This window comes from Hemicordylus capensis, chromosome 15 (genome assembly GCF_027244095.1).
Source record: "Hemicordylus capensis ecotype Gifberg chromosome 15, rHemCap1.1.pri, whole genome shotgun sequence".
NCBI classification, from domain to species: domain Eukaryota; kingdom Metazoa; phylum Chordata; class Lepidosauria; order Squamata; family Cordylidae; genus Hemicordylus; species Hemicordylus capensis.
In genome coordinates, this window is record NC_069671.1 from 15,919,982 (window position 1) to 15,971,968 (window position 51,987).

Genomic DNA, 51,987 nt, shown 5'->3' on the forward strand with positions numbered 1-51,987 from the left:
ATAATTCATCCAGGAATATGCAGCCAAGCAGCATTCTCTCCATAGCTTTGTTTTACAGGTAGCTAAAGCATATCGGTAGAGACAGGAAATTCAGGTTCCTCCAATCATGCGTTGTCCCAAAGCGGCCGAAAACATCTTTGACGGTGTGAGTGTATCTAGGTGCACGCCTGTGTCAGAACAGGCCCATTCCAAACAAGTCTCTAGAATGGTGACAGAATGCTATGGCAAGGCAGAAGGTCAGAGTTAAGTAGGGTGTGTGGCCCCATCTCAGGAGCCAGATGTATGGCTGTGAATCCTCTTCTTTAAAATAAGAGGGGGGGGGGTGTTCCAAAATTATTTTGTCAAAGAGACCGATTTCTGCAAACTGCACAGCTTATCGAAAGGAAGCCAGTTTGCAAGGACGTTTGCCCGCTTTGCATAATCTGGGACCAGAGTACCTGTCGGTCCATCTTTTGCTGCATCAGCCTCTGCTAACTGATCAGAGGCACCTTTCTAAGTGGCTGATATCCAGATTAGTGCAGTGCTGATGCAACAACCTTTCCTGTTGCACAAGAGAAGGCGATCTTTTCTTTTCTTTTGCAATCTCCCTGCCCCTCTGTGTCTCCTGGCAATGTGTCTTCAGAGTTGTGGAACCCTCCAAGACCCATTTTTGGGAGGCACGGACGGCTATATCAGGAAAGAGGGGAATGCTGAAAAATCCACCCTCTCACACAATGGAAAACACTGTTGTGCCTGCATGGCCTCAGACCGGGATGGAGAACTGGTCTGGTGGCAGCATGCCTGAATTGTCCCCTGGTTTGCCTCGGCTTGGGAAAGGTGACTACAAGTGAGCACTGTCTGCTATAAGTTATTCCCCTTAGGGCTCAGAGGAAGGACGCTGAACTAAGAGCATCTCCTTCTCTCTTTGTTTTCAGGAAGGCCCTCAAGACTTTCCTGTTCTTGCAAGCTTTTAATTAGAAGTTTAATAATTTTAAGAATTTGCTTTATATTGGTTTTATCGTGTTTTATGTATTTTAACCTGTGATTTTACTGTTGGCATTTGTACACCGCCCATGGCATACAGAAGGTCCTAGATTTAATTCCTGGCATTTCGAGGTAGGGCTGAGAAAGATACCTGTATCCCTGTATTGGGGATGGAGTTGTAGTTCAGCGACAGAGCAACTGATTTGTATGCAGAAGATCCAAGGTTCGATCCCTGGCAGCATCTCCAGGTAGGGCTGGGAGAGACTCCTGCCTGAAATCTTGGAGAAGCCACTGCCAGTCAGTGTAGACGATACTGAGCTGGATGGATCAAGGGTCTGACTCAGTAGAAGGCAGTTTCCTATGTTCACCTAATCCTCTAAATCTCAAATACTTGCAACGGAGGCCACATCACATTTCACACATTGGAGGAGCATGCATCTCTGCCTCTCAGGAACAAGAAACCCATATTCTAACGACTGTTTCTCTCAGAATGTTGCATTGCGCTTTAAAGGGAAAATAGCATTCAACTCCAGGTGGATGTTTTGCAGCAGATGAGCTGAATAGAACCCCTTGGATGAGTGGAATGTCCCATGCAAATGAACAGAATCATTGGAACTGCCAACCTAACAATGACTGAGGAAGCTTCTCTGTGGGTTCCATGCCATTCTTTGGCTTCTCTGTGCGAATCTTTGAAGACACTTTTATTCGAGAAACCCTGCTGATTAGGGACCTGAAGGAGACTTTAGGGGTATACGAGTCTGGATTCTAGCTTCTTTGACAACGTGGGCATTTGCCATTGATGAACACAATTGTAAGTTGTTTCTTTAAAGTTAATACGGGAGTGATTTTCATACTAATTTAGATATGCGAGAGCTTCACTTTGAGGCAGCATTCTACCTTCATTTGCACAGAGCCCCATCTCTTCATAGAATCCAGAGGGTCTAATCCTTATGAAGAGGAGGATACAAAAAATAATAACGGAGCATTAAGAAGCCCTCCACCCCACCCAGATCCACACATATATTTTGAAATCCCATTAATGAGCCCCTGGTGGCGCAGTGGTAAAACTGCCGCCCTGTAACCAGAAGGTTACAAGTTCGATCCTGACCAGGGGCTCAAGGTTGACTCAGCCTTCCATCCTTCCGAGGTTGGTAAAATGAGTACCCAGAATGTTGGGGGCAATATGCTAAATCATTGTAAAACCGCTTAGAGAGCCGGCTATAGAGCGGTATATAAATGTAAGTGCTATTGCTATTGCTATTGCTATTATTACTAAGAAATATATCTAACAAGGAGGTGTGACCCATAGTTGGCCAGGCAAAATCATTTTGCATAGATATTAAACTTATAGGAAAGTTCAAGAAATGAAACCTATGTCACATCATTTTGTATTAATGTGCTTGAAAAAGAGAACTAAAAGAACAGTTTGACATGTGTAAAGGCAAAGTGTGCCGTTGAGTCAATTTAGAGTCCTAGAGCCCACAGAGCTCTGTGGTTGTCTTTGGTAGAATACAGGAGGGGTTTGCCATTGCTATCTCCCGTGCAGTATGAGATGATGCCTTTCAGCATCTTCCTATATCGCTGCTGCCCGATACAGGAAACATACCAGCGGGGATTCGAACCGGCAACCTTCTGCTTGTTAGTCAAGCATTTCCCTGCTGCGCCACTTAAGGTGGCTTGAAATGTGTAGGATTTCAATTTCAAACATTATCAATTGTGTTGAATAATTACCATGCATAGTACATTTGAATCTGAGAGGGACCTTCTGCTTCTCCGGAGCACGGTGCCATTTTTCAATTCTTGATCTGATTACTGAGTGTTAAAAATCTGTTGAGAACAAGAACGGTTAAAATACGATCATTCTATTCAGCATTTCTGCTAAAAACAAAAACAAACCTTTCATCCAGCACATTATAATGTAAAAAGCAGTGCCTTCAGCTAATTTCAGTGGCAGGATTGTCTGTGCAAAATTTTGTATCAGTAGGTCAACATCAGGAAGTATGACTTTATTTCACACCAACAAACAAACTCTCCAAAGTATATAATAGATATGCTGCTTTTCAAAGTATTTTTTTTAAAGAAAGAAACTAGGACAATATTTCTGCAAGTTCACACCAACTTGGACTTTTATTTTTTCTAGGCTTTCCCTTTAGATTTCCTTAGTTTGCTCTAGGGATGTCTCTGAGGCATTAGGAAAGGAATATTATCCAGTGTTGGTGTGACTGGTGTTGTATATTTGAAACTCTTCTATGTAAAACCGTTTTTATCTGTGTGTGCAGGAGGAGAAAGAAGGCGTGAAAAGCAGATTGTGTGGCGCTGTCCTTTCAGCACCATGGCCAGCCACAGATACTCTGGCTATTTGGCAGATGATGAAAGCCTCAGGGGACCACAGGTAAAAACTAAGTAGTGTCTTTAACTATCCCTCTCAAGGAAGAGGAATCACTTGCAAAGTGTTCCGATATGTATCTACATGGAAATAAGTCCCACAGTCCTCAGAGGGGCTTACCTGCAAGTGAGTGCGTTACGGATGGCAACCAGCGTGGTGTAGTGGTTAGAGTGCTGGACTAGGACCGGAGAGACCCGGGTTCAAATCCCCATTCAGCCATAATACTAGCTGGGTGACTCTGGGCCAGTCACTTCTCTCTCAGTCTAGCCTACTTCACAGGGTTGTTGTGAGGAGAAACCTAAGTATGTAGTATACCACTCTGGGATCCTTGGAGGAAGAGTGGGATAGTGGGATATAAAACGTAAAAAATAATAAATAAATAAATAAATAAATAAACCTGAACAACTCCCATTATGCCCTTGGGCCATTGTGGCTGCGGATGATGGGAGTTGTAGTCCTACAGTATCTGGGGACCCAAGGATTAGCTGGTAACAGCTGAGAATGCCAGAAGGAATCTGGTCGGATATCCAATGTGAAATGAAAAGATGATAGCCGCTACAAAATCCTGTTTTGTTGGAACCACATCCTTCAAATTTTAGACTAAGTGGAGAATGAGATTGAAATATAAATATTAATCAAATCCGCCGCCTATTAAGATAATCAGAGGAGGTCCAGTTGCGGCTGCCCCCAGCTAGATTGGTGGCAACTCAAAACCAGACCTTTTTTAGGGTTGCCCTGGGATTTTGGAATGAACAAAATTAGAGCCTCCCCCTTCTCTGGATGTTTTAAATAAAAATCTGAAGACATACCTGTTTAATTTTGATCTGTAGTTTTAAAGTTGTAGGTTTTAATCTCTATTTTAATTATGTTGATGTTTTTATTATGATGTGGTACAGAAATGTGTTGAATACATAAATAATAAACAACAAATTGTGTACAGTGTGGAGAAAGTGGATAGAGATATGTCCTTCTCCCTCTCCCACAAGACTAGAAGCAGAGATCATCCAATGTCAGGAGATTCAGGATCTCCTAAAAAGAAGCACTTCTTTCCACTAGCTTAGATAGCTTTAAAAGGAGCAGATAAATATATAGTTATTTGTCTTGATGGCTATAGGAAGAGTCATAAGAACATAAGAACCGCCCTGCTGGATCAGGCCCAAGGAGGCCCATCTAATTCAGCATCCTGTTTCGCACAGTGGCCCACCAGATGCCGCTGGAAGCCACAGGCAGGAGTTGAGGGCTTGCCCTCTCTCCTGCTGTTACTCCCCTGCAACTGGGACTCAGAGGCATCCTACCTTTGAGGCTGGAGGTGGCATATAGCCCTCCAACTAGTAGCCAATGATAGACCTCTCCTCCACAAAGTTATCCCAACCCCTCTTCAAGCCATCCAGGTTGTTGGCTGTCATCACATCTCATGGCAGAGAATTCCACAAGTTGATTATGCACTGTGTGAAAAAGTACTTCCATTTGTTGGTTCTGTTTGTTGGTCCTGTAGGTCAGCCTTTCCCTGTCCTACCTGGAGATGCCAGGTATTGAACCTGGAACCACCTGCAGATACTCGTCCACTGAGCTACAGCCCTATCCCATCATCAGTGAGTCACAGTAGTACCTCTAACAGGGAGCCCCAGATGTTGTTGACTACAACTCCCAGAATCCACAGCTGCAATGGCTTTTGCTTGGGGCTTGTGGGAGTTGTAGTCAACAACAACATCTGGGAAGCCCTGTTAGATGGAGCACTGGTGAGCAACCAGAGCTCTTATACATCTGGAATTAGGAGAATCTAGAATTCTTTGAGTATTGCTAGCACTATTTTCAGGTTGTTGACTGCAATAAACAATCCCTCTCTCTATCGCAAGTGCTAAATACATTTTTAACAGAGTCCAGACGACATAAGGAACCAGAAATTGCCAACTGATTTGCTAATAATGCAGCCTGTTTTGCTTGGTTACAGATGAGCCACGGAAGAACTGATTATGACTGGAGAAACTTGCTGAGGCCACCATCACGCTGCCAGTACCGGAATCGAGACTCTGCATCTTCTGCTTCTGCTTTCAGTGCCCGTACAAGTGAAAGGGGGAAAAAGAGACGTGAAACCACCTCTGGAGAAAGCAGCCACGTTGCCAATGAATTTTCAGAGTTTGTGGAGTTCTTAGCGGATGAAGATGTACTGAACAGTCTTCAGAACATTGTAGAGGACGCAGTCCGCAAGCTCTGTGATGTGACAACGGAGGATGGCGAGCATGTCTTTGACCTCCAAGAAGATTCTTCCTCAAGCCCAGATAGTGCGTCTTGGTCGTTTTCCTACAGTCATACATGTGGCGATTCCAGTTCAGCACAATCACAGTCTAAGTATAATACAGCCACCACTGTAACCACCACCACCACCACCACCACCACGTCCAGCTCGGATGATGACTGGGAAAGACAGTACAAGCGAATGAGAGAGCCTAAAGTGGATGGCAGAGTGTGCCTCTTGAATAAATATGCTTCCAGGCTCCCAAAGCTAAGAAAGACGTCTGCAGGAGCATCTGGAGGATTTCATGCAGAGGTATTCCCAGGACGCTTTTGAAGGATTGGCCCTTCCATTTGGGTTGACTTCCAGTTGTGCCGATCAGATTCACCCGGATTCCTTGTGTATGGAATTCTCACCAGCTTGGGTGGCTTTAAAAGCTTAGACAAATTCATGGAGGGCAGGGCTATCAATGGCCACTGGTCTTGATAGCTAGAGACTACCTCCAGGCTCAGAGGCAGGATGCCTGTGAGTTGCAGTTGCATGGAAGCAACATCAAAAATGGGATGACCTTTAGCATATAACTTGGGGATGTATCCTCTGGCCTGGCTGTTCCCACTCATGAGGGCCAGACACTCAAGGCTGGGCTCGTGGCATAGTGGACGAAGTGGAGTGGGAAGTGGGGATTAGTCATTCCTTGATGAGAATTGTGCTCTTGCAAGATAGCCACTCATGTGGGATTGCTTCCATGTGTGAGGCTGTAATCACAGATGTCCTCCTGCCCACCTCTCCTTTCTATGTGATGGTCTCATGTGACAAAGATGTGGGACACAGGCAAATTGTCTGTAGTTGGCTGAGATTACCCACAGATGTGGGGGTGATGGCTCTGAAACCTTTGCAGTTATAGGCCAGGGATTCAAATTTCACATTCTAGGTGTCCATGAAAAGTAATCATCACCCACTATAGCTGGACTTCACTGGGAATACTATGTCCAGTTCTAGGCCTGCATTTTAAGAAGGATGTTAATAAAGTAGAATGAGTTCAGAAGAGGGCAACAAAAGTGGTGAGAGGTGTGGAAACCAAGCCCTGTGAGGAGCTGGGTATGTATGAAAAAGGGGAGATAGACTCATTCAAGGGTTGTCACGTATGAGGAGGAGTGGATGTTCTCTGTTGCTCCCGAGGACAGGGAACAATGGGTTGAAATGGCAAGGAAGCAGATTGAGGTTAGGCAGTGGGGAATGTGAGAACTGTTCAGCAATGGAACACAGACTTTTTCGCTGGTGGTTTTCAAACAGACTGGGCAGCCATCTGTGAAGGTTGCTGTAGCAGGTTTCTGCTTTTAGAGAGGGTTGGAATGGATGACCTCTAGGATCCCTTCATAGGAACAAAGGAAGCTACCCTACACCGAGTCAGACCATTGGTCCACCTGGCTCAGGATCATCCATACAGACTGGAGGCAGCTTCTCCATGGTTGCAGGCAGGAGTCTCTCTCTCAGCCCTATTTTGCAGATGCCAGGGAGGGAACTTGGAACCTCCTTCCTGCAAGCAGGCAGGTGCTCTTCCCAGAGCAGCCCCATCCCCTAAGGGGAATATCTTGCAGTGCTCACATGTCTCCCATTCAAATGCAAACCAAAGTGGACCCTGCTTAGCAAGGGGGACAATTCATGCTTGCTACCACAAGACCAGCTCTCAACAACTTCCAACTCGAACCTTCTGTGATTGTCGGTTTGTCTTATCTGCCAGATGTTAAAAGGGATCAATTTGTTCCCAACTTCCTCTTATAGTATCCTAATACACTCTTTTGTTTCTTGTTATAACATATTTTTAGTTTCTCTGTGTGTATGTGTGCTTATTTGCAGACATTTTCGCAACGATCCAGGGATAGTTACTACCGGCAAGAACGCTTCCACATTTGGGCCAAACTGGCAGAGGCTTTTCCTTGTCAACCACCACCAAAAAAAGATTATTTCTCAAAATTTCAGAAACCGTCACCCAAGCAATCGTGTTCCATCGAATCCCTTCATAAGGAAATCACGAATGTTTTGAAACGACCAACCCACAGTAGCATTCCGCTGTACTATCCAGGGTACCAGCCTTTCCATGCTCTTGATTTCCTGGAAGAAAACAAAATCCTTGCTGCTCTTCAAGATATTATAAACCAAGCTGTTCTCAGAGTACTGGAGGCAACCATGACAGATGGAATCCCATTTCTTAACCTTTTTGATGAGCACGGCCAAGCTTTGATGATATGGGACACTTCCATGGTGGAGAGTGAGGAAGAAGAAGAAGAAGAAGAAGAAGAGAAAATGGCACCAAGTGGCTCAGCAGAAACTGGGAGTGGGGAAGAATCAGGATCCGGGAGCGGGGAAGAAGATGGAGACTCCAAATCAGCAGATGGGAAAAAGAAAAAGCGGAAGGGGAAATCTAAAAAGAAGAAAAAGGTTTCCCCCTTGCCGACGGAAGAAGAGAAGGTCAAACAGAAGTACACACCACCACCACTTCCCAAATCCAAACGAAAATCGATGGTACCTGAAGAAGCTCAGCGCAAGCCAAAATATGTTCCACCTCCGCTCCCCAAATCAAAGCCAAGGCCGCCACCTGAGGAACCTCCACCCAAACCAAAATACGTCCCACCTCCACTTCCGAAACCAAAACAGAAAAAGCAAGATTCGATACAGTCAGATGCGGAACCCCAAGTAAAACAGGTACCTGCAGTGTTGAATTCCTAATGGGAATGATCCTAGGGCCTACCTAGACCTACCTAGAAATCACGACAGTGGGTGGGGCTAGAGACCTTGCCCCGAAGCCTAGATTTGCAAGGCTGGTTGAGGTGGCTCACTAGGGAAGGAAAGATAAATATGAAGCAACATTCCCTTCATTCTTTTTCCTGTATATGTTTCATATAACATATGGAACTCCTTCATATAAAGGTGAGGGCATCACGGAGTTCTTCATCTCAGGGAGCAAAATGTCTTGAAACACCACTCACACCCCACCCCCAGTAATAATACATAACATGTTTCTCTCCCTGAGAAGACTCTTACGTTCTTCCGATTACATGGGTGCCATAGATTGCTTCTGATAGCACAGATATTACTAGCAATGACCTGATAATCCTATGCAACTCTAAGCTTCAAACATGACAGATGTGTCATGGGGAAGCAGCAACCATGCCTCTCCAGAATGAATTAGGCCAGAAGCTCTCAAACGTGGGTCCACAGACTCCAGGTCTCATCAGCCCCAGCCACAATGGCCTTCATCCCTGAATTAGGCCTTTGGTCCAAATCTCGTATCTTGAAGGCCTTATCTCATAGGTACATAGGAAGCTTCCTTATGGTCTGTCAGACCACTGGTCCACCTAGCTCAGTACTGTCTGCTGGCCGAGTCTCAGACAAACATCTTCCCCAGCCCAATCTCAAGATGCCAGGGATTGAATCTGGGACCTTCTGTATCCAAAGTGGATGCTCTGTCTCCATATGAATTCATCTCAGATGCATAACTGTTATTGTTTAGTACCTCTTTCAACACTTCCTGTAACTATTGGGTTGTCATCTTCTTGTTCCATCATCTTTACAGAGGACTCTTTCGAAACATATTATTACTCCCAAGGACATCAAGCGGGCACGCCTGCAAGCTCGGCCTCTCCCAAAGCAAGCTATCATTGACTTTTTGATCGAAAATGCAGCCAAGCTTTTCATATACAAATACAACTACGAAACCCTGTTATCTGAGAAGCTGGGGTTCATCTCGGTTCCTGTGACGAAGGTTCTCCTCGAGATCATGTTTGGCTATAAGAGGATCAAGGGCAGCGGGATACGGCTATCCTCTCAAATTGACTGGTCTAAAGTCTACGAGGAGATCTATGCACCACGTCCACCTAAGCCCAAGATCCCGAAAATCAAAAGTGTTGATAAGAAGAAAGCGGAGGAGAAGAAAAAGAAGAAGAAAGCTGAGGAGAAGAAGACAACGATAACACCACCACCAACGAAACCTGTGGAGAAGAAGACTGTTCTTTTTAGACCTGGTACTCCCACTGGCAAAGTGGTGCTAACAAAGACACGAGTTGAGCAAGAGGTTGTACCCAAAAAAACAAAAGAAAAAGTTGTTACCGAGCAAGAGGGTAGACAAGGGCCTAAGACTGTTCAGCAAGAGGTTGCACCCAGAAAGACAAAGAAGAAAGTTGTTACCGAGCAAGAAGGTAGACAAGAGCTTGAGATTTATGAGTTACTTCCTCCACAGGTGCCCGAAACACCTCCAGAAACTGGAGAGGACTATGAGGGACAAACCCAATCATCAACTACTAAGGAGCCTTTAAGCATCACCAATGATAGTTCTAGGAGGTCTGTTACTTCTACATTCAGCTCAACCCGACTTTCTGAAAGCCAGTTGCCCACTGTATCCTCAAAGCAACCATCTTCTCGGAAAGCCAGCACTCCCCCAGAGAGCAAGAAGACGCCTATGACTGTATTACCCGAGGTGGAACCTGCAGATCAGCCACCTGGAGAACTCCTGAAGAAAGCCTCGTCTTCTCGCAAAGCTAGCATTAACGAGGAAGACAGCAAGAGGTCCACCACCTCTCTGCCTAAAATCGAAAACTGAACAGGTATACTACTAATAATAAAAGATATAGATTTGTATGCTGTAACGGTTATGTAATTTATATAACTCTGCTGAATCCAAATACCTTCCTGAGGGCTCCTGGCCAGGCTCACAACTCATGTGCAGGTGTAACATTTTCTGCATTTTTTGGCTGTCTACCTTAGCTTCCACGGGGCAAAGACATACCGGCACCAGAGTGGGGCAGAGGCACCTTCTTCAGATGCCATTTGATTCCTGCTTCCATTTTTTGGTAGAAATTCCATAAGCAATTTGCACACATTGGGCAGGATCCAGACCAAATGGCAATTCTAAGACTAAGGGAACCAGGCAAGTTACTACTTTTTCTACAACTGCAGCCATAAGCAAAATTTCAAGTCGATATTATATATACTCTCTGGCAAGAGAACATCTCCTACCATACGGCCATATTTTTTACAACGTCCTTAAATGTTATAGTGTCTAATACTATAGAGTCTGCAATGGGCAAAATACGCCATTAATGGAATCAGAAATGATGTCCAAAAATTCTGTTCCCATTACCAACATATTTTGCATGTTTCAGACACTATCCGTACCATTTAAGGGTTTTGTAAAAATCTGAACTTCTAGTAAGAGATGTTCTCTTGCCAGTAGGTGTGTGTGTGTATTTATATTTGAAAATTTACTTAGGGTCTCGTTGGAATGCAAAACACTATAGAAAAAAGCCATGTGGAGTGGGGAATCTGTAGCTGGGAGATGATAAAGAGTTATCCTGCTCCCAACTCCTCCCATGAGGAGGAGCTTTTCCTCACCTAAAAAGACCTTTCAGTCTTTCCCATGGGTAGAACTTGCATTCTTGTGTGTGGACCCTCAACCTCTCTCACGAGTAGATGGAGGTCTACTTGTGCTGTACTCACAAGTACAGTTTCAGCAGCCTTTCTCGGCACCCACTCAAGCCCTTCTCATTATCTGATGACAAACCAATGTAGCCACCATTTGTTTTCTAGAATGTAAAGGTCCATTTCTAAATTGTTACATCTTCAGCCATTTTGCATTAGATCTGCACCAGATTTGGAGGGGCGTGTCACATGACATGTAGCTGATGTTGGCAAACATTCAGGCAGATTGGACAGCTTAGCTTTTATTACCAATAATTAATTATACATATTTATAATTATATTTATCTTATTACCAATAATGTACAATTTATAAATAATAAATTACCAAAAAATACCAACTGCCAGTGATAATGCCAGTGTTTTGTTTGGGGGGGGGAGGGCAGTATATAAATGCAAAAATAATAAAAAAAACTGCTCAAGACATAATGATTGAGTGTGGGAACAACTCATCTTAACTATACTGACACTGCTGTGAAGTCTAACACTATACTTCATATACAACCTTTACTTCATTTTATTACTAATGTATGGACTGAGCATTGGCCCTTAAAATAAGTTCTACCATGTAGCCCCATTAAATTGTTTCTTGTTTCAAAAGACAAAGTCCATAACATAATTTGAACAAACAAGTAGCCTCCATTTCTTCCGTTTCATCAGCAGTACCTGGAATACAATTGACTTTCACAGTCTGTGGTTCTGCCACAGAAATCGCAGCCCCCATAGGGAACGTCGCCATGAATTGCCACAGATGTCGCATTTGGTGAAAGCTATAAATAAAGCTGTAGTCGTCTGGCACCAAGCAAGTTCCTTGACAGCAATTATTCTAAACCAATTATGGGTTGTTGTGTTGTGTTGTGCAATCGTGAAGCATGTACGACTGCAACTCAGTATAACTGAGGAGCACCATGCAAACAGTCCTGGAAATGTTGGGAATTGGTGACTGACCTCCCAGAAAGACAAAACAGGTGCCAGCTAAAGCTCCGTATGATTGATTTTCTACGGCTAAGCTGGCAGCCCCAGACATCTGTTTTGCCCCATTTCAGAAAAACAGCATGAGCTATTGTCATACATAACAGGAAGGAACCGTCCTTTCTGATGAAACACAAACGCATTATGTTAAGTGTCAGACTGTACTAGAGTGCTTCCTTTCCCCTCTCCCCGTCCGGTTCTCGCTCAGTCTAGTTTTTCCATAGGGGAAGGAAGCCTGCAAACGGTGTTAGAGCAGACCCTATGCTGGCTAGAAGTCCTAATAACACAACACATCTTGAATCAATAAAATAGGAGAGCGACTGGATTTTTCAACAAAAGGCCGTGTTTGGCGTGGTCCCTAATTATGTTGCTTTGCCATCACTGCTAGTTCTCATCAGTCTGGAACCTCTGGCAGTAGGATGGGAAGGCAAGTATCATAATTAGGGTAGGACAAGTGTTGTCCTAGCCTAGTCTGGGAGCTGTGCACACTCCCATTTTGTGACTGTGTGCGAGGAAAGAAGCAAGGTAGGAGTGGGAGGGATTGTCTGGGAGAGAGGAAGTGGGCCGGATGGTTCTAGCTGAGCAAAAAGACACCTTTTAAAGTGGCGATTCTCTTACATTTAGCAGGGAGAGAGCAACTGGCCCTATCCATCCCCAGCACAGCATCCCTCCAGTGGCTGATATCTGCCTTATGTTTTGTGAGCCCTTTGGGGGACAGGGGACCCGTGTCCCTGCTAATAGGGATTTCCAGATGTTGACTACAACTCCCATAATCCCCAGCCAAAGGCCATTGCAGCTTGGGATGCTAGGAGTTGTAGTGAGCAGCATCTGGGAAGCCCTGTTAGAGGGAACACTGCAGGGGACCATCTTATCTTATTTATGCATTATTTCTTTTTCTATGTAAACCGTTTTGAGACCTTTGGTTGAAGAGCCGTATATAAATACTAGCCGACCCCGCACAGAGCATCTGTGCGCTTTTTGGGGCCGGCTACCTCCTCCCTTCACCTTCTGCCCCAGTGTTGGGCCGAGTACCACTGCCTCACCTCTGCGGCTGGGCCCGCCGCCACCACCTCACCTCCACAGCCAGGCCTGCCCACCACCACCTTCCTCCGCGGCCAGCCCACCCAGCGACCAATTCTCCTGGGTGTGCCTCAGTCAATCAAGCACCTCCACCACCCAGCCGGGCGCCAGGATGCACATTCCAAGGCTCACCCAGGAGAATTAAATATATAGATAGATTCATCATAGTAGTTGTGCTGTCCTACTCGCCACTTGCCCCAGCACTTTACCAAATGAGGAGGGAAATGTGGCAAAGTCCAGCAACTCCAGTCTCACAATCTCTTCCTCCTCTCCCACTCCCCCCCCCCGCACCCCTTCGCACATGATCACAACACAGGAGCATGCACTGCTCCTGAACTAGGGCAGGCCACTTGTCCTCCCCAGGCTCGGACTGGCCCACAGGGCAAAAGGGCATATTCCCGGTGCGTCTCACCCACTCTGTGCCCTTTCACACTCAGCAGCAGTGAATACTCCCACTCTTAAATACCCTTTCTGCTCAAAACCCGGTGCCCTCCCCAAGGCAGGAGGAGAAGCAGCCCAGAGAAGGCTTTTTTCACCCATCTCCTCCTCCTTGTCCATCCCCTTTCTTCCCCTGCTGTGCAGTATTCTGAGGACCAGCTTGCCAGAATAAGTGAGGGAAGGGCAGGCAACAGAAGTGGAGGAGCAGGTAGGCTGAAGTGCAGCTGCATCATCCCTTGCTACCTTTTACATTTATTTTTACACCTATAAGCTGCCTTTCGTCATCAATCTCAAGATAGTATTCAGTGTAAAATACATAATTATGTAAAAGCAAATGAGCCTGAGGTTGTGCATGTGCAAATACAAATATAATCTAGTATTTTGAAAGAAAGGTGTTTAGGGAAAATGCTCCAAGCCATAAAAATAAGTGAATTTAATGAACAGTATGAGTGCATAATTTCTGCAGCAGTTGTTACTATTGTCTTTCAAGTAGCAAGTCTCTCCCTGATAATGTAACATTACCCATTCCTCTACTGGATCTTCAGTACAAAAAGACTAACACAGCTATCCAAATACATATATGAAATAGTATTTAATTCTAAAATACAGATGAAGACCAATACAGCAAATAATGAAGCACAACAGGCACTATAAAGGGCTTTGTGTGAACTGCAGATTATGTCAAGTAATAGTGTAAAGCTGTTTGTTTAGGAAGCCCCAGATCTAAAGACCTTTTAATGGTAAAGTGTGCCATCAAGTCAATTTCAACTCCTGGCGCCCACAAAGCCCTGTGGTTTTCTTTGGTAGAATATGGGACGGGTTTCCCATTGCCGCTTCCCATGCAGTATGAGATGATGCCTTTCAGCATCTTCCTGTATCTCTGCTGCCCGATATAGTACCAGTGCAGATTCAAACTGGCAGCCTTCTGCTTGTTAGTCAAGCATTTCTCCACTGCACCACTTTTACCTCTTTCTAAATGGACAGATGATATAGTCTCCCTTTGATTTTTTGTTTGTTTTGCTTAAAACAAAGTGTCAATAAACATTTTTCATTAACTTATATACAACTCGATACAGAATGATAAAATTCAGGTTTTATTGCACTTTGGATTAGATAGTTTACAGTTTAATCATTTTCTTGCACTTTGGATGACAAAGTTTAGTTTCATCATTTTCTCTTAATGAAGGGAAAAGGAAAGGAGTGAATGAGATAAGGAAAAGGAAATGGCTGATGAAAATTAACATGAGCCACAAAGCCAATCTACCCCTTGTCAATCTGAATAGATCAGAAGTCCAGTTATTCACAAAATACGGTGTCCTCCTACTGCATCTCATTGCTGCTAAAACAGTAGCAATTCAGATCTACATCGAGGTCCTTCACACATTCAGAGCTCATCGTGCTTTGTAGAGTCCAAGCTGGGCTTAATGAAAACACCTTCCATTGCCTTCCAGTAATTGTGATGATTAGGCGAATGCATGCCATGGACTTCCTGTTGGCCCCTGATTGGGTGGCCATACTGTTCACCTGTCACTGAAAGAAATACATCCGTTCCTGTGTGCTTGAAGCGGACTGCATCATTCCGGTCCCAGTGTGACCCGCTGCACTGCACTGTCCACACATCCAAGTCATCTCCTTCTCCATCATCACCAAAAGCGCTTACCTCCTGTAAGGTTTACCCAGAGAAAAAAAGACTGGTTTACAGGAATCCACACAGTGAAGAGAGTGGCAATGGAAGGCAAAATGATAAACTTAGTAGGATGAACTTCCCTTTTTAGAACCTGAAAACTAGACTTCAAAAGTGACAGAAGACAGGAACTGAGAGTGGAAAGAGCAGAGCAGCAGCTGCAAGTCACTTACAATCAAAGAATAATATGCTTCCAAGAAAGAAATAAGTGTCAGATAAATGTGAGTCTTGATTCAAGTCTTGCCTGTATCATGAACTCATTCGGTGGCCTTAGGCAAGCCACTATTTCTTAGCTTCAGCTCCCCACTCTTATCTACAACACGGCAATAATGCTGACATATTCAGGGCTGGATTTACGGGCAGGTGACCCAGGCAGCACTGGATTTGGGGTAGGGAGTGCTTGTGGGGACATTCCAAACATTCTTAAATTTTAAGAATATAAAAACATAAAAGAAACACCCTGCTGGATCAGACCAAAGGCCTGTTTAGTCCAGCATCCTGTGTTCCACAGTGACAATCATATGTCAACCGCTTAAAAGCTTCTATAAGCCTACAAACAACAAAATTGTTTTTATTTCCTTATTCTTATATACGACATGAACAAATTCAGATATACAGATCCAAACACGCAAACGTATCATTTTATATTACAGGGATACATCATACATGCAGATCATGCATTGAACTTCTGAAAGCGGCTTCAAAAGTAAGAAAGAGAATAAGGTATTCAAAAGTTGAACAAATGAAGAGGGGTATCAAATATGCTCTCGACTTGGTTCCATTTGATCTAGGGCTGGCCTTGAATTACTACTATAGATCAGTATTACAGACATTCAGCCGTTGCCAGGATGATGTCTGCAAAGCACTGGAAACATTCCAGTGCCCTACATAAATACTCTTACTATTATCATCATGCAAGATACATGTGCTAATACCACTGAAGATTATTAGTTGCCACTCAGAACATTTTTTCCTGCCTTATATAGTCCAGGAAAACTGCTAACTACAAGAACAACTGCAGTGGTTTACAACTGGAGCACAAAACCCAGCTACCGTTTTACTAAGCCTTTCTATTATCTGGCTTAGGAACGTCCCTTGCCAACTGTGAGGGTTGCATTCTCACAAGTTGGAGAGACAAAGAAGTCAATGGGAATCGGGGGGGTTAGGGGAACCATGGCCGCTCAATTTCCCCAGCCCTCTGCTTCTCTCTCTCTCTTCTCCCTCTGCTCCTATCTTTCTCTTCTCCACTTCTTTCTCTCTCAAAACTCACATGTGCTTAGACCACCTACAAAAATCCAGGCTGTAATCATGCTAATATTTTACATCTTGATGACCTTGCAATTCCAGTTTTCCAAACAGGAAAACTAAATTTTATACGTGCTTACATTTACTAGCAGCATTTGAAAGAACTAGCACACGGCGTGAAGGATCAACTCTGGTTTTACCTGGTTATTAGAAAGTGGTGATGGAAAGTGGTGAGTGTGCAAGTTTTTCCCTGTATTTACATGGGTAAGGCGTACTGCTTGCCCACACTTCACTGGTGTTCCTCGCTGGCAGGAACCATCAATTTTGCCTCGAATCCGCCAGTAGCTGTTAGCATCATCAGACGCTTCAACTCCAGTCACTGACTGTTGACCACTTCCTGTTAACAAAACAAATCACTACCCAATCACTGTATCAGATACAGAAGCCAGAAACAAAGATTAAGTTCCAACTAGCCAAGTGAGGCTTGCCATTTCTTTTCTGAGAATGCCCCCGCCCCTTTGCAATGTCAATCCTCTCTCTTCTTCCTCTCCTTCAGCTGCTCCGATCTTATCAAGTAGCAATTGTATCTTTCCTGTAACCTCAGAACAGCTGAAGGAGGAAGAAGCTGGAATGTCTTGCCTGTAACATTTCTTCTTTGTTAATCAACAATAAAAATTTACATACACAGTTGTATATTTAAATGTACAAATGATTTTATACACATATACACACTTGCATATTTGGGTACACTATATACACACACTTGTATATTTAAGCATACAAAGATATAGATATACACACATAATCAATAAAAATTCACACACAGACACAGTTGTATATTTAAATGTACAAATGATTTTATACACACACAGACACACTTGTATATTTGGGTATACTGTATATACACTTGTATAATTAAGTATACCGAGAGATATTTATTTATTTACTTAAAATATTTATATCCTGCCCTTCCAGGGCACTACTGCTCAGGCTGGTTCACAACAATAAGATAGACACAGATACAATAAAAGTAATAAAATCAACTAAATTTGTGTGTGTGTGTGTATACATATATCTCGATTTATACGCACACACCCTATCAGCATTTAGGAAACCACTAAAGACACATCAAGCTTTTTAGCTACTTGGCAGTTTTTATGAATATTTCAATTTGATCTTTTATATGTTTTCATTGATAAAACGTCTTGGTTTGTTTTATAGCTGTGCACCGCCTCGAGACTTCGATAGTGGGCGGAATGCAGATACATGTTAAATAAAAATGATAATGGATAGATATAAACACGCATCCATGTCCGCATACTTAAGCGCACAAAGAAAGAAAGGTCCACGCACATGCCTACACACGGAGTGCGTGTCTCCCCCTCCCTCTCCACCCCCCCCCCCCCGCGCGGCCCGCTCCGTACCGGATCCGTACTTGACCTCGTGCGAGTGGAGCCGCACGTTGTGCCGGGTGTTGAGCAGCTTCAGCACCGAGCCGCAAGTGACAGCGCTCGCCCCGGCTTCCCTAGCCAGGCTGCTGCTGTAAAGGAGAAGCAGGAGACCCAGCGGCAGCGGGGCAGGCAGGCCTCCGCCCGGCCGAGGCATCTCCGCGCCCCTCACGGCCCGGCCCGCACACTCGCTCCTTCTCGCCTCCAAGAGTCCGAAGCCGTCTCCGCTGCTGCCGGCTCCGGGGCACCGACCAATCAGCGGCTGCCAACACCACCCACGCGCCCCTCCCTCCCTTAGGCCCCCGCCCCGAAAGGTGACGAGGAAGGCGCTTATTGGGCCCCGCGCTGATCAGCCAGGCAGCCAATCGGGAGGGGCGGCGTGGCGGCACGCGCCCTCCCGGCGGGACGGACCAATGGGAGACGGGGAAGAGGAAGCCAGGAGCGGGGTTGGTCGTTTTGGCGGTTGGCGAGAGAATGATGCCAGCCGCCCGCACGACATTGCGCGGGGGGTGGGGGGGTGTCGCGTGACGCATCCCTCCCGCCTCTCAAGTTCACACCTGCCATGTCCCCCGTTTCTCCACTCACCTGAATGGGGAAATAGGGACACGTTGGCAGGTATGCAAGTGGACCACGCTTTAAAACAAACAAATGTGTGCATTTTAAAAATAAAATAAATCAGTCACAATAAATACTGAAAACAAGGGAAACACGTGCTCAGTAATGGAGCAGGGGACATCCAGGCCCAGTTAAAAGCAATTCAGTGCAGATTATATCAAGAGGAATAAATAAACAGCACAGGCATGTCGGCTATAAACATAGTAGTATGTGGGCATGACAGAAATCAGAACCATTTTGTCACACATTAGAAATATTTACCACCTTTCTACAAAGGTTCTGAAACAGGTTTGCATAGAAAAAAAATAAGTAAATAAAAATGGCTTCTTGAACCAAAGGGCTCATAATCTAAAATTTTATACTACTGCTACTACAGATGTGTATATACCACTCTTCAGCCAAAGTTCTCAACTGGGTTTACATAGAAAAATTGATTGATTGATTGATTGATTAAGTGCCATCAAGTCGGTGTTGACTCTTAGCGACCACATAGATAGATTCTCTCCAGGATTATCTGTCTTCAACTTGACCTTGAAGGTCTCTCAGGGGTGCATTCATTGCTGTTGTAATCGGTCCGTCCACCTTGCTGCTGGTCGTCCTCCTCTTCTCTTGCCTTCAACTTTTCCCAGCATTATGGACTTCTCAAGGGAGCTGGATCTTCGCATAATGTGTCTCAAGTATGATAGTTTGAGCCTGGTCATTTGTGCCTTGAGTGAACATTCTGGATTGATTTGTTCTATGATCCATTGGTTTGTTTTCCTGGCTGTCCATGGTCTCCTCAAAAATCTTCAACACCAAAGTTCAAAAGCGTCAGTACTTTTCCTATCTTGCTTCTTCAAAGTCCAGCTTTCGCATCCATAGAGTGTCATAGGGAATACCATTGTCTGAACGATTCTAATCTTTGTAGGTGCAGACACGTCTTGACATCTAAATATCCTTTCCAAGGCCTTCAATGCAACCCTACCAAGTGCTAGTCTGCGGCGTATTTCTTGACTGCTGGATCCTTTAGTGTTGACGGTCGATCCTAAAAGGCAGAAGCTATCCACCACTTCAGTGTCTTCATTATCCGTTCTGAGACTGGTTTCTGTACCCTGTTGTCATTAGTTTAATAAATAATAAATGATACATAAATAAGATGGTCCCCTGTCCCCAAAGGGCTCACAATCTAAAAAGAAATACGCAATACCATATTCATATATTATCACTATTATTATTATTAGTAGTAGTAGTAGTAGTAGTGTGCTTCCGTAATGTCTGTGTTTCGACATCACAGTCCCTCTACCGTCCTCAGGGTGCCGTTCACATTTCCGATGCCTTCTTTTGGATTTTATCCTTGTGTTTTAGTCCTACAACGTTGCATGTACATCACCAAAAAAAAGCTGTATTTTCCCGTTGTAGGAGGGTTGGGCGAGCGATTTACGTTTTTCAAAACAATCATACCAAGCCAAAGCATTTTACTGCTGAACAGCATATAATCTGTAGGTAACACAAGCCAGTGTGGTGTAGTGATTAACCGAGTGCTGGACTAGGACTGGGGAGACCCGAGTTCAAATCTCCATTCAGCCATGAAACTCACTGGATGACTCTGGGCCAGTCCCTTATTGCTCAGCCTAATCTACCTTATAGGGTTGTTGTGAGGATAAACACCATCATGCACACTGCTCTGGGCCTCTTGGAGGAAGAGTGGGATAAAACTGTATGTATGTATGTATGTATGTATGAATAAATAAATAAATAAAATCCTGCCTGAAACCTTGGAGAGCCACTGCCAGTTAGGGATGTCCAAACAGGTTTGATGTTGGGTTCAGGAGGGGGTGTGTGGATTCACGATCTTTTTAAAAACAACAACTTTAAGACCCAGGCAGTACGGAAACACACTTAACGGACAGTAGGGACACTGTTGTAGGCTTGTAATCTGGAAAGCACTCTGGCGAAACATTTTGGGCACTTCCTACCCACCCACCCACCATGGCTGTGAAATGAGGACACCACATCCAGCAAGAGCAAGAAAGAATGTAAGCATCTCTGACTTCTCAAGATCTTTTGCCAGCTCACGAGCAGGAAAATGTGGGGCATCTTTCCCCATTGCCATCACGATTCATAAACTTTGCAACCCAGCTTGCTGCAGGGAAAGAGACAAAGGCTCATTGCTCTAACCGAGGGGTTCCCAACCTGCGGTACTCCAGATGTTGCTGAGCTACAACTCCCATCATCCCCAGCTACAACTGAACTACAACTCCCACCATCAACTGTTCATATGAGTAAAGAGTTCAGGCCTTGAAGAGTAGCATCAAGAGCATGGAGAAGAATCAAGAGCAACCTGTTCAAGCATTGCTTGAACACAATATGGCTTTCCCCTGCTGCTAACTGAGCAAAGAGGCACCTTTTAAAAGTGGTGATTCTCTTTACTGAGCAGGAGGAAAGCAACCTGACCTATCCATCCCCAGCACAGTATCCCTCCAGTGGTCATTGCTGGTGTCTATCTTCTGTTTCTGTTTAGATTGTGAGCCTTTGGGGGACAGGGAGCCATCTTCATTTTTATTTCTCTATGTAAACTGCTTTATATAAAAAGCGGTTTATAAAGATTTGGCGGTGGCAGCAGTCAGCACATGGGGGTTATTGTTATTGGTGACAACTACCTCCTTATTTGATGTCTGCAGCCATATCACTTGACATATTGATAAAGCGCTTCTCTGTTCTTATCCACCCCGGAGAAAGTCCTTTCATAGAACAGCAGCAGCACCTAACACCAGGCCGTCCTCTTGGGACTCTCTTCAGCCTGTTCTCTAACACCACATCTGTCTTCTTCTTCTTTTTTAAGGTAGAGAGAGAAGTGACTGGCTCAGAGTCACCCATGGGGATTTGAACACAGGTCTCCCTGATATTAGTCCAACACTCTAACCGCAACATCATGCTGGCTCTATTTATTGCTGCTTTTAACATGTGAACTGCCAAGAAATGCAAATTCCGGGAATACATAAAATAAAACAGATAGGAAACAGCCAATCTTATTTGGTTGAATGTACCTGGGACAGGACTTCTAAGCACTGTGGCTGCTACTCTGCACTGCTTCTGTGAAACACAAAAACTCCGCTGGTATTATTCGCTGTATAGGACTTCATGGGAAACATTGCAGATCTGGCAGAACCCTGCTCACATTTCAGCAGCGTTTGCTTGGATCGCCTGCACGTTTCTACTCATGTCGGGTGGGAAAGGGCCTTGCCGCATCCACTTTTTCTTCGCCGCCGCCATCTGCCAAAGGACTCGAGACTCCTGAAATACATCTGGCTGCCTCTCTCTCTCATCGCCTCTCAACGGCCAAAAGTTATAGCCAAACGCAGCTGTTTCGGAGTGGAGTTCAAAATGTGGGGAGCCAGCCTTTCCACGCGTGCAGCAGACCTCTCTGATTACCGCCTTTTCCTAGAACCTGTCCCAACCCAAACAAGGAGGCTGGAGCCCAAACCCAGAGGAGTCTGGTTTGCTGAAAAGTCATCTCATGGAGTCATTGGCCAGGGCTTATGTGCTAGATGCACCCGGCTGCAATCCAGCGCAATGCTTCCTTGGAAGGAAGCCCTGTGGCATTCTGTGGGGCTTCTCAGCCAACAGGCATGAGGGCAGGCTGCAAAAGACGAGGAATGGTGGTGCTGGTGTGGGGCAGAGAGAACACTGGAGGCAAACTCGTATGGCCGTGGGGAGCCATGCTCAGGGTACTGGCTGACGTACACAGCAAGGATGCACTGGAGCAGCAAGGGGGCCACCTCACAGCACTTCCCAGCTAATTGCACTGGTGCAACGGAGAAGTGGCCATTTTTGACATCCTCCCCTTACCTGGCAGAGCGCGCTGCAACCCGCGGACACCCAGGAACACAGGAAGCTGCCTTATCCTGAATCAGATGGTTGGTTCGTCTAGCAAGAGTTGTGGCATCCCCAGGCCTTGGCTTTTGGATTGCTGGAAACCTGTCAACCTGACCCGAGTGCAAAAGGCGGGGTGAGATCTGATGGCAGTGAGTATGCAAACCTAGTCCTCTCTCCCGCTGTGCAGCAAAGCATAGGTTTGGCTTTTAATTCTCTCTTGGACGCTGCTCCGATGATAGTAGTGGTGTATGAGAAACCTTTCGTTAGAGATGCTTTCCCGTACATTGTAGACATTTCGACTCCATCCAATAATTAGTGTAGTGCTCACTTGTGTAATACAACAATACAACGGATATTTATATACCACTTTTCAAAAAAAGTTCCCAAAGCAGTTCTCTCTCTCTCTCTCTCTCTCTCTCTCTCTCTCTCTCTCTCTCTCTCTCTCACACACACACACACACACACACACGGCTCCCTGTCCCCAAAGGGCTCACACTCTAACATTTTATTTATTTGTTTATATCTATTTAAACTGCTTTGGAAACTTCTTGTTGAAAACAACAAACATTTCTATACTGCTTTTCAACAAAAGTTGCCGAAGCAGTTGACAAAGAGAAATAATAAATAAATAAGAAGGATCCCGGTCTTCAAAGGGCTCGCAGTCTAAAAGGAAACATAAGGTAGACACACCAGCAATAGCCACTGAAAGGATGTTGTGCCGGGGACAGAGAGGGCCAGTTGTTCTCCCCCTGCTCAATAAAAAGTTTTATTTTTAAAAGTGCCTCTTTGCTCAGTTAGCAGGTAATAACACAAGAAGAGGCTTAGAAGCAACCAAAATGGTGGTGGTGATACCAAAAGGAGATCAATGCTTTGTGTGTGTGGAGGGGGGGGGGGACGCTTATACTTCTTAACGCTTGTATTTGTGCTTTCTTGAAGATCATGTTTCAGCATAAATCTGCTGCTTCACAGGGGCAGCTGCAGCCCCCCTCGTCTGTAAACCCCCCTCTATTTGATTAGCATCTCTTTTGTCATGGCCTGCCAGGGTATATCCGGCCTTTCTCCTCCCATACTGAGTGAAATCCATGGGCCTTCTTCTGCTAAGGATCAATGACAGGATACAATCCAGGAAGTTAGCAAAGAGGGCTTCCTGCTGGGGAACAGCCACTGAAAATGGCTGCTCTGTGCAGGTGGTGGTGGGGGTCCTTAACTTTTTTTAAAAAGAACTTTATTAAACAAATTTTCTTTTTCCAAAGTCAAGGTAAAAAGCTCTAGCTAAGGAGAAAAGCCTAAACAGACAGCTGTTTCTATTGGCACACTGGATGAATGGACTTCAGACTAATAATAGCCCTCTCCTCCACCTAACCTACCTCGCAGGGGTGTTTTGAGGTCAAGGTGGGGAGACACACAGCCTTTTAGATTGCCCCCGAGTTCGTTGAAGAAAGTACAGGATAGATCTAATAATGATTCAAATTATTCCCACTCTTTAGTCCAATTCTATGAGCTACCAAAGGCTGTGTTTATGGCTAGCATTGTTTCAAAACCACAGCTCCCTTTTTGCTTGCTACCCTAAAGAAGTCCAGCAGTTAGGAACATAGGAAGCTGCCATATACTGAGTCAGACTATAGGTCCCTCTAGCTCAGTATTGTCTACCCAGACTGGCAGCGGCTTCTCCAAGGTTGCAGGCAGGAATCTCTCTCAGCCCTATCTGGGAGATGCTGCCAGGGAAGGAACTTGGAGCCTAGATGCTCTTCCCAGAGCGGCTCCATCCCCTAAGGGGAATATCTTCCAGAGCTCACACTTCTAGTCTCCCTTTCGTATGCAACCAGGGTGGATCCTGCTTAGCTTAAGGGGACAAGTCATGCTTGCTGCCACAAGACCAGCCAGTCATAAAACATTAAAACTCCTCATACATATGCTGGTTAGGTAACAGGATATATAGAAGTGGACGAATGTGGTTCCCTTTATTGCCCTGTAAACTCTGTATAAGACGTTTGTATTTTAAGCCAATGCATTTGGATAAATGGCTTTGATTTTTTAAACTTTTATTATAAGGGTACAACATACAGAAGAAACATGTGCCACTGAGTGAGAAGGAGACTTTGGTAACACTGCGAAAATTCATTTGGACCAATAGGAGTCTGGAAGCGTTATGTCCTCGCGAGAACAATATATGAAAAGTCACTGAGGAAGACGTTCAGTCAAAATTAGTCTGACTTGACAAGATTCTAGGACGACGTCAATTCGCTGGGAAATACAGCATTAATACATCTGTCTGAGGACTTTTATAATACTTCAACCTATTACCTAACCATCATATGTTTGAGGATTTTCAATGTTTTTTTACTTTAAAAAAACAATCTTAAGTTTTAAGCAATTGTATGCATTTTTGTTATCATTAAAATACCCATTTATATTCTTATTCTTTGGACTTAATTTATTGTAACCTAGGACCCCATTAGTTTCCCCTGATCTTTTGTACTGCTTTAATATTCTGATTGGCCCATATTAATACACGGGAGAAGAAAATGGGAGCAAACATCTCCCCCACCCCTAGTGTACCAGCATCTAATTGCGTTGAGGGGGACTCATCCACACTGCCCCCCTGAACATGCAGTTTTAATACCACATCCGATCAGGGCTGCATAACTTCGACCCTCCTGCAGATGCCGGACTACAACTCCCATCATCCCTACTGGCCACTGTGGCTGGGGATGATGGGAGTTGTAGTCCAGATACAGCTGGACGGCCAACGCTGTGTACCCCTGCATTTTTATTATTTTTTAAAGAAATTATACCCTGCCCCTCCAGTACACTACTGCTCAGGCTGGCTTGCAACATTAATAAAAGAGATACAACATAGAACAAACAAAGAAATCAACGAAAATTTAAAAGTTAGAGACCAGACTAAAATAAAATTTAAAGTTACAAATGTTAAAAGTTGCAAATAAAAAGCTTTGTGTGTGTGTAAGTTTGTGAAGCTGGTCTGATAAACAAACAAACAAACAAACAAACAAACAAATGAATGAATGTTTTTGGGCCAAGTACACAGTGCTGGTTATTACCTGAATGGCTTAGGTCTGGGTTACCTGAGAGAGCGCCTTTCTTTACAAGACCCCCACCGCTCATTGAGATAATCAGGAGGGGTCCGTCTTCGGGTGCCAGCAGTTCATCTGGTGTGAATGGAGAGTGGGCCTTCTCAATTGTCACCCCTAGGTTGTGTAACACATTCCCCATGGAAATGAGAGCATCATCTTCCTTGGAGGACTTCAGGAGAACCTTAAAGACCCATTTTTTTAGGCTGGCTTTCAATGACATCTAGTTTTAATTATAATTCTTTAATTTCGATCTGGTTTAAACATGGGTTTAAAATTTGTTTTAATTCATTTTATAATGAGTGTTTGATTGTAATGTAAACCGCCCTGAGCCATTTTAGAAAGGGCGGTATATAGAATGCATGAATGAAAATGAATGAATTCTCTCTCACACACACAAACACATATATAAACAAAGAAATCTACCATATATAAGCAGTGGACATAATATTAAAGTCTCTCTAAAGATGTGCCTTCAATTGCTTCGCCAGGAGGTTGTCCTGAAGTCGAGGGGCCGCAAGTGAAAAGCCCCCCCCCGTTATTACTTGAACCCCCTCCATGTGATTAGGCAGTTGCTGGTTACGGAAGACATGAATACCCCTGCTCCCGCACAGGGCTCCCCCCCCCATCTAAAAGGCCTGATTGGAGTCTCATGGACACCAGCCCATGTGACATACCACTACTAGGGGGCAGTCTTGCTCCTTGTCTTCCTGACAATTTCTCTCTTGCCCTCCCTCCCTCGTGACCGGCTTTCAAAAGGCCAAATGACCAGGGTTGCATCCCAATGCCCCTTCTCCACAAACACCCCCACCCCAACTCGTTTCATCTCCCGACTTCTCCTATCCGAAGCGGAATCATAACCCTGTTTCAGCGAGTGTGCATAACGGTGCCGGTCTAATCGCCAAAAGGCAGCCTTTCTGGAGATGAAAAGAAGAAGAAAACAAACCTGAATCTGGGCGGAGTAGAAAATGTACAGCAACTATGCAGAGGTAGGCAGGCATGTTCAGGCCTGTAACTAGAAACAGTGCGACGAGGAAGCTTATGGGAACCCAAGGGGTAGGAGTGAAATCCGTGGAGAGCTGCCAGAATCCCAATGCAAAAAATTCATTTGCGCTCCCAGTTGTTTAATTGTGTCATTACATTTAAGTGCAATACCTGAAAAAGTTACTTAATTGCATGAAATATTAGCAAAATAACATTTTAATAATGTCAGCACCTAAAGCTTGTCAATCATCCTAGTGCCCTTTTAAATATTTCTTTAAACCGGAGCTTGACAGGTTTTCTTGGATCTAGGACAGAGGTGGGCAAACTTGGCCCTCCAGCTCTTCTTTCCAGCCACAATTTCAACAGGTATGGCAACTTCAGCCATCCAGCTGCTCTTGGACTACAACTCCCACCATCCCCAGCCACAGTGGCCAACAGCTGGGGGTGGTGGGAGTTGTAGTCCAAGGTCTGTGGGAGGGTTGTCCTAGGGTAGGCCTGTTCAATCCTCCCCAGCTGTTTTTGGACTACATCTCCCATAATCCCCCACCACTGTGGCCAACAGCCAGGGATTATGGGAATTGTAGGCCAACATCTTGCAGAGGAGCCGAAGTTGAGCAGGCCTGCCCTAGGGGTACTAGTGCCCCCTGCTGGGAACTCCGGCTCTAGCAGATAAGCTTCCATCTGGGTGCACAAGAAAAGGAGACTTCTAAGCAAGGGAGGGTTAGCATCTGCAGCAAACTGGATAAATTAGTTCCGGGGCTAATTCCACTCACTGACTGCATGCTGAAGAGGTTTCCAGGACCCCAGCAATGAAGAAAGCATTCCCTCTCGTTCTCACGGTCTTTCTGCACACTCCTGGAAATTCCTCTCTCTGCTTAACCGAATCTACCCATGAGTGATCGCTGCTAAATGGGCAAAGAGGCACTTTTCAAACCAGTGATTTTATTTATTTATGTATTCATTCAAACCTCTCTATCCCGCTCTTCCTCGAAGGAGCCCAGAGTGATGTGCGTGGTTATGAAACAAACCTGTGAGGCAGGTTAGGCTGAGAGATGCGTGTCTGGCCCAGCGTCACCCAGTGAATTTCATGGCTGAATGGGGACTTGAACTCAGGTCTCCCCAGTCCTAGTCCAACACTCTAACCACTACACCGCACTGGCTCTCTATATTAAGCAGTGGGAGAGCAATGGGCCCGATCCAGCCCCAGCACAGCATCCCTGCTGCCCACCTTGTATTTTCTTTGAGATACTGTGAGCCCTTTGGGGAGAAGGAACTATGTATCTCCTGATTTTTCTATGCAAACCGCTCTGAGGGTTCTTCTGTTGAAAAGTGGTATATAAACTATGTGTATGGACAACAACAAAACAAATCCCTTCAGTGAAATGCTGCATGGCTCTATATGTTCCGGCTTATTTCCAACTTTGAGAGGGTTTGGGGGATCCAAGCTAAAGCCGTTGTCGTCAGTGTGCCATGCTTGTCTCTTTGGGCACCACACAGAGCGCATTCGGAAGATTGAAAACACAATGTGCATTGTTACTCTACCAGAAGAGGAGTAATTTCCCTGCAAATCTGAAATCAGGGCATTTAAGTGTTCCTGGATGGATTCGAGTACACAGGCTGAAACTGAAATTTCTGCAGAGTGACAACCAAAAGCATTTCCAGGTTTCTATGGGGAGCAACTGAAACTCAAAAGAGAAATGTCTGAGCACCAAGGAGAAACTGAAACAGGAACTGCAAATATCTTCCTAAGGAAGTATTACCATTAGATCCTCCTAAGGAGGCACAGCAGCTCCAAAAGGATTTCTGGCTCCCTCCCAAGGAGGTGTTGAAATGCAAAACATTTCTGGATCCTTCCCAAGAAATTAAAATCAGAAGGGAGCCATCATGGTGTAGTGGTTAGAGTGTTGAACTAGGAACAGGGAGACCAAAGTACAAATCCCCATTCAGCAAAGAAACCCACTGGGTGACTCTCAGCCAGTCCCTTATCTCTCAGCCTCGCCAGGATTGTTGTGAGGACACACATAACCACATATTGGGTTTTTTAAAAAAGCATTTGAAAACCCACCTCTTCACCCAAGCTTTTTCAGTTCTTTAAAATTTTAAGGTTTTAATTTGCGGGTGATTTTTAATTTGTTAAATTGTTTTCTGTATATGTTTTAACTTGTTTTATGCTAGCGTTAACCACCGAGAGACGAAAGTTTGGGGCAGTGTACAAATTAGATAGATAGATAGATAGATAGATAGATAGATAGATAGATAGATAGATAGATAGTTAGATAGATAGATAGAATGCTCCTATGAGGTTATGCAAATGTAATAAATAAATAAATAAATAAAATGTTGGGCTCCTCCCAAAAAGAAGCATTGGAGAACTTTCTCATCCAACCTTCGCATCCCTGCCTAGACTACAGAAATGTAGGCTCATGGGTGTGCGAATTTCCTTTGGCAGCATTTGGGCTTCCCAGGAAAGCAGTCACGAATTCACTGTGTGTCAGATGTAACAGATGCACACACACACGCACCCCCAATTCCACCCACCCCAACCTCGAGCCACATGGATTCTTTGGAGCACATGAAGTCCCGAATCGGCTGCAGAGACTTTTTGACTTCTCACCTGTTTATTAATATCACTTTGTAGGATGTGTTCTGCACTCTTTTTTATCACCGCAGGGGCTGCAGCAAGGGGGGGGGTCAGGGGGCCTTTTAATTGTGAGCTTTCCTCCTCCTCTCTCTTTCTCTCCAGAGTGCGGGAGGATCTCAGTGACCCACCAAAGTGGAAGTAATCGCTCTTCCCCCCCACCCCGCCCTCCCTCCCCCACCCTCTTCTTACATTTGTTCTTTCCTGTTTCATTCAGCAATTGACAAACGGCTAAAGAGCAAGCAGCCCTCCCCCCCCCCGCTTTTCACCTCCCTTTCCCCCTGATTGACTCGAGACCTCCTGGGACCCCGAGAGGAAAGGACCCCGAGGTCACCACCTCTGGATTCTTCAAAGGCCCGGCCGCTTGGAGCAGCTGTCACATCTCTCATTGCCCACTGCCACAGAAGGTTAGCAAAGCAAAATAAAAACCGTGAGGCCTGCTCAGGCCCCTGAAGGCCTCCCCCACGGCCCCACACCCCATTCCAGCCAAAGCTGGCGCTCGGGAGATCCCGGGTCGCCAGCAAGGAAGTTGGCAACCTAGCCCAGACCCCATGCCCATTGACGCATCGCTGCTTTGGGAATGGCCCCTTTTGGAAATGTGGGAGGAGGAGGAGGCGGCGAAATGGAACAGAGGGAGCTGCCATATCCCGAGTCAGACCATTGCTCTGTAAAGCTCAGTATTGCCTACACAGGCTGGCAGCAGCTCTCCAAGGCTACAGGCAGGAGTCTTTCGCGGCCCTACCTGGAGACTGAACCCAGGACCTTCTGTGTGGAAGCTGATGTTTCCCCACTGAGCTGCTACGGCTCCAGCCTCCAAGGAGAACAGACAATGCTCACGGGTGGCCGCCCATCCAAATGCAAACCAAGGTGAGCCCTGCTCGGCAAAGGGGACAGTCCATGCTTGCTACTGCGAGACTGGCTCTCCATCTCACCAGCCTCACATAGGTTTCGCGATGGCGTTCTAAACTGGATTCAAAGGGAAAGCGGATTTCACACTCTGGGGGTGTTTTCACCCGACAGGGGAAAAGCACTTCCAAACCACATGTGTGTGAACGCGTAGACACTAGTCATGTCGGAGAGAAATCGAGAGGCTTCCCCCAACCTCCAAACGTATATTCTCAGCAAGGCAGAGTTTGCATTTGTTTTATTTATTATTGCATCTCATCCATTTATTATTGCATTTGCATTCCAGATGCATTGCAGGCTGGGATTTACGGATCGGGTGTGAAAATGCCCACAGTAAATGCGGTTGGCTGGCTCAGAGCAAAATTGGGCAGGGATTTCATTTAGCCCCAGCCAAAGCTCATCCTCTAGAGCACTTAACACAGCTTAAAGTTAAGCCACTCAGCCCTGCTTGCCAGTGAAGAGAGGGGGCTCTGCCCGCCTGTTCCACGGCATGCTCAAGTGGGGCTTCTAATCCAGAGACAGGATCACTGATTAACACGGGGAAACAAACTGGCGATCTTGTGCGCGTGGCACAAGAAAGGAAGCGGGCAAGATCCCAGCTCCGTCGGTACTTGTGGGAGCCGCCCAGAGAGGGAGATCACAAAGCAAGTCGTGGGTGGGGTAGGGGATGCATTCTGATTCCTTTGCATCAGTATTTAATTTTCTGATTCAAAAGAAATGGGGCCACAGAGAAGCACAGGGAAAGGATGGGGAAGCCTACTCGCTCTCAACCTCCTCCTCTTATAGATGATCTCTGGTGATTTTTTAAAAAGGGGTTTAAAGACCCGACGTTTACCTGCGGCCTGCAGCAGTGATCTTTGGGTTAAAAAATTGGTTTCAATCGAGACTCCAGTTTTTAGCTTGTTTTCGGTCTGATGTTATAAACTACTTGGCTGTTGGTTTACTTTAAAATGGCATGTTATTTTATTGCACGCAGTGACTGAGCTGACCCAAGCAGCATTGTGTTGGAAGCGGCAGGATATAAATATAAATAAATAGAGAGAGAATCCATTTCATGGTAGATAATTGATTCTAGAATAGCATTCCCCTCCCTTAACTTCTGTGGTGGGGCTGGCACACTGTCCAGGGCGTCTAATTCATCATTGCAAAATATCATCCCTATTCTTTCCCCAGATTCACCCAAAACATGTGACATGACCATGTGCCAACTAATCTGCTAATAAATTACTAAATTCAGTGGCGGGGGGGGGGGGGAGAGACCCACAACACTTTCCCTCCCTTCTATTTCCTTTTACATGATTAATGATCATGGCAAATGCACCAAGGAAATTTAAACCTGTGCTGTACAACTTTGGCCCTTCTGCAGACTACAACTCCCATCATAGCGATCAACTACTGTGGATGGGGACTATGGAAGTTGTAGTCCGAAAACACCTGGAGGGCTGAAGTTGTACAGCCCTGACTTAAACTAAGAAACATTCCCTCTGCCAAAAAAACATGCCAAACAAAAAAACATGCCAAAAAAAACTAGCCAAAACTCTTCAGGTGTAATCCAGGCAAAGTTAAACACTTTAAAACTCCACTGGTTCCAGGCACATGCTTAAATCTCCCTCACCGAAATCTATGGGTCTTAAAAGTAATTAAACGTGACTGGATCATGCCCTTAATTTTACAGGGCCCTCATCCAGATGATTGTGTGAACGAACAACCCTGCTGACCTGGAAAAAGAATTCAGAAGAGGAGGAGGAGGAGAAGAAGACTTTTCAATTTCCTTGACCATGATATGGTCTTGGAAGCTCGGCAGAAAAATTTAACTTAAAAAAACACACACGGAAGCAAAGGAGCAACATGTCTTTATTACATATTATATCACAGTCTCTCAAGCACAGTCTTGCAACAACTTCCTCCCTCACATACGGAAACATTTTTTTCCTTGCTCTACTGTAAATTTTCCTTGTTCTGTTGTAAAATCTACTGCAATACTGTCAGAGAGCCTTTTGAAAACAGCACTCAATGAAGAGCATGTCTTTGCCACCCAGAGACGTACGTTTGGGTGGGGTATAAATTTGATAAATAAATAAAATAAAATAAATATTTTAAAAAATGATGGTTGCAAACTGTGCTTTAGCCAGTAGTTCTTAAATTTGGGCCCTCTGATGCTGTTGGACCACAACTCCCAAGGCCATTGTGGTTGGGGACCAGTCCAACAACAGCTCCCATCAGCACCAGCCATAACGACCTTGGAAGTTATAGTACAACGACATCTAGGGGTGCAAATCTGAGAAGGCCTGGTGTTAGCAGTAGGCAAACAGAGGCCAGGATCGGCCTCCAAAAGACACATCTGTCCTCCAGGATAAGGGACTACCAGCCCATAATTAGGCCTCAACTCAAGGGGCTTTGCCAGAGAGCCCTTCCCTTCCGATGCAACCTGTTCATTCCCATGAGAAAGCCGAGATGCAGGAAAATGGCAGTGCGAAGCCAAGGTGTCTAAAGGCAGCACTCTACCCAAATGTGTGTTTAAGTCAACCACATTGGTCATTGAAACCATTGTGCATGGCAGAGAGGGGGAAACATATAACAGCCAGGAAAGCGAAATGTCATAACCACATTTAAAAAACCCAACAACAACAACAACAACCCACCATCAAGGCTTTCCTTGCTGTCCTCTCTGGTGCAGGAGATGGTTCAAAAGCACGTCGCCCGTGTCTCTCAAATTGCAATGGACCAGGTTTGTGGGCATAATGTGTTGTTGGCAGGGTCACCCTTGCTTAGCTGAAAACATGGCTGTTACCTCGAGGCTGCATAGATCCCGTTGGTGTATAGAGCCCACCTGCACAACTTTGGCCTGCCAGTTGTTGGACTACAACTCCCATCATCCCTAGCCACAGTGACCAATAGTCAGGGGTGATGGGGAGTCGCAGTTCAACCGCAACGAAAGGGCTGGAGTTGTGCCGCTTGGAGTAGAGGGTTGGTATCCAAGCAGCTGTGCAATGCTGCCCCCAGGAACCTCCACACACAGCCGCTACTCACCGGATGCTAGGGACCACCTGATGCTAGGGACCCAAATGCTGAGCTGTTGCTTTCAGGTGGCTGGGTGGGGCTGCCTATAAATGATGCTCAAGAGCAAACTAGTTGGGTTGGAACTGGGTTGTGTCTGTGTGTGTGTGTGTGTGGGGGGGGTTATTTGTCCCACCTTCCCACCCATTTAGCTCTCCCAAGTAGCTCATTGCAAAGAATAAAAATAATAAGAAAAAGCAGTACAGTAGTATCAAGCTCCTCTCCGAATGGCAGCAGAGAACGGTGACTGGGGAAGGGGCTTCTCCCCTACTGAGCCGCAGATCAGATCTAAAAACCACCCGGGCTGTCTTCTCTTCCTCTCCATAGCAAAGGGTCTTTTTTTTGTTTTGTTTTTTCCATGCTGCTCTGCGGGGTGGCTGACGCCCTTTCATTATTGCACTGCTTGCTGGGAAGTATGACAGTAGTGCAACAGGGAAAGAGTAGCAGACGGCCCCGTAGCACACTTTGGGATCTCCCCGGGCAGCTCACAAGCCAGAGACTGTGCTTGCCACACAGAGGATGGACCTGAGAGGGACGTGGGGTGTGTGGGTGTATGGCGGGGGGCACTCCTTAGATTTTTAAGTGGCCCTGAAATGCTTCCACTTTTTTTTTCCTTTTTCAAGAACGTGCAATTCGTCTTCATGGGAGCTGAACCAAGAGCAATTAAGAATCCCGTTGCCAAAAAAAAAAGAAGGCAGTGTGTGTGTATAGTCGCAGAGGGCCAATCACCACCCCCACCCCACAAAGTATCCCACACTCCCAGCATCTTAGCCAGTCCCTGCAGACCCCACAGATCACCGATCGAGGAGATGGGCTGGTGGGCAGGGCGTTCAGGACCCTTCCTGCAGAAGTCTGGGACAAGCCATCAGACCCATGTTGGAAGGACCCCCGTTGGAAACCAGCGGCCGCCCGGGCTAGCATGGAGAAGGCTCCAAGGCTGGCCATTGTCTCTTTGCCCACCTCGCAGCTCCAGTTGCTGCAGGGAATTGATTAGCTCTTCCTCTCCCTCCCTCCCTCACCCCCCCCCCCACCTTTAGCCCCTTTGGGGGCCAGAGTTCTGCTACTTTACCGCCCTCTAATCCGGTCTGAAGTCCTCTCTCTCTCTTACCCCTTCCCTTTTCCTGGGCCTCAAAAGGTCCCAGAAGGGAGCACAGAGACCACCTGAAAAACAGTAGTATACAGGCCACCCACTCAGTCCTTTTCAGGCCCTCTGTCAAGGCCCCCTCCTCCTCTGACTGATAATTTACAAAGAAAAATAAGGGATTTAACACCGCTCACTCCCACCGTTTTCCCACATACTTTAGGGCTGAGCTCTGGCAAAAGGGCGGTGGGGGGGGGGGCGGGGGGGCGTGAAGACCTTTATTGATCACAGAGAGCCTCTGCTCCCTCAGGAAATCTATTCAAGGAGGCAGCAAAGGAGACGGAGGAGCAAAGGGATCAGGCTGCCCGGAACAGGCTTTTGCCTGAACTCATTTAAACTATTAAAGATACCTGGTAAAACGGGCCACAGAGCCGTAAAGCTTCGGGGTAAGCAAGTGACTGGGCAGAACATCCCTTGCCAAATTAGGATGGGGGGGTTGAAAATAAGTGTAAGTGTTAAAATGCCCTTATACAAATCTATGATGTGGCCACATCCAGAGTAATGTCTACAGCTCTGGTCACTGCAGAACTGGAAAAGGTGCAGAAGAGGGCAACCAAGACGGTTCAGGGGCCCAGAGCACCTTGCTTAAAGCTACAACATCTGGGGATTTTTAGTTCAGGAAAAATGCAACTAAGGGGAGAGAGGAGAGATAGGGGTCTATAAAATTATGCATGGCGTGGAGAGAGTGGAAAGATAAATTTCTCTCTCACGACACTAGAACCAGGGGTCATCCCATGAAACTGATGGCCAGGAAGTTTAGGACTGGCAAACAGAAGTGCTTTTTCACACAGCGCATAATTCACCTGTGGAATTCTCTGCCACGGGATGTGGTGACGGCCACCAGCTTAGATGGCTGACAAGTGGCTTAGACAATTTCATGGAGGGCAAGTCTATCAACGGCTACTAGTCTGGTGGCTATAGGCCACCTCCAGCCTCAGAGGCAGGATGCCTTTCAGAAGAGCAACAGCAAGAGCGGGAGAATGCCTTTATCTCTTGTGCGTGGGTTTCCCCGAGACAGGATGCTGGACCATTTAGGCCTTGGGCCTGATCCAGCAGGACTGTTTTCATGTTCTTGTGAGTTTTGGGAGCAAGGTTTGCAAATGCTCATTCTTTGGCTAGGGTTTGCGTGGTGGAAAATACACATCCCCACTCCTTCCCCGTCCCAGCCCTCCATACAGCCTCAGGCTATGATCCTGCTGATGTTTACCTGGGAGTAAGTCCCATGGAACAGCCATGTTCAGATGTTAATTTGTACAGGGGTACAGAACCATGGCTGTACATATGTGCGTGTTTGTGTGTGAATGACTACGGAAACATTCATTTCCAAAATGAATCTGAGTACAAGCCCCCTTAAATGCAGGGTACAAATAGACCTATTCACATGTTACATTCAAATGCAAATCTGCGCACATGTACAGTCACCTGCACATTCCGTTCAGCTCACACAGAGTAGTACATTTCCAATCTATACTCTGCATTTGAGGGGCTCTGCACCCAGGCTCACGTTTAAAACCAACTCATGTACAATCGTTCACACACAAAATACGCACATGTGCAGACACCTGTAGGCATGCACCATGAAAGTTCTGAACGGGGCGCAAGTTTTCTACTGCAATGAGCTGGAAATGCACAAATTCATGGGTGTTCAGCTCCGCACATGCACGTACCGCTGACAGATTGTACATGCATGGAACATAACATTTCTCAAACTTTCTCAACTTTGCTCTTGAGAAAACATGCATAGGACAGGGCTGCATATGCCCCAGTCAGTTTTAAAGACTGAGATGAGATGGCTTGCCCCATTAAGATCTCTTTGCAAAGGCTTCGTGACTCAGGACACAAAGAAAACAAACAAGGGCACAGTATTATATCCAAGGCACAATTCTCTTCCCTACCAGGCCGTACAGGCTGAGCTTCTGGCCTCGTTGTGGCAAATGTCACAACCGAGTTCCCTTAATTGAACCAGCTGGCTGATGTTTATGTTCTCTCTCAATCCCCACTGCCCCATTCTCCCTCTTCGATGAAGAGCACCCCCCCAAAGAAAAGACCCTATAAGCAATATTGCACTACTAGGACCCAACACAAAAGCAGAGGCAATATCGATAGGGTCTTATCTTGAAGGTTTACACACGGGATGGGACTTCTTGCAGCTGGGGACTGGAGAAGATTCATAACAGGTCTGCAAGTGTATGAAGGGATTGAAGAAGGAGGAAAAACTGTTAGAAGAACATACATTCGCCCTCCAAGAAAAAATCTAGTCCTCCTTCCCACCATCCTTTTCAAAGGATGCCAGACATACACCTGGTTTCTTATCTTGCGTCTGCTATCAAAATTCTTACAAATCATTTTCAGCAGTTTCCACATTAGAGCTGCTTTGAACCCCTTATTCAGTCAGTCATTCAGGGAATCAGTTTATTTGTTTAGTCATAGCCACAACAAAATATATTTGATTCAAAAACAAACAAACCCAGATAGTTAAAACAATGACATAAAAGATTCATGGGTCACTCAAAAACAGAAGCATTGGCTCAGAATAATTCAGATTCTACCAGCTTGCCACGTACTTTGATGGCAGAAGAGAAAAAGCTGGCTATTTTCCTTGTGACTTAGGGCCTGATGGCAGCTAATTAAGAACTCAGACAGAACCCCAAAGTTCTCCCAGGATATACCATAAGCAGTAGCTGAAAAAACGTGTCATGTAAACCATTGCAGAAGTTACAAGGCGAGAATAAATGGATGTTGTACCCCTTATTAAGAGCCCCCCTTTTAAAAAAAACTGCTTTAGAATGCGATCTGAATATAAAGCAAGAATATTCAGACTTTCACAATTGCAGTCTTTTACCATGGCGTGGTGATGGCCACTAGTTTGGATGGCTTTAAAAGGGGCTTAGAGAAATTCATGGAGGAGAGGTCTATCAATGGCCACTAGTCTTGATGGCTACAGGCCACCTCCAGCCTCAGATGCATGATGCCTCCAAATACCAGTTGCAGGGGAGCAACAGCAGGAGAGAGGGCATGCCTTCATCTCTTTCTTGTGGGCTCCCCAGAGGCATCTGGTAGGACACTGTATGAAACAGGATGCTGGACTAGATGAGCCTTCTTGGGCCTGATCCAGCAGGGCTGTTCTTATGTTCTTAACCTTCTGCCAAGCACATTGACATAACGTCTTCTTTCTGGGCCATCTCCAAAGACAGTTAGTCATGGCTGAGCATCACTGCAATCAAAGAAGTCCCTCTAACAGGGATTCCAGGTGTTGTTGACTACAAATCCCACAATCCCCAGCCAAAGGCCACTGCAGCTGGGGATACTGGGAGTGCAGTCAACAACATCTGGTAATTCTTGCTACAAGGAACACAGGTCACCACTAACTTAAGTGGCATTAATGGAGCCTGACCACCAGTGGCCCGTGTGAAGCTGTGGCGGTGGTCCCGCTGATCCTCCCCCCCCCCGTTTGACGTCAGACACCGGGGGGGGGCATGGTTTGGCCTTGAGGCTCTGTTTCAGAGTTGGAGTTCAACTCCCGAAGGGGCTGCGTGGCCCCCGCTCGGGAGCTAAACCAGCATCCATGTGTCTGACATGGGGGTGGCGGCATGTCGGAGCCACGAGGTACAGCCTGGGTTCTTTGAACCCGTTGGCGCAATGGTGGCTCCGTACTGAGGCTCTCTGAGGCTCCGTACTGAGGCTCTGTACTGCATCAGATGCTTGGTCCATCAAGCTCATTATTGTCTACACTGACTGGCAGTAGGGGTTTGCACAAAACAGGCTGGCCCGGTTCAGTTTGCATCTGAACTGGACCCAAAACTGCACCAAGCCAGTTTGGTTCTGCAGCGCCTCAGACCATGACCATTCAGTTAGGGGGGATTCACGATCTTTAATTTTTTTTAAAAGACACCCCCTCCGGGGGGCTTCTCTGAGGCCGCGGTGTGTGTGTGTGTGTGTGTTCCTGCAGCAATTCCTCCTCCCCCCGCTGGTCTCCATTATGCAGCAAATCGTGCTGTCCGGGCAGTCACTGGCCCATTCCGGGCCTCACCCCCATTGCGGCAGCCATTTTGGAGGCCACCGCGCATGCCCAATGGGCCTCCGCGAGGCCGTGTCATGACCCAGGCCATGCAGAAGCTCACAGGGCATGTGCGGCAGCCTCCAAAATGGCCACCATGACAGGGTGCGGCCATTAATTTAAAGGTTGGGTTTTTTTACAAGACTGCAAATCCCGCCCCAAATTGAACCACATCGAACCTGTTCGCACATCCCCTAACTGGCAGCAGGTCTCCAAGGTTTCAGGCAGGAGGCTTTAATCCAAAAGGCGGCCTCGGAAATGTGAATGGCACTTTGCGGGCAGCGCAGGACTGTGATGTCGAAACACAGGGAGGACGGAAGCACACTTCGTGGACAGTAGTAACCCTGTGGTAGCATGTAATCTGGAAAGTAGCCAGGAGATGCTGCCAGGGATTGAACCCAGGACCTTCTCCGTGCAAAGCAGATGCTCTCCCACTGATCTACAGTCTCTCCCCAGACCACTGGTCCGTCACACTCAGTATTGCCTACACTGACCACTAATGGCTCCCAAGGTTTCAGGCAGGAGTCTTTCCCAGTCCTACCTGGAGATGCTGCCAGGGAGTGAACCTAGGACCACCTGCATGCAAAGGAGATGCTCTTCCACTGAGCTACAGCTCCATCCCAATAAGGAAAATATCTTTCAGTGCTCACATGTAGTCTCCCATCCAAAAGCAAACCAAGGTGGCCCCCGCTTATCAAAGGGGACAAGGCATGCTCGCTATCACAAGATCAGCTCTCCCCACTCCCCACTGTAGGTCAGATATTTGTTATTGGGCCAATTATGAATATTCGGACTGGCAACCAAACAGCACTGATATCGGTCGGCCATTCTGCCTGGTAACTTCTAGCCCTTGGTTCTAGAAATCCCTGGGCCTCAGGTAAGTGATCTTGCTTACTGTGCCATTATAATGATGCCAGATGTAATAATTGTGCCATTATTGCATCTGGCATAAAGTTCCAAACAGAAATCCTTAATTTCAGAATTAATCCCCTGGCAGATCTAAATTCTGCAGTGTAAAAAGCGCATGAGCACAGATTTCAGATTTTGCTTCTGGGTGGTATAAAGACTCCGATTCGTTGCTAACAGATTTATTTTGATCTTTGGGGCAATCGGCACATGCGCTTGCTTGGGAAATACGAATTTAAAAAGTTGGAATGTTGAGCAAATCCATGATTTCAAAGTAGCCCTTTTTCTTGATGATTCAAATCAGTCTGTCTTTGTGGATTACATAAACTTCATGCCACACTCAGTCAAACTCTGCGTGTGTGGATCCTTCCCTTTAACTGTTATAAATAAAACAGTGATTTAAGTGTGTGAAAGCACTGGGAGTGCGCCAGTCTGCGTTACGTGATCTCAAGTGGTCAGAGGTCTCCAAAATTCTCTGATCCCGATTCTCCCCAGAAGCGCCAAAATTCTGGACAGGCAGATCTAGAAATCCACTGTCACCCACCGCTTTTCACAGGAGGAAGCAAGCCCAGAATCAGACCCAGCTGAACTCTCATCTATGCACGAGGAAGCATGGTTTCTTGCGCCCATTGCACTTAATTTCTCTGGAATGTATATGCGGAGGTTGTTTCACAACAAACATTTTAAGCACCATGTTACGACATGCATTCTATTTATTCCCGCTACTAGGCTCTGCATCTCAAAGATATATTTAGAACTCTTGCTCCCTCCCCTTCTGTTCTCCAATTACTTTAAATAGAAACAAAATGTCACCAAGACCAGTTTGGAAAGGAAGCCCGAGTCAGTAAGAGAAGGGACAGAAAAGGAGTTTCCAGGGATTTCTCGCCGCCATCTCTGGAGAGCCTAAACACACGGGAGCAAGTTCTATTGATCAGGGCGGCCCAAGGTGAGGCACCAAAAGCTGCCTCGCGCTCTTGTTGGGGGGCAGCCCCCTTTGCAAACCAGCCCTTGCAAGCATTGCAAGTGGCACAAGGGGCAAGGAGGAGGGGGACGTGGCCAGCAGCCTCCCCTTCTCTCCTCGTGAACCGTTCCAACTTTGCAAAGAGTGCAACAAGAGACTTTGCAAGGGCCGGATCGGCCCCGGAGAGCTGCTCCAAATGGCAATGGCGGGGCCCCCTTTTTGCTGCCCTGCTGGTTTCCCAAGAAGCTGCCACCCACCTTGCCTCACGAAAGGGCCGTCCTGCTAGGATTCCATGTCCCACGGAATGTGCTGCATTGCAATCATTGTCACTTTAAAGCAGGGCAGAAGGCAACAGGATCTTGAAGGCACTGCACTGGTTGCCAGTCTGTTTCCAGGCACAATTCAAGGTGCTGGTTATTACCTTTAAAGCCCTTAATGGCTGGGTATCTCAGGGACCATCTGCTCCCAGCTGAATCTACTGCCTAGATTGGCTGGGAGGGCTTTGCCCTGCATGCAGAGACCTCGTTTGTCGAGTATGAGGGGCAGGGCCTTCTCAGTGGTTGCCCCCAGGCTGTGGAACTCTCTCCATTCCTTTCAGGTCAATACAGGTAAATCCTGCATTGAGTCTCTCTCTCTCTCTCTCTTTTTAAAAAAAGGACTGTTCTTAAATTAGGGCTGGGCCTGGGCGGTTCAAGCACCTTTTTGGAAAGGGGCCCAGGAACTTTACGAAAAAGGAGAGCGGGTCATTACCTGCTCCATGCTTCCTGCTGGGGTGGCACGCAGCCCAATAATCTTCCGTGCAGCACCAGCACCCTCATACAAATACAACGAATATTCATATACCGCTTTTCAACAAGAGTTCCCAAAGTGGTTTACATAGATATAAATAAATAAAGTAAAATGGTTCCCTGTCCCCAAAGGGTCCACAGTCTAAAAAAAGAAACAGAAGCCACAGCCACTGGAGGGATGCTGTGCTGGGGACGGAGAGGGCCAGTTGCTCTCCCCCTGCTCAATAGAGAACTGCCACTTTTAAAAGGTGCCTCTTTGCACAGTTAGCATGTGCAGGTGCCATTGGAGTGGTCAGCATGGTGTTGATGCTTTTTCTTAAAGTCCCCAGGGCGCTTCCCCCAAAAGTGCTTGAACCATGCTTCGGACCGCAATGTAGGCACATCCCTATCTTAAATTCAGAGTCATCTTCTATTCGGGCAAATATGGTGGTTTTTTTGTTTGTTTGTTTGTTTTTTGGCTAATATGCCCAATGCAGCTGCCTGAGTTTTTAGTCTTAGTATAAAGAAAATTTCTTGCGCACATCTTCTCACCCAGATTCCTTAAGAAGTTTCTTAGCAGCCAGCATAGCATAGTGGTTAGTGTGTTGGACTAGGAACAGGAAGACCCGAGTCCAAATCCCCAACCATGAAACTCACTGGGTGACTCTGGGCCAGTCATGTATCTCTCAGCCTAACCTACCTCACAGGGTTGTTGTAAGGATAAAAATAACCATGTACACCACTCTGAGCTCCTCGGAGGAAGAGCGGGATATAAATGTAAATAATAATAAAATACATACATACATACATACAATGCCACCTTGGGGAAAGATTTAAGGGTTTAATTCCCAAGCCAATTATTTTTAAAATAAATATTCTGCACATACTTACGGTCTCATACCAATTGGTAGTAGTTACATAACACAATTCTCTCATTATTGCAAAAGTCTGTTAACAATGATGTTCTATAATTTGATCTTTGTATCAGTGCAATGATTAAATGAAGATTTTTATGCAGTATTTTGTCTATATTGTGTGTGTTCAGTTTAAAGATGTTCTAATTGATGCTTACGTTCCTGTACTCCTGCTGTGTTATGGCCTATGCTTAAAACAATAAAAGCATCGATCAGTGCATCGGTTTCCCCATTTTTACAGCTCCTCTTGAGGTGCAACCTTTTAAAAAATGTTGTTATTAAAATGTCAAAACATTTGGAGCATGATGCATGCATCTGGGCTGACTTGTGTTTTCCCCCTGCAATGCTGTTGTTTTTGGTTAATGTAATAAACTAAATATATTGTATTACATTATACATAAACGTATAATGTAATCAACAAAATAGTTTGATATACAGTGCATTATTAAGAATGGACCCACAACAAATTTTTCCAGTATATCCTTACTGTGCCTATGTTACCTGAGCCTGTGCATGGGAGGGAAGGAAGGAAGGAAGGAAGGAAGGAAAGCAAATGTTAGCAACAAAAACAGTTGTTTTTATTGGTGGGGGGGTTAACCCTCCACACCACAAGCTTGAATCTGTCAAACCTCTTCCCCAAACACAAAGTTGTGGGATGGCTGGTGAGAAAACTAAAAAGCTTTAGATGCCTTTCCTCCTCAGCAGCAGCAGGGGTTGTGACTGTCTTGAGGAAATATTCTTCAAGATAAGAAGCTTGCTCCTTTTTTGTTCAAGGCCCTGTTCCTTGCTTCTCACCACTGAGTTCTATTAGCGCCACCTGGTTGCCTGTTAACTGCCCTCTGAGTTCTCAAACATTCCGCTCCATTGAGTTACACTGTAGTAGTTTTAGGGTTGTGGCTTTTTTTTTGGTTGGAGGTACCAACCTGCCTGCAGGTACTCCAGTTATGCCTCCATAAGGATAATAACATTTCCAGCTCTTTTGGAAATAAAAATAGACTAGCATTAAAAAAGCATAATGAGTATATAACAACAATCAAATAACCTCCACAACAAGCCTGTAAGGTGGGCCAGCACATGAGCTGAGATTTGAACTGGAGACTTGGAGCTCATGTTCTTAGCTGTTTCATGACATCACCTCTTTACCATCTTCAGTTTTGTGTCCTTGGTGTCCCCTGCAAGATAGGTGGAGGAGAGCTGGTCTCGCATGAGTTGTGCCCTTTGCTAAGCAGGGTCCACCCTGGTTGCATATGAATGGGAGACCACATATGAGAACTGCAAGATATTCCCTTTAGGGGATGAAGCTGCTCTGAGAAGAGCAGAAGGTTCCAAGTTCCCTCTCTGGCATCTCCAAGATAGGACAAGATTTTTTATTGAACCAACAAACTACCAAAGCATACAGTACGTTGCTAAGCAGGATCTACCCTGGTTGCATATGAATGGGAGACTTGATGTGTGAGCACTGTAAGAGATTCCCTTTAAGGGATGGAGCCGCTCTGGGAAGAGCATCTAGGCTCCAAGTTCCTTTGCTGGCATCTCCAAGATAGGGCTGAGAGAGATTCTTGCCTGCAACCTTGGAGAAGCCGCTGCCAGTCTGGGTAGGCAATACTGAGCTAGATGGACCCATGGTCTGACTCAGTAGAACGCAGCTTCCTATGTTCCCACGCAATGTTGATTCCCATTGTGCATATGGGGGTCTGAGTTTCAGAAAATGTGCCTTTCCTCAAAGCTATCCTGGGATTTTAACTTTGCCAAAACTTCTCAACCCAAGCCCAAGCACACAATTTCAAGACAATCAGCTATATAGAGACATATCAACTGGAAACTGCAATAATAATAATAATTAAGCATTGCAAGACATTTCCCTCTTCACAACTGCTGCTTTTTTTGTTAACATTTGGATCAAACAACCCCATTCAGGGCATTCCTTTAGAGCCAAGTAGGCTCCGAGAACAGAAAGATGAGAATCTTGCAGTTTTACAACTAATCTTGCCCTTATGAGCTTGGAAGAAAGCATAAAATGTGGTAAGGTTTAAAAGATTCCCCAAGAGCTAGGACATGCTGCTATGTATCCAGAGATCTTTACAGTCTCAAAAGTAGGTTTCCATTAGGGTGGCCACCCAATAAAAGAAATCCTTGAATAGTTTCTTCCTCGGTAATTAGTGCCATTAATGCTTATTCATCTGCATGAATTCGCAGTTTATTAAAGCAATAGCCTTGAGTGGGCAACACAACTCTTCTGTGTGACAGGAAAAAAAATATTAGAAGGCAATTATTCCAATCAAAACAAAGAAGGGCATCTTTGCAAAGATGCTCCCTGACATTTGCAGCTTGTACAGGCACTTAACGAAAGCAGAGATCTCAAACTGTGGTTCCCCCGCTGATGTTGGATTACAACTCCCATCATCTGTGGTCACTGAGACTGGGGATGATAGGATTGTAGTCCAACAGCTGGAGGGCTGCATGGGAGACCCCTATGTCAAACATATTATTATGAATATTAGTGTTATTATTAAATTCCTCTCTTCCTCCCAAGGAGGACAGAGAGGTGTACAGGGTTATGTTTATCCTCACAACAACCCGGTGAGGTAGGTTAGGATGAGATAAGTGACTGGCCCAAAGTTGCCCCATGAGTTTCATGGCTGAAAAATACGAACATTTTTTAAAGAAGCATTGCCCAACTAAACTGGGATGCCTCTTCAGGAACATTTAAAGAAACAGCAACAACTTTGTCAAGTCCGTGAATCTAACCAATCAACGCTTACAGCCCTGGAATCCAAAAGGCTTTCCAGACCCATTCCAAACACTGTCTGCATCCAACCAGCGCTCTGTTGAAGTCAACCGGGAAACTTCCATCGCTTTTAAGAGCCACAAGCTGCACCTTTAGTGAGGAAGGTACTTCTGGGCAAAACCCAGGAGCTGTCTGCAAACTACAGGCTAACGCTGCTGCAAAAAGCGAGTGACCCACCCAGTTTGACCGAAGGCTTTATATCCTATTGCCCTTGTTTTGAAATAATTTTGAGCATGGCCTTTATCGAAAGAAGGAGGAGGGAAAAGAGAGAGGGAAGAAAGCACGACATTTTTCGCATTCCAACCTTGGCTTCTTAAGCTATCTAGCATGCTGGTACAAATCCTCCCAGAGAATAGGGATTTTTTTCCTCCCTGCAAGAGCCAACCTGCTCAGGAAGGATTCCTAAATCTCCAAACACACTGAAGCTGGCTCACACCCACTCGTTGGGGAGTGCCTTGCGTATTGCTGGCTGTCCCCCACCATGCCTCTGGGAGCACCTTCCCACTGACTTCCTCCTTCCAGAATGGGGATTTCCCTCCAAGCAACTTCACCCCGGGAAAACCCTTTTCCATCTGGCTTCACAGGGGTGGGTTTCAGTCGCCCAACAGCAGCCTTCGCTTGGCTAGCAGGAGCCTTTTAACGACCATCTACAGAGCAGGGGTAGGCAAGTGGTCGGCGAGATGCGGACGCGAGGTGCGTCCTTTTCTGAGGCCCACGTGCCTTGGAGGGGTGGTCACAAGGGATTCTCCTCCTCCTGTTTTGCGGGGGGAGGAGGGGAAAAAAGGGCCCTGGTCCTCTGAGCCCACCTCCTCCACCACTTTATTTATTTTATTATATATTTATTACATTGTTATTATTATTATTTAATTTTATATCCCGTTCTACCTCCAAAGAGCCCAGAGCGGTGTACTACATACTTGAGTTTCTCCTCACAACAAGCCTGTGAGGTAGGTTAGGCTGAGAGAGCAGTGATTGGCCCAGAGTCACCCAGCAAATATTATGGCTGAATGGGGATTTGAACTCGAGTCTCCCCGGTCCTAGTCCAGCACTCTAACCACTATGCGTGGTGTAGTGGTTAGAGTGCTGGACTAGGACCGGGGAGACCCGAGTTCAAATCCCCATTCAGCCATGAAACTAGCTGGGTGACTCTGGGCCAGTCGCTTCTCTCTCAGCCTAACCTACTTCACAGGGTTGTTGTGAGGAGAAACTCAAGTATGTAGTACACCGCTCTGGGTTCCTTGGAGGAGGAGCGGGATATAAATGCAAAATAATAATAATAATAATAATAATAATAATAATAATAATAATAATAATAATGCCACGCTGGCTCTGTTGTGTCTTCCTCCAGGGAGCTCAGAACGGTGTACATGGTTATTTTCATCCTAACAACCCTGTGAAGTAGGCTAGGCTTAGAGATACTTGACTGGCCCAGAGACACCCAGTGAGTTTCCTGGTTAAATGCGGATTTGAACTCGGGTCCCCCCAGTCCTAGTCTAACACTCTAGCCACTACGCTATGCTGGCTCTCCATCTTCTTTGCCTCGGCTGCCAATGTGCTCTAACTCCTCGACGGCAGCAACCGCGGTGGGAACTCTGAGCCCCAGCTCAGTGTATCCGCCCTTCCTGCTGCCCACAGTAAGCAGGAAGGGAGGATGGAGCAGAGGTTGGATGCTGCCACTGCTGTTGTTACTGCTGGGGAGTTAGAGCATGTTGGTGGTGCAAGGGAAATGACTTAAAGAGTGGTACTCATGCAGCGAGTCCCGTTTGGACTAGCGGCGCGAGGGCCGCTCAAAATAATCTGGGGTGCCACTTTGGGAGGGGTGCTGGCCTTGTGGTAGGAAGCAGTGTTCCCCCTAAGGGGTGTGTGTGTGTGTGTGTGCGCACACACACTCTCACAAGTTTCATTTGGTTGTCCACTCAGTTAATTTTAGATCCCGCTTTAGGAAGGCCCCACTCTGACTGCACGAGCGCACACACTGCCTTGAGACTGCCGCCCAGAACAAAACTCATTCCGCACACAGATGGGGGAAAACATATATTAGAGGGGACACTAGTAAGAAGCATGAATTGTGCTCTTTGCGAAGCAGGGTCTGCCCTGGTTTGCATCTGGATGTGAGCACTGGGAGAGAGATTCCCCTTAGGGGATGGGGCCGCTCTGGGAAGAGTATCTGCAGGCTTGCATGCAGAAGGTCCCAAGTTCCCTCCCTGGCAGCATCTCCAAGAGAGGGCTGAGAGAGATTCCTGCCTGCAACCTTGGAGAAGCCGCTGCCAGTCTGTGAAGACAATACTGGGCTAGAGAGACCAAGGGTCTGACTCAGTAGATGGCAGCTTCCTGTGTTCCTGAGCCCTGTTACAGAGCTACTGAAGCCATTACGCTTCACCGAGCACCCTGTCCCCACACTTCTGGGCACAGATTTGCTGTCAGGTAGGAGATAGGAAGAGCAAACAGCCCCCCTCAAAACATAATCTCTCTCTAAAGTGCTGCGTTTCCTCCATCGCTCATGTTCCCAAGCGCACACCCTTTCATTTCAGATTAACTATAGCCCCTCATTCTGCGCTCACACTGATTTAACACCCTTCATATCAGGTGACTCCATCTAAGAATGCCCGGAAAGGGGGGCGGAGTGGGGAGCAGTCTTTAACTGCTTTTGAATGCATATACCAAAAACGAAAGAAGGTTCAACTGCTCAGTTCTTAGGGCAGCAAACCAGGGACGTGGACATCCCCGTTTGTGCAGCGGTGTTTTGCATGAGCATACCCCCCCCCTCACAATCTTTGCCCCCAAAGGCCGAGCAAGTGTGCAAATTAGTTTCATGCCTGGGGCAGGAGCAGGAGAAGGAAGGAAAGGAGTGAACACTCTTTGTCTGAAGAGCAGTGCAGACGCCTGCTGGGAAAACAGGATCTAATCCCATCCATAAGACTGTGAAAGGTCTACTAAGCAAGCTTGCAGCAGAAACACTAGCCGGCCCACCCACCGGCTAGGCTATAAACTGCCAGAAGCGACAAAACAATCGACAAAACAATCGCATCAAGTGATCACAAACTACCACCTCTCCACGTCTTCAAGATCACCGAATACAGACGTTCTCAAGCGTGGGTCCTCGAATCAGAGGCGCTCTTACCCCTGGACTTCCAGGCCAAAGTCCAGGGCCTCCAAATCCTCCTTAGTCTGTCCTGGGTGGTGCTGGCCACTGTGCCGGGCGTGACCCCCGCTTTAGAGACAGAGGGGGAGTGGGGAAAGAAATATGTGGGGTGGGAATATGCTAGGTTGCATGCTGAAATGTTTCTGCTAATGCATATTTGCATAAATATACCTGTTTCGTATTCTGACATTCTTGGGAGTTCAGCTGCTGTTTGTGCCCTCAGGAACCCACGTGCTAAAAATACTGTGTGTGTCACGGTGTGTGTGTGTGGGGGGCAGGGACCCTAAGCAGGGGGGGCCCTCCAAAGGCCTTTAGGTCCAGGCTCCCAAATTACCTAGGTGCACCTCTGTCCCAAATACTGTTGGACTAAAACAACCACCATCTCCATTCACAAGAGTCTTGGAAGTTGTAGCCCAGCTCCCACCACCAGGGCCTTGGGAGTTGTAGTCCATCAGCATTTGTGGACTCAAGGTTGGGAACCCCTGACCTAATACAATGAGCTACTACCTTATCAAAAGCTTTACCACAAACCTTTTAGATTGCTGAGCCTTCAGGACAAGGGCGGGTCTTCTCGCTCTGTGTAAAAGCACTATGGACACAGATGGTGCTATTGTAAACACCAAAACCACCACCACCCTATTACTAAAGTGTGGTTAAGGGGCCACTTCGCCTGTCCACAAAACACACACACTTCCCATCCATGATGATGACACCACTCGTATAACCTTCAGTGAAAGCGTGCCTTTTTGTTCAGAATGTATTAAATGTGGCACATTCTCAAAATCTGAAGCACAAACTAGTGCTAGTATGTATGGCAATTAAAAATATTTCCCCCAGGTGCTAGCTTAATTTATTTTGATAACCACCTTAATTTTTAGATGCTTAATTCCAGTTATAAGAATTCAACATGACTAGCCTACTTGGTCCTTTCTTCTAGCCATAGACTCTGCCATTTCAAAAAATCTCCTTTCTGGAAGGGTAGGAAAAGTCCTTGTGGCAGTCTGGTGGGTGCACAGATCCTCTCCTTGGACACAGATGCCTTGAATGGCTGCAGGGACATAATTATGACCAAGCTGCTCGAGGAATAGGGCCCACCATAGAAAGAGCAGGTTCCTGCCCATTATTTAAGGTTTGGTTTTAACGTTGTTCTTTTAACCTACTTCGAGGACACTGGTCAGTTGAATGGTATAGTCATTTATTTCAACTTCTGACCGGAAACAATATACAAATAGTGTAACCAATCACAACCGTCTACTCAAGGAAAAAACAAAAACTTCTCAACTATACAGATTACCAGAATCCATTAGGATCTATTTACCTAAAATCTAGAATCCTCTAATTCTAATAATTGTTGTTGTTGTTGTTGTTTTTTAAACCACCTCATCTTAACAGCCACAGCACAACATTTGGCCTGCGTGGTATACAAATTGAATAAACTAGCAAACCAACACACCCATTGCAGATTTTACCCCTTCAGTTATCTTAACAGCTGGACAAAAGGCAGATAAGCCAAGTCCAGGTCCTATTTAGAAATTACATTGCACACACATACCAGTGTCTCTGTACACATGTACATATTTTTTGTATGAATGACTGTTCCTGCATTCATTTTCCTCCTCAGATTCATTTCACCTCCTCAAATGAAGGGCACGGATAAGAAGTGAATTATTGTACATGCTTTGAGTAATGTCTGAACAACTGTACGTGCATATTCCCCACTACATGAGTACAGAGAATGCTTGTGCATTGAACATAATGTGAGAATATGACCCAGTCTCACTTTCCCCCAAGATGGTTTTGCAAGCACATGATGTTCACATACAGATCTGATCACACATGCAGCCATTCATGCATTACACACAGTAGCACATTTCCTGTCTGATCCCTGCATTCAAGGCAGGGCTTGACAAATCCTAGGTGCCTAGGAGCCAGGGCACCTGGAAATTTAACCGTGGTGCCAACACAAGGATATTCAGAGGTTCTTTCATAAAACATGTATTTGTCCCAGTCAGCTCTGTTTCTGCTCTAGATAGGTTTCTTATAAGGGGATAAAGCAGAGCCCATTTACCTGCCTCCCCGACAACATCCATCACCATGTCCAGTAATTTGGTCACGTACCCATTGTCTGACTCCTAAATCTTTGGGCTGGTTCCTAGAACCGACGAAAATTGGTCAAGGCCTGATTAAAGGGGGTCTGTGCCGAGGTTCGGTTTTAAAAGGACCACATGCCGAGTCATTCACACAAAAACAGGAATAATGACTACAGACACCTGTGCGCGCACACCGCGTAATGTCTGAATGGAATCCTCAAGGCAACCATCAACCACGTCCCCTTGATCTCAGTGAAACATGCTTCAGCGCCAGGGTGATCAGACCCAAGACTACTTATTTACTTTATCGATTCATGGCCCACGTTTCTTTTCCAAGGGAAACCCGAGTGGAAGAAAGAAAGAAAAAAAGGTCTCTTTCCTCTTTCTGGACCACTCCTTCTCTCCCCCTCCCACAAACCACCCAAGTTTAAAAGATCGATCTCACACACACACACACACACACACACACTCACTCACAGGCCAAGAAACACCATTCTCTCTTGAAAAGTTAAGCCATCTGATTTCACTTTCCATTCCAATTGGCTGGGTAGGTGGGCAAGCGGGTCGCGCGCCCCCCTTATTCAATGAGCACTCCTGTCCAATGCATGCTCCCCCTTTAGGGAGGAGGGGGGTGCCTTTAACAAGTTTATGCAATGACTGGATGGAGGCTGCTCCTGAGCTCTTCCCCACGGCAGGCAGACCCAGTTCCTTGCATTCCTGAGAATCCCACCCCTCCTCCAGTGCCCAACTGGATACAAAATGTGGAATGTCACACACACACACACACACACACACACACACACACACACACAGAGTTTCCTTTGTCAATGCACACACTCCAGAAGGGGGCCTTTGCTTCCAAATGCCCCCCTCCTCCCCTCTTCCATTCCCCCCACCCCACCCCTTCTCCTTTTCGCTGTTAAATTCCTCACTCAGCCAGGGTCAGAAACAAGGCACCCTCTGGAATGCACAACCTCCATCTTTGGAGTAGGATCTGTCTCCTCCTCCTGCCCCCCAGCAAGCAGACACCCCTCCCAAACGGAGATCCAGTTCCTTCCTGCATTTTTCCGACGGTGCTTTGGGAGTCACTCCCAGAGTTGCAGAGCCTTGGAATGTATTGTCTCAATGGAGCACAGAGCAAGTTGTAGAACAGAAAAGCAAGCACCTAGCCTACCTCTGGAAGCAGGAAATGGCTCATTTCACACACACACAGAGCCTCTCCACCTACCCCAAGCAGGGCCCTCATGCGCAGACCCTACAGACTGTCTCCTGTGCAAGTCTGGCCTCAATTCAAAACAGATGAACTTTGTTCCGTTTCAGAAGAGCCGACCACCTCCAGAATCAAAGTCACCCACGCTGGACGGCCTGCAAAGCCGCAGCCGACATGCCACACCGCCCTCACCCCCTGCACTCACCTCTAGCTAGATTTGGCGAGAAGCCTCTAGCCAGACACAACACCGAGTCTTCCTTGCTAGGACATGGCTTCCCCTCTCCCCTCAGACACAAGAAGAAGAAGAAATGAAGCTTGGATTATTACTGCTCTGGTTTTCATTATCAACGTGGAGGTCACTGGAATGCCCCGCCGTTCTCCTGAGTGCTTAACAGGACAGGAGAAGAGGAGGCCATAGCTGTGTGGTCCCAGGTTCAATCCCTGGCAGCATCTCCAAGTAGGGCTGAGTAGGGCATCTCCACACTGCTGCCAGTCAGTGTAGACAACACTGGGCGGGATGGACCAATGTTATGGCTGTTGTAGTCCAACAACATCTGGGCTGGGCACCCAAGTTTGAGCACCCCTGGTCTAATCATTACTAACAACGTCCCTGCAGTGTATATGCTGCACTATGGGGGAGGGAAAGGTGATGCAGTAAGAAAACGAGACATGGTCCACCCTGCGTAAATATTTGCTTATTTTGTGAGGTTTCTTCTGATTCAGCTTTAGTCATGGGGACAGCAAATGAATGACTTATCCCAAAGGATTCTTACTCACCCAGACCAGCTCATCACCTTCCATCAAGTCTGGCTCAAAATAATTTCCCTTTAAAAAGTATCTAGGATGCTCTCTCTAGGTATGTAGAACACACCATAGCAAGAAGAGGAGCAGGAAAACCTCTGAGAAGAGCACCGTCTACAGCTGCAAAAGCTTTTTGTAGACA

At 46.1% G+C, this 51,987-nt stretch overlaps 2 protein-coding genes and 2 long non-coding RNA genes across 5 annotated transcripts; 3 read left to right on the plus strand and 1 right to left on the minus strand.

The window, feature by feature from the left end:
- The first annotated feature begins 1,289 nt into the window (after positions 1 to 1,289).
- Positions 1,290 to 16,687, plus strand: CCDC116 (coiled-coil domain containing 116). Of its 2 annotated transcripts, XM_053280301.1 has the most exons (6): positions 1,290 to 1,774; positions 3,243 to 3,355; positions 5,301 to 5,897; positions 7,440 to 8,285; positions 9,157 to 10,183; positions 15,882 to 16,687. In XM_053280301.1, the coding sequence occupies exons 2-5, from the start codon at positions 3,296 to 3,298 to the stop codon at positions 10,177 to 10,179; spliced, it is 2,526 nt and encodes an 841-aa protein (XP_053136276.1). In that variant the 5' UTR covers positions 1,290 to 1,774; positions 3,243 to 3,295; the 3' UTR covers positions 10,180 to 10,183; positions 15,882 to 16,687. The 2 variants fall into 2 exon arrangements, with proteins under 2 accessions (XP_053136276.1, XP_053136275.1); XM_053280300.1 differs by lacking the exon at positions 15,882 to 16,687 and having other exon boundaries at positions 9,157 to 11,369.
- SDF2L1 (stromal cell derived factor 2 like 1) lies at positions 14,616 to 18,212 on the minus strand. The gene is made up of 3 exons (XM_053280302.1): positions 17,898 to 18,212; positions 16,674 to 16,870; positions 14,616 to 15,207 (listed from the first exon to the last, which is right to left on the minus strand). The coding sequence occupies exons 1-3, from the start codon at positions 18,076 to 18,078 to the stop codon at positions 14,929 to 14,931; spliced, it is 657 nt and encodes a 218-aa protein (XP_053136277.1). The 5' UTR covers positions 18,079 to 18,212; the 3' UTR covers positions 14,616 to 14,928.
- Positions 18,213 to 18,334: 122 nt separating this feature from the next.
- On the plus strand, positions 18,335 to 24,810 carry LOC128338192 (uncharacterized). Its single transcript, XR_008312546.1, has 2 exons — positions 18,335 to 18,536; positions 24,444 to 24,810. It is a non-coding gene; the product is annotated as an uncharacterized LOC128338192 (long non-coding RNA).
- A 1,440-nt stretch (positions 24,811 to 26,250) lies between these two features.
- LOC128338193 (uncharacterized) lies at positions 26,251 to 32,115 on the plus strand. Its single transcript, XR_008312547.1, has 3 exons — positions 26,251 to 26,472; positions 29,323 to 29,512; positions 31,687 to 32,115. It is a non-coding gene; the product is annotated as an uncharacterized LOC128338193 (long non-coding RNA).
- The last annotated feature ends 19,872 nt before the right edge of the window (positions 32,116 to 51,987 follow it).

Bases quoted from the DNA above. Each gene is read 5' to 3' on its own strand.
- CCDC116 (XM_053280301.1), top strand. From the start codon at position 3,296: ATGGCCAGCCACAGATACTCTGGCTATTTGGCAGATGATGAAAGCCTC. The intron at 5,898-7,439 runs GTATTCCCAGGA...GCTTATTTGCAG, and splicing joins CTGGAGGATTTCATGCAGAG to ACATTTTCGCAACGATCCAG. The intron at 8,286-9,156 runs GTACCTGCAGTG...TCATCTTTACAG, and splicing joins CGGAACCCCAAGTAAAACAG to AGGACTCTTTCGAAACATAT.
- SDF2L1 (XM_053280302.1), bottom strand. From the start codon at position 18,078: ATGCCTCGGCCGGGCGGAGGCCTGCCTGCCCCGCTGCCGCTGGGTCTC. The intron at 16,871-17,897 runs GTACGGAGCGGG...TTTTGTTAACAG, and splicing joins CGAGGTCAAGTACGGATCCG to GAAGTGGTCAACAGTCAGTG. The intron at 15,208-16,673 runs GTAAAACCAGAG...TAAACCTTACAG, and splicing joins CACCACTTTCTAATAACCAG to GAGGTAAGCGCTTTTGGTGA.